Below are 72,089 nucleotides of genomic sequence, written 5' to 3'. Positions count from 1 at the left end.
GCGAGATGGTCGGTGTTGGTTTCAATGGGCAAGAGGATATGCTCGCCAGAGTTTCGATTGTCAATAAAAACGGCGAAATAATAATTGATAAATTTGTAAAGCCCCAAGAAGCTGTAACTGATTATCGAACGAGCGTTTCAGGTATTCGACCTCATGACGTAGAGAATGGCGAAGAATTTAAAGATGTACAGGATGAAGTGGTTAAAATTTTGCAAGGTATGTTTTCAATTTGTGGAAGTCGGAAGTCGTTGTACTGAGATTTTGTTTATACAGGAAAAATACTCGTTGGTCATGCGATCCGAAACGATTTAGCCGTTTTACACATAAAGCATCCGTTTTCCAATATTCGAGATACAGCCAGATATAAGCCGTTATGTCGATTAGTAGCAAACGGACGTACACCCAGCCTTAAACGTCTGAGTCAAGCAATTCTGGGTCAAGAAATACAAACTGGTGAACACAATTCTGTTGAGGATGCGCGCGCTGCCATGCATATCTATAATCGATTAAGTAAAGACTGGGAGGCATACCTGAAGAAACATCAACATCGGAAATTATAAACACCAAAGTTCACCTACTCACCAATCGGTCTTACTTTGGCCTTACTACGCTGTGGAATATTACAATGAAATTTGTCGTTTCATCTCATGTTTATATCGTGATGTTGCATTTATACAAGTTAATATAAATATATAAGTTGATAGAATTTTTGTAATTAATCAACACAATTCTTGACTTTTATTTACCATGAAATTAGCTATATTAAAAGTACAGAATAAAGTCTAAGGAACATTGTTCAAAATGTGTCCTTTTAGCAGTTTGCTGATCCGTAGACGTGCTATTCTGCGTTGTGGTCATTTTCGTTGTCTACCATTTCCAACACGGGCGATTGTTCTTTTAATGAAATAATACTCTTGTCTAGAAATTCCATACGTGCCATTAAATCAGACCAGGGGTCCTCCGTCATTGAGCTATGTATATATGAATAAACTTGCGAATTGGAATTCTGTATAAAAATAAAGTAGATCGATTTTAAAATAATAATGTACGGGGTTTATAATACTACAAATAATTTAATATTACAAATAGCCCTTGGGGTCTTCTGCCTGGCACAATTCCATACTTCCCGAGATATGGACCTTTAAAGTTCTGTAAATACTAATGACATTACTCATATTTTTACAGCCGACCAATGCAATATGGATATCATTGTAAAGATATGGAGATCTTGGGGGTTACTCTCTATTGCGATGTGTTAGGAAAATGCGATGCGTAAGGAAATTAAATCCGTCTCTAATACGTTTTAGTATCTCATTTCGCATTATTTTTGTTCCTTTCTTCCTTTCTGGCACCGCCGCAAACTGTAATACAAAAGCATATGTCAAAATCGTGTGTTAACGCAAATATCTTGCGCTAACAAAACACCAAACGCATCACAATACAGAGTAACCCCCCTTGATTGCAACTGCAGGTGTCGGATAAACTTTTCATTTGTAAACGGAACTTTTAACAGCGTAGCCGGTTGGGCCTTGTCCATAACGGAGCGCTTTACAATGACATATTGCTGTAAAAATATGTATGGGAAATGCCATATCCCAGATTGGAAATACAGCAACAAATAGGGAGGAATGGAGATCTTTTCTTAGTTCGGCTTATGGAACAAATGTTCTGTAAGTAATGTCATTGGTATTTGCGGAACTTTGAAGGCCCATACCTCAGAAATTAGCGACTTGTGCAAGACAAAATGTATCTCTTTATACTCAGAACCCAAGGACTATCTGTGGTATATATAATCAACCCATGTAACCTGTGAGGAGCCTCTGTTGCCGTTTTCATTGCCCTTTCTTGGTGTAGACCAAGATTTTTGTACGTTTTCATTTGAATAATTGTTTCTCGAATAGTATCCACCATTGTAATTTGGGCGGCGTTGATTCATTTTCTTTGTGTAAGTTGTACTGCTGGTCTCCCTCCCTTCCTGAGATCGTCCACCCATTTCTAATGAAATGTATTCATCGTTTTGTGATGCGTATTGTTGAATTGGTTTAGAATAGGGCGATGTGTAATTGTAATTTTTATTCTTTCTAGGTGTCGACATTGTTTAATTGAGAGAAACTAAAATATAAACAATAGACTTGTTTACTTTTTATTTAGATGGTTCTGTCAATTCCTTTTTTTCTTTTTTCTTCTTTATAACAGGCAGGGTTGTATTTTTCGGCAGTTTTGTACAGTAACCCACGCATATAAGAAACTCGTAAAAAATTGGGAAATTTGTTCTTATATGTGTTTTTATTTTTATTTTATTTATTTCATTTCATAATACAAGGCCTAAAAGACTCAGAAAATTTTGTGGCTTAAATCTAGTTTAGTAAAAACTCTCCGATTTCTTCGAAATTTTTTCCATAGGTAGATATTTTTACGCTGATTACGGGAATGTAAAATTTTCTTGGGGGACGGACCCGGTTACCCGGTTATTCGACCCGAAAGTCCGGGTACCCGGTACCCGATAGACCCGGTTCTACTGAACCGATTCTTACAACATTTTCTTCTAAATTTAAAATTTTTCTCTCATTCTAAGGTCAATATCTCTGGACCCAGTGAAGGTATTATAACAAATGGCACCATTTTGGAAAGGTTGAAGTATGAGCTATAAAATTACGTGAATTAATTGAGCACCCATAATGGGCCCTTTTTCGACTTTTTGAGGGTTTTATGGAAAAACCCGGGTCCAAAAAGAGGTATTTTGGTTATAACTTCTGAACCCCTGGAGATAATTCCATCATATGACAACTTGTTGGATAGGTATTTTCATAAGCTTTCCATCGAGTTTTTACTAAACTAGATTTGTTCCAATTTTGTAATTTTGTCCGCAGGTTGATCGTGGAATGCTGATTACGTCAATATACATATATCTTCTTTGGGAAGTCCGTGTTTCCCGAGATATAGGCTTCGAAAGTTCCGAACACCCATATGATTTTTGACAAAAAAACAATTTTGAAAAAAGGCTTATTTTTCCTTTACCGACCCACCTCAGAAAATTATGAAAAAATTACCACAGATAGTGCTTTTTATCCCGATTCCAACCATGTATTGCTTTTGTTGCGAAAATGTATACTTCCCGAGATATGGGCCTCCAAAGATCCACAAAGGCCCTTGTATAAAATGTTGGCAAACCACCGCAGAAAATTATGAAAAAATTACCACAGATAGTACTTTTTACACCGTATCCAACGAAAATATTTAATAAATTTAAAAGAAAATTTTGTTCCCATTCCCGAGATTTGCACCTGTCCATAGAAGAAAGTTTTAAATCCCGGCCGAAGGCCGGCTATTTAGAGAAAAATAGGTTAGGGCCTTTGTGGATCTTTTGAGGCCCATATCTCGGGAAGTATGCATTTCAACAAAAGCAATAAAAAGCTCTATCTGTGGTAATTGTTTTCATAAATTTCTGCAATGTTTTGCCAAAGTTATCGGTTAGGGCTTTTGTGGATCTTTGGAGGCCCATATCTCGGGAAGTATACATTTCCGCTGCAAAAGCAGTACATGGTTGGAATCGGTATAAAAAGCACTATCTGTGGTAATTTCCATAATTAATTTCATAATTTGGGTCGGTCGGTGAAGGAAGGAAGGGGTTCCGAAAAAAATTATGACCGCGTTAGCCCTGTTCAGCAGATGTTGCAGATTAATTTTTGAAAACCTTCTGTTGAAAAAGTTTCAAATCCAGCCACTACATTCAACTTGCTCCTTAATTTTATATAAGAAACTAGTTTCTCATAATAAAAAAAAAGAATACAAGGCAATGCATAGTTGTCCCAATCTACACTAGCCAATTTTACTTGCGGCAAGTTTCTGTTTGTGTGAAAGTAAAAAAAAAAAAATCTTTTATATATTTCATATTTAATATAATTTTTATTGTTTTGAAAACAAGACTTAGTCCCAATTTACATTAGCTGAGTTTACTTGCGGCAATTGTCAGTTTGTAGGTGAGAGAGGGTGCTTAGAGGCAAAGGGTTGTCATATGCCTCACCTCTCTCTCCTACAAAATGACAATTGCCGCAAGTAAACTCGCCCAATGTAAATTGGGACTTAACGGAGAAGAAAGTAAATTGTAAAAAGTAAATTATTGGAGTAACAAATGGCATTTTAGTTATTTTCATAGAAGCATACATACGTACCGTCGTTTCTACATAATTTGTGAATCTTTTTTTGACAAATTTACTTTATTATTTGTCATTTGTTTATCAGGGTTGTAATCGAGCTCACTCAGTTCCGAACATCACCCTCCGAACTCAACCAGCTCTTAACTACGCCATCTCCCCCACACCAAACTTACACACAACTAAATATTAGAATATTTCAGGATGAAAACCGTTTCTTTTATTCCATATTTTCATTAATATGTAGTTATTACAAAAAAATGAACAATAATAGTTATAACCAGGATCCAGCACATTTGTTTGTATTACACCTTTCGAATTAGATTAGTTATAATTTGCAATATTTCATTTGTAATTCAAATTATTCCATTTCAAATCCGAATTATTTCATTTGTACTTCGAATTACTCAATTTGAAGTTCGAATTATTCCATTTGAAATTCGTATTATTTCATTTGATATTGTAAATGTTGCGAATAACAACTGAAATAATACGAGTTATATCTGAAAAAGGTGTATGTACATTAATGTTGCAATGTTATAAAAAATAATCAAGGTAAAACATAAAACTAAAAAGATTAATTCAGTCAAAGAAAATAAAAATTAATAATATTATCGTTTTTAATCCTGCTTACAACAATGACATATTAGTTTCCTAGGAACTACTCACAACTACACATGTTTACAGTAATAATAATTTATATGGCTTAACATAAACTTTGGCATCGTCACGATCTTTTGATTTCAAATTATACGGTTGTGTGGATTCATCAAAGAAAGCTTCAACTTTAGTACCAATTTTAGTTTGAGCTTTCATTTCAGTTGGCAAAACGATGAAAAAAACTTCGTTATTTGCACATTGTTCATCATTGTTGCGATCATCATCCACTTGTACTTGTGCCACTGGAATATTGTGCTGAACTTCTAGGTTTAGTATACGCAAAATAAGACCAGTTCTTAAGCCATACTTTTTGTCATGTTTAAAGTATCTGGCATCAGTTTTAGCCTTGAGCAATGAATGATTGTATATTTCCATATAACCTCCGGCTAAACATTTTTTAACAGATTTTCTTGGCGCCTTTTTCTCGGCGTTCTTCTTCATGGAATTCTCTTTCTCGATTACGTCATTCATGAGATCCAATTCGGAGGGTCGTTTTCGTGGGGATGGTGTAATCGAGGGTGTACTAATAACCTGGGAAGAACTACAAACAACAGATTTATCTCTATCATTTGTAAGGCAACTCAACGGTTTTTCGTCTGATGTCAGCATAGACATATTCAAACCCTTCGGTGTCTGAGAACTTGTATTTATTTTGTTGTTCGAAGTTGTTGTTTCTTTACCAGGAGACTTTCTTATTTTTGTTGAACTCATTTTAGTAATGGTAATGTCTAGAGGTTTATATCTAGACATGATTTCTTTTTTCGAACGTTTCGACGAATTCAAGTCATTAAATGTTAACGAAGATTTTCTTCTAACAGAATTAGAATTCTGTATTGTATATTTTCCGACTTTTTGTAGGCGTGTTGATAAGCTGTTGACTCTGGAAAAAGTGGATGAACTTGAGCAAGGCGACTGCAATTCTTCACTGGGTTGTGTTAAGGGTTCTTGTTTAATCACTAATGGTCTTGGCATCATACTATCATGATCACAGTCTTCCTCGGGTGGTGTGCACATAATCTCACCATTTCGTATCCATCTAGGACCGTTAGTGACAGATCCTTGTTGGTGTTCTTGCGGTTTCGAGGTGCTAACATGTTGCTTTTCCACAGCGCTCTTTTTCGTGGAATACTCTTTATTGATTAACTCATTCATGAGATCTAATTCGGGGGATTTTCGTGGCGATGGTGTAACCGAGGGTATACTTATATCTTGGGTTTGGGGAGAAACACAGGCAAAAGATTTATCTCTATCGTTTGTAACGCAACTCGAGGGTTCTTCGTCTGATGCCAGCATAGACATATTCAAACCCTTCGCTGTCTGAGAACTTGTTATTTTGTTGTGCGATGTTGTTGCATCTTTACCAGGAGACTTTCTTATTTTTGTTGAACTCATTTTAGTAATGGTAATGTCTAGAGGTTTACATCTAGACATGATTTCTATTTTCGAACGTTTCGACGAATTCAAGCCACTAAATGTTAACGAAGATTTTCTTCTAACAGAATTAGAATTCTGTGTTGTATATTTTCCGACTTTTTGTAGGCGTGTTGATATGCTGTTGACTCTGGAAAAAGTGGACGAACTTGAGCAAGGCGACTGCAATTCTTCACTGGGTTGTGTTAAGGGTTCTTGTTTAATCACTAGTGGTCTTGGCATCATACCATCATGATCACAGTCTTCCTCGGGTGGTGTGCACATAATCTCACCATTTCGTATCCATCTAGGACCGTTAGTGACAGATCCTTGTTGGTGTTCTTGCGGCTTCAAAGTGCTAACATGTTGCTTTTCCGCAGCGCTCTTTTTCGTGGAATACTCTTTTTTGATTAACTCATTCATGAGATCTAATTCGGGGGATTTTCGTGGCGATGGTGTAACCGAGGGTATACTTATAACTTGGGTTTGGGGAGAAACACAGGCAAAAGATTTATCTCTATCGTTTGTAACGCAACTCGAGGGTTCTGCGTCTGATGCCAGCATAGACATATTCAAACCCTTCGCTGTCTGAGAACTTGTTATTTTGTTGTGCGATGTTGCTGTTTCTTTACCAGGAGACTTTCTTATTTTTGTTGAACTCATTTTAGTAATGGTAATGTCTAGAGGTTTATATCTAGACATGATTTCTATTTTCGAACGTTTCGACGAATTCAAGCCACTAAATGTTAACGAAGATTTTCTTCTAACAGAATTAGAATTCTGTGTTGTATATTTTCCGACTTTTTGTAGGCGTGTTGATATGCTGTTGACACTGGAAAAAGTGGATGAACTTGAGCAAGGCGACTGCAGTTCTTCACTGGGTTGTGTTAAGGGTTCTTGTTTAATCACTAGTGGTCTTGGCATCATACCATCATCATCACAGTCTTCCTCGGGTGGTGTGCACATAATCTCACCATTTCGTATCCATCTAGGACCGTTAGTGACAGATCCTTGTTGGTGTTCTTGCGGTTTCGAAGTGCTAACATTTTGCTGTAAATTCCTTCTTTGTATTCCAAAGGTCTTTTTTACAAGAGAATGGTTTATGGATATCAAATCCTCATCATCACTAAAAGGTTCAATGACATACTCAGAATCCGACTCCGCAGATTTGTTCAGTCTTTTTTTTAAAGTATGTTTAGGAGCTCTCTTGGTCCTCTTGGGGGGATCAGGAGGAATATTATATTCCTTAAATATGTTTCTAAAACGCCGCATAATTGCATTTCAGTTATTCCTTGAAACGTAACGTGTTTTTAACTGTTGTTCTCCACTTGCCACAAAAATAAATGTATGTGTAGGTAACGTCTGTGCGTTTTAAACTGTGATTGCAGTGTTGCCAGTGTTGGCGATTTTCCTTCCCCCAAACTGGGGATATTTTGTCGGAAATGGGGAAAGAAATTTAAAGGCCTGCGTACATAAGCTGTCTTGCCTGCTTACCTTGCTTACTTCTGATAAAAGAATAAAAAAGGAAAGGGCAACCCAGTTCGAAATTTCCTCGGCCTTCTTTATTCTTTTATTTTTACTATGTCAAAAATGAAGCAGGAAAGCAAGGCAATCAGGCAGAGCAGCTTATGTACGCAGGCCTTAAGACTGTGGAGTTGGGGATTTGATGGGAAAAGCCCAATGGTACAATTACTTAATATGCCATTTAGATATGACCCCATTTGCCGGATTTAGCTAAATCCGGCGATAATCTACCAGATTCCCAACACAAAAATATAGTACGGATACACTAGAGTTTTTTGCCGGGTTAACCCACTTCGAGTAGATTTATTTGACGTTTGCGCTATGGAATTGACATTTTAAATTCAAAACCAGTAGGTTAATCCGGTTAATAGTACGTTTAAACTTATAAATTCACTCGATTTCAATTGTCAATTTCATAGTATATACGTCAAATAAGCCGTAGTTCTAAATCCACTCGATTTTATTTAACGTATATTGTATGGGATTGACCATTTAAATCATAGTATAATAGGTCATTTAAATATGACCTCATTAGCCGGATTTACATCATTATCAGGATTAATTTGCTAAATCCGGCGATAATATACCAGATTGCCCATACAAAAATAATATCTCGTATTGAGTGGATTTGTTTTACATCCGAAATAAATTCTCGTATACAACTCTGTTTGTTGCAACATGTTGCTAGAAAATACAAAAAGTTGCAAGCTGGTACAAGAAACAAGGTAGCATTAGGTCTGTCCTTGTACTTACTAAATGTTGCTGAAACACATTTTTTTAGCAACTTTTTCTTTATACAACTGTCAGTTTTAGAAACATAAGTAATAATTATTACAAATTATCGAGTACGCAGACAGGCATATTAGCAGTATAATGTGCTAACATTTTCAATATAATAGTGCGGTTACACTACAGTTTTTTGCCGGGTTAACCCACTTTATGAGGATTTATTGCTTAATCTGGTCAAATCTGACCAGATTTGCCATACAAAAATTAAATCCTCTCACGACAGGGTTTATTTTAAATCCGGCACAAATCCACTAAAAATACAGTGTTGTATTCGGTATTTGTGCAAAAAAATCCAACTCTACTCAAAAAGTACCAAAAGTTGCAACTGTTTTTGCAACAGAGTTTGTCGTGTTTTACACGTTTACGATTGGTCGCATGAGATTTTATGGAGTTAATAAATCTAAAGTTATTTGAAAATCATAAAATTATTTATTTTTTTACATTAGACACTTTTTTAACAAAAAGTACGCTTGATACCATGATACAAAAATGTATCCCTGTGTGAAAAATATACCAATATGAGCAAAGAGGGGACCATATCTCATACGAGAAATTGTAAAAGTGTAAAACACGACTTTATTAGTTATTTTGTATGTATACGTAAACAAACATCAGCTGACAGTTTATATCCTCGAAAAGCTAAGTGTAACCAGCAAAGGTTAACCCACTGGATCTATTAGACCCAGTGGGTTAACCTTCAATAGTGTAACCGGGGTATTAAACAATACAGTTTGCATCTACCTTGGTAATTGTGCTGTGAACAAAAATCAGCTGACTGCCATTAAATCACTGTTGGGCAGAAATGCTCGGCCTCATACACAAAAGTGTAAAAAATACATGAGTCTCTCGCAATTTGCCCACCAATGCATTAAATCCTCCAAAACGACTAGTTCAATTGAACGATTCATTGAATAGAGCGTATGAACTAGATCAGTCGATATAATTCATTATACTTCAATAGTTCACTGAACTATAATCAGTCGGCGACCGTACTAGTAGAGCTGGCAAAAAATCGATGGTACTATCGATAATATCGATTATTATTTAAAATTTCAATATCGATAGATAGTTTTGCCTATCGATATTATCGGAATAAAAACCTCTAACCTGAAATCCATTGATATAAATGGAAATTTCGCTGCTTTTCGGTTATGTGTGTGTACGAAAGTAAGTCTCGGTAAAATAAAATGTATTTTTTAAATTTTTTATAAAATAATAACAGTTGTTTATTCTCCTTTACATTTCTGTGAACTACTTTTGCATAATTTCAATAATTTCAAGAAAATCATTGACATTTCCGCCATTTTCACCTCCAAATTATGGCGATGACAACTTAACGATAATATCGATAGCAATCGATATTTTAAAATATTATATCGAAAATATCTAATGTTGGGAACATCGATGGTTTGCCAGCTCTACGTACTAGGGATACGTAAAATCGATTTCGGTTAATCGATTAATCGATTATTAACCGTAAAATTTCCAAAAGTCGTAGTCGACTATTGACTGTGCGAAAACCGGATAATCGATTATTTTTAGTCGACTTTCGAAAGACAGAGTCAACTATTATTCGTAGTCAACCATTAGTCGTAGTCTATTATTATTCGTAGTCGGCTATTAATCGTGGTCGACTATTAGTCGTAGTTGACTATTGGGTGTGCTAAAACCGCATAATCGACGATACTTTTTTATACATATAACCATCACGGATCGCATCAACGAAAATGGTCGATTATAGTCGATTATAATCGGTTTTTGGCAGTTAACGATTAATCGAAAGTCGAGTTTTAAGTTTTTCACGAAAACCGAATAATCGAAAAATCGATTATTGCAATTCACTGCGTATCCCTAGACCGTACGATCCTTACGCCATTTACTTTGCGCGTCCACACCAGCAAAATTGTAATAAAATTACGTCTCCACATTGCCTGCGTGGCATGGTAGAACAAATATAAGGTAAAGTTAATACTACAACAAATACAACTCGAACAACAACCACAAAGGAATTTGTTTTTGTTTGTAATGTTACTGCCAGTTGTATTTGTAAACAAAACAAGGAAATGTCTATAAATTATTGGAATTTAAAAAACTAATAATTTTTTTCATTTGGTTGAATATTTTGGAAAACATGAATGAAAATTCGTTACATTTTCAATTTTTATGGTTCCACATCATTCCACTAAATGCATAAATTCTCGCAGAAAGTAGAATTCTTGCAGAAAAGGTTGGGGTCGCTGGAAATTCATAGAAAAAGGAGAAGCTGTTTCAATGTTTTGTTTTAGAAATCAAAGAAGCACATGTTTATTAGGGCTTTATTTTTTTAAATTTTAACAAAATACCTCACATATTAACAAACGTTGTATCGCCTCTACAAGCGGGGATTTACTGCGCGGCTTATCGTTCGAACTTGGAGGAGGTTACATATCATTGATATGAAGAAGTCTTTCTGGGAAATGGTTTTTTCCGAATGATATATTTTTTTCTCAAAAAATATATGTCCCTAATGTACATCGAAATAGAAATAAATGTATAAAATGTCATATGAAATTTGACACTAACGCTACAACCCAGTTCAGTCAGCTGGGTATTGCTGCTACCTTTTCTTGTTCTACCATGCCTGCGTGGGTAGATATGGAATGTTTTTATTTCGTGTCATATGACATTGATAGATAGTGTAAACTACCTCTAAAGTCAATTGTGAAAAATTAACTGTAGGTGGAGTTAACCTCTGTTGTTACGATATCACAACAACATTCTGTTACAGCCAGTTTCTGTATGTCGAAAGAAGAATGTGTGCGAATGAAACACGCCCGAATTTTATTTTTCGAAATAATTTTACCTTTGCTTTTGCTTCAGAACAAAAAACAAATTTGGAAAACACACATGAGTTTGGACGTGTTTCTTTCGCACACACTCTTCTTTCGACATACAGAAACAGGCTGTTATTCATTGGAATATGGACAAGAAACAAATATAAACTCAAATTTGACGGCATTCACTTTTGTTTTTTTATTAAATTTATACCAACTTAATCTTTCTTTATGAGGGGAATAAAACACGTAAATGTAATATTTTTGTTCTGGTGTAGTTAAATTATAGCTTCGTTCCCGTACTTTTTAATGGTAAAACTCGTAAAAGAGAGAACTGCAAAAAATTTGTTCTCACACACACGTTTTTTGAAATAAGCTCTGTTCCAGAACTAAAAAGTTTTTACAATTTTTACCACTTTTACACGTTTTGCGTTCCCGTACACAAAATTTATATGAAGATCGTTTACGACTTTTACAACTTATACGACTTTTACCACTTTATAAAGTACGGGAACAAGCCAATAGTTCGGGAACGGAAAAATGGAAAATACGTCAAAAAAACTGGAACAAATGTCAAAGTCTGCGTATCAGTCATTCAGACGCCGGCAACCAGTTACTATTTTCTTACTCGCCCAAATTTGTCGTGTAAAAAGTTTTTAAAGAGAGCGTCATTCAGCGCCATTTTTGTTTAAAGAGAAGTGAACATTTTACAACTTTTTTGTGTACGGGAACGCGTTTTCGAGTAAAATGTGTAAAAGTCGTAAAAATTGTAAAAACTTTTTAGTTCTGGAACACAGTTTATATTGTTCTATTGTTTGTTTCTACTTGGTGTATGTATGCGTTTGATTGAACGATTATGGTCCGAATTATTGAACTGGATAGCGAACTATGAACTAGATTACTGAACTAGCTCAGTTAAAAGAGCTGAACTATTGAACTAGATCCTCCAAATGAACTAGATTGTACAAATCTACTCCAAAGACCATGGTAGAACAAACCAGTCCCTGGATTCTTGTTCTATGAAAATTTAAAATGAAAAATATTTCCTTTAAATTTTTTTCATTTGACAGTTTTCTCCTTTATAAAAGTTTTCATTTCACATTTTCATAGAAACAGAATTGAGCCCCAGTATGGCGATTCTCTAACTAATTTTTTGAGTTACCGACAATTGTCGGTAAAAGTTCATTTCGACTACGCTGGATTTAGCAATTATCTGGCTTTATTTGACATGTGCTGTATGAAAATGACAACTTAAATCCACTGGATTTGCTAAATCCAGCATAGTCTAAATCAGGCATAAAATTAAAATGCTAATAATTTCAGTAATTACCGATGTTTTTCGATAAGTTAGCGACGAATAAAAAGCAGTCGTAAAGTTCTACCGATAGCAAGAGTGTTCTCAACTTTTATTTGAACTTTTCATTCATAATTTTGCGTTTTAATGTTAACGATTTTTGTCGGTAACTCAAAAAATGAGTTAGAGAATTGCACTACAGGTAAAGTAAGTACACTAATACGTCGATTTGCGTTAATAATTGGTTCCGGCAACGCAAATCGAAACACGTTTTTCCATATATTTATGTGAAGAATTTTTTAATTGGTTCCACAATTTTTTAAATATAAAATTTTTCTCATTCTTAGACGTAAAGACCTCAGTAAATGACAAGACTCGCCGCCTGGCTTTATTCTGACACAAGAAAAATAGAAGAATTAAGAAGGCCGAGCCAATTCCGAACTAGGTTGGACTTTTTTCCTATTTTCATCTATTTTTATTATGTCAGAATTGAAGCATGGCAAGAAAGCTAGGCGGCTTGTTATGTACCGAGGCCTTAAAGGACAAAACTCAATGAATTTTCTTGGATTGTATTTCTGGCAAACAAATAAATAATGACCGAGATATATTTGAACTGGTTTGCCCTTGTCTTTAATATTTTACCAGAAATAACTTAAGCAAAGCAGAAAAATTAATAGCTGAATTGAAGAGCTCAATAAGCCTCAAGTGATTCCTCTTCTAATGCATGTACCATGTTAATTAGAGTTGTGTCGTTCCGGAACGAACTAGTTCAAAGGAACTACTCCACAAAAGGAACGACCGGTACTAGGTCCGACTCTGCGGTTCAGCTAGTCCCTTTTGCTCCCTCGTTCCTTTTTCTCCCTCGTTCATTTTTCTCCCTCGTTCCTTTTTCTCCCATTCTTTTTGCTCTTCTCTTTCAGTTAGTTCCATCAGTTCTTTTAACATCAGTTGTCACTCTCTCTCCCTGTCTTTTATTAGTGAATAAGAAATCTCATAGTGTCATTTCGTTTTTCATTTCTTACTAAACTGATCTTTGCCGGATTAAAAAAAGTAATTGAAGTATTTTTAATTAGCAAAACGATTGTAAATTTGTTTTAAATATTTCTTTTCTACCATAAAGAAAGCCGAAAACAATTTTTTTTCTTTTGTTTTGATGAAGAAGAATCACGAAGGATATGAACTGAGTGAACGAGTATGAGTGTGAGTATACATATAAAGGTTGGTACTAAAAGGAACTATGGAACTAACTGAACGACCTAGTTCCATTTGCGGAACGGAACGGAAAAGATCGAACCGCAAAAGGAACGAGATTGCCCAACTCTAATGTTAATGGAAAGTAAGTCTTCGTTGTCCATTAGTTCATCATGAGACGTTAAGAACGCATGAATGTCTTATTCTTCCACACCTGCAACTTCTTTCGCTGCTGCAATATCTGCGCTGTGTGGTCATTTTTTAATGCAACATTATGCAGATTTGTAGATGAGAAACTCTTCCTTTAACCGTTAAAAATGTATAAAGCTAGGATTTGGTATAGAAGCATTTTCGTTGGTTAATATTTTTTATCTATATCGTAGTGCAAATCACTAACTCATTTTTTAAGTTACCGACAAAAATCGGTAAAAAATGTGTGACAGTTTTACCATACTCATGATTAAATAACGCAAATCGATTCAGTAATGAAATTCGAAACAAAATCTATTATTTTTTGAAAACGCAAATCGAATCATTAACGCAAATCGAAACAATATCTGCAATTTTTGTTTTTTGTTAACGCAAATCGAAACAACGCAAATCGAGGTATAAGTGTACTACAACAAATACAACTCAACAACAAACACATAATGCCTGTTCCAGAACCTGCAAGAAGCTACTACTTTTTACTACGATAACATTTTTTCCTTTATGTTATCGGAAAAAATAGTTCAAATTAGTAGATTCTTGCAGTACTGGAACAGACCTATAGAAATTTGTTTTTGTTTGTAATGTTCGTGTCAAATATAAATGTTAACAAAATAAGGAAATGTCTATAAATTATTGGAATTTAAAAACTAATATTTTTTCACATTCGATTGAATATTTTGGAAAACATGAATGAAAACTCGTTCGATTTTCAATTTGAATGTTTCCACATCATTCCACTAAATGCATTATTTCTCGCAGAAGTAATAATTCTTGCAAATATGTTTGTGGTCGCTGTAAATTCATTGAAATGGGAAAAGCTGTTTCAATGTCTTGTGTTTGAAATCAAAAAAAAAAAAAACACGTTTATTAAGGCTTTATTTTTTCAAACTTATCAAAATACTACACCATATTAACAAATGTTGTACCGCTTCTATACACGGTGTTTTAGTGTGCGGTACGTCGTTCGGACTTGGAGGAGGTTGCATGTCATTTATATAAATATGTCTTTATCGGAAATAGTTTTATTCAGATGAATATATTTTTTCTTCGAAAATATACATCGAACATAGAAATAAATATAAACAAGTGAGAAAAGGCTATAGTCGGTACGGGGCCGACTATGTGATACCCTACACCACTACCTCTGTGAATAATCTTTTCACTTGAAAACATTTCTTTTATGGAGATACGAAAGCTTTCACCTATCTGGCTTTTATACCAAATGACTTAAGGCGAACTGAACCAAAATAATTAATATTTAATTTTATATTTGACTACTGTCGACATCACCAACATCAATAGGCTTCTATCTCTGTGAGAAAATTTCGTGATGATCCGATCAAAATTCCGACCTGTAGTGTGATTGCAGAAAAAGTGGAAAAAAGGGATGCATTAACGACAATTGCGATATCTTCATTACTTTGCATAACTTCAAAGATGGGATTTTCTACTTTCAGGCTTTGCTTTTAGAAGGTCCCCAACCAAAGGTGTGATATCCGTCATTATTATTAAAATCGCAAAAATGAGAACTTGGTTTTTATTAGCGACTATTGCGATATCTTCGTTGTTAGACCACCTACGACAACCTACGTTACATTGTTGTAAAGGTGATATTTTATACTTTCATTGCCATTGGTTTTGCTTTTTGTAGACCCCTTATAGACGCTGAGATATTTGCTTTGGAATAAAATGTTGACTTTTTCTCCAAATAAGTTTTTGCTCATTCCGACCCCAAAATATTATCCGACCATCATCAAAATCAATAGGCTTCTTTCTGTGAGACCCACATTAACCCTCGAAATTTCCTGACGATCCGATCAAAATTGCGCCCAGTAGCGTGATTTCCAAAAAAATGGAAAAATGGGATGTATTATCGAATATTGCGATATCTCCGTTATTTGGTTACCTACGCCGACCTAGTTTGCATCATTGTAAAGATAGGATCTTCTACTTTCATAGTAAGGCTTTGCTTTTGGAAAGTCCCCAGCCAAAGCTGTGATATTCGTCATTATAACTAAAATCGCAAAAATGAAAATTTGGGTTTAATTTGCGACTATTGTGATATCTTCGTTGTTTGATCACGCACGACAACCTACTTTACATCGTTAGAAAGGTGATATTTTATACTTTCATTGTCAGGTTTTGCTTTTGGTATACCCTATATAGAAGCTGAGATATTCGCTTTGGAAAAAAACGTTGTCTTTTTATCCGAATAAGTTTTTTGCCCATTCCGACCCTAAATATTATTCGACCCACACCAAAATCAATAGACTTCTTCCTCTTTGAGATCCCCATTAACTCTCAAAATTTCGTGACGATCCGATCAAAATTGCGGCCTGTAGCGTGATTTCCAAAAAAAAAAATGGAAAAATGGGATGAATTACCGACTATTGTGATATCTCCGCTATTTGGTCACCTACGCCGACCTAATGTGCATCATTGTAAAGGTGGAATCTTCTACTTTCATAGTCAGGATTTGCTTTTGGAAGTCCCCCGCCAAAGCTGTGATATTCGTCATTATAACTAAAATCGCAAACATGAAAATTTGGGTTTTATTTGCGACTATTGTGATATCTTCGTTGTTTGATCACCCACGAGAACCTACTTTACATCGTTAGAAAGGTGATATTTTATACTTTCATTGTCAGGTTTTGCTTTTGGTATACCCTATATAGAAGCTGAGATATTCGCTTTGGAAAAAAAAAACGTTGTCTTTTTATCCACATAACTTGTTTGCCCATTCCGACCCCTAAATATTATCCGACCATCACCAAAATCAATAGGCTTCTTCCCCTCTGGAACCCCCATCGTGACGATCCGATCAAAATTGCGACCTGTAGCGTGATTACAAGGTTTAGATGGACAGACGGACGTACACACATAGCCAGATCGACTCATCTCGTCGAGACATTCATTTTGGTATATATAAGTATGGGTCTACGACCATTATTTCGATGCGTTACAAACTTTTTGGCTAAAACTATCTTATAATACCCTCCCCACACAGTGGTGTAGGGTATAAAAATGTCGTATGGAATTGGACACTAACATTACAGCCAGTTCAGTCAGCTGGGTATTGCTGTTACCTTTTCTTGTTCTACCATGTGCAAAGGCAAGGCAAATTTATATAAGGTAGAAGTGACAATCACCAGTATTTTTACTTTTTTGTAAATTTCACCTGTATTTTTATTTTTTTTAAATTTGGGTTTCAATATTTAATAGGGTGTCTACTCATGAAATTTGAAAATTCGAAATTTGCTACCATAAAATACTTATTTTCATGGTATTCAAATTTGTTCTATTTTAGAGGATTTTCAAAATGTATTGGTTTTTCCTGAGAATTTTTTTAGAACGACCCCATTATTCAATATTTTCTTTTACATTGAATCAACCATGTTGTTTTTTGTAAATGTGTTAGTTGTTGTAATTCATGCTTTTACCTTATATAGATTTGCCTTGCTTCAAAGGTACATACATATATCTAAATGCAATGAGATTTGTACTGGATTTATTAAATCCAGTTGAGCTATTACAGGTAGAGGCAAGAGTTGTTGTCACTGGTATTTGTTAAAAAAACATAAAGTGTCAATAAATTATTATAATTTCAAAAATAAATATTTTTAGATTTGGTTACATAAATTTGAAAATGAATGAAAATTTGATTTACGTTCAATTCCAATGTTTCCAACCCGGTTATTTGACCCGAACGTTCAAGTACAAAACCCGGGTTAGACCCGGCTATACTGATCCGATTGGGTATCATTGGAAAGTAACAGTCTGTTTCAATATGTCGAACGAAAATGAAAACGAACGGAAAACAACTAAACTTGTGTATGATTTTTTTGGAAGGTCATAATCGTCTGATCCTGGGGGACTTTAATGCGCATCATGAGATGTGGCATTCGGCCCTCGGAAACGACCAGAGAGGTCGGCTGGGCTGATTGACAGCTCTACGTTTTGCACGGTCAATGAGGACGCCCCTACCAGAATTGGAGGAGAGTGCCACAGCTCGCCAGACATAACCACCTGGTCTGACAAATGACGTTACCTGGCTACCCGTCATTTCCCTTGGATCAGACCATCTCCCCATAATTGTCTCCATTAGCAGACCACCCGACTTCTTCACCTCTAAACGCCGCACATTCGTCAATCATAAGAAAGCTAATTGGTCGTGTAAAGGCGAGAAAAGAAAAGACAACCTTTCGGTTCGGTTGAGGTTTCAATTCTAATTTTATTTACAAATATTTTCCTTAAGAACTACTTAAACTAATCTATCTTAGCCTACACGTAGACATACAATCTTCAGTGCTCGCACACACAGATTTACGATGGCTCGGAATTCATCATACATATTTAAAATAGATTAATAATTGCCGTCTGCGCCAGCGCGTAAGAGCGCTGTATTGAAAACATATGGTATTTTACGGCACTGGGAAATTGATAATATGCAATATTTACTTTTAATGGTTTGATTTTCCCAGTGCCCTAACCTCACCCAAAGATATGTACAAAGTTATTTGTACAGGTCGGGTTTCAGACTTCACCAATCACCGCTTTAGAGAACTGCCCAATCCTTCTGATATTCGGTAGCGGAAAGGACGTTCCGAGACATCATCACTGCTGAAGAGTTGCAATATTGGAGCCGGTATAGGTGAATTGTGGGCATCGGTTAAGTCAGAAGGGAAGATAGGACCTTTGTCACGTTTGGCGACGTTACGATGACTGACCCGACGAGGTGCGCAAGTTTTTTCAATCGACAGTGTGTCGAGCACCCCGAGAGTGACAGGGCGAAGAGAAGAGTATTACGTCGCATCAGATCTCTTCCTGCCGAGGAGGAACCACCACAGTTTACAACCGATGATGTTGCCAATGCCATCAGGAACGCTAAATCATCCAAACCGTTAGGCCCTGATGGAATCTCCATGGTAATGCTGAAGCAGCTGGATGAGCCGGGAGTGGAGTATCTAACTAAAGTTCTCAACTTGTCGCTATCCACATATGGTATTTTACGGCACTGGGAAATTGATAATATGCAATATTTATTTTTAATGGTTTGATTTTCCCAGTGCCCTAACCTCACCCAAAGATATGTACAAAGTTATTTGTACAGGTCGGGTTTCAGAGAGTTCACCAATCACCGCTTTAGAGAACTGCCCAATCCTTCTGATATTCGGTAGCGGAAAGGACGTTCCGAGACATCATCACTGCTGAAGAGTTGCAACATTGGAGCCGGTATAGGTGAATTGTGGGCATCGGTTAAGTCAGAAGGGAAGATAGGACCTTTGTCACGTTTGGCGACGTTACGATGACTGACCCGACGAGGTGCGCAAGTTTTTTTCAATCGACAGTGTGTCGAGCACCCCGAGAGTGACAGGGCGAAGAGAAGAGTATTACGTCGCATCAGATCTCTTCCTGCCGAGGAGGAACCACCACAGTTTACAACCGATGATGTTGCCAATGCCATCAGGAACGCTAAATCATCCAAAGCGTTGGGCCCTGATGGAATCTCCATGGTAATGCTGAAGCAGCTGGATGAGCCGGGAGTAGAGTATCTAACTAAAGTTCTCAACTTGTCGCTATCCACCCTCATTGTTCCCGAAGTCTGGAAAATGGGCAGGGTGGTCCTACTACGGAAGCCCGGCAAGGATGCCAGCAAAGGAGAATCGTACCGGCCGATTTCGCTTTTGTCGCCCGTAGCAAAGACCCTTGAGGCCTTAGTCCTCCCCAGTATCAGAAATAGCTATCAAGTTGCCGATCATCAGCATCGATTCCGTAAGCAGCACAGCACGACAACTGCGCTGCACGCCATTACCAAACATATTTGTCAAGGACTCAACCAGAGACGCCGTGCGATAGAACAGTGATGGTGGCGCTTGACTTATCAAAAGCCTTTGGTACAGTCAGGCACTCCACGCTGTTTGAGGACATTGAGCAGACAACCCTCCGGCCAAGCTTGAAACGTTGGATAGTCAACTATACAGTTAGGGACAAAAGTTTACATACACCCCATAAATCTCAGGTTTTAGGACAAGTGATGATTTTTACGAAATTCGAAGTATGCAGTTTTATTTCTTCTCACTAATAAACAATATTTGAAACAACAAAAGTATAATCCATAATACAAATAACGGTAAATTTTACAAAAACCAAAAAATGGTGGGGACAAAAGTTTACATACACCCCAAGGGAATTGTGTATTGCCGTAGAATTTATGGAATTAGCGGCAAAATTTCTACATTTTATTGTTTCAGCGAACGACTCTGGGTGTCCAAGATATATTTTAGAGAAACAAACATAATTTTTGGGGGTTAAATGCCGTTATTTAAGGTCAGAATTCTTGTATTCCTCATCAAAGCTGACCCTTCCTTAATTCTTTGCGTTTTAAGGTATTGTACTTTATAAAAAGCATAAAATTAGTGTCAGATGGCAAATCTTGAGACCCTAGAAAGCTTTGAAGTTGTTCCTGTTCATAATATACTTTCCTGGAAGTCGATAATGCACGTTTTTTCTCAGATTTTGCTTGAAGTTAATAGATTCTGAAGAATTCTTTTCGCAAATGACATCCAGAAGGCTTTGAAGTGCCTTGTAATATGGTCTGATACAATCCTTGGACATCAATTGACTCAGAAATGTACAATTATCCGAAACTTTTCGCCCCTATAGTGACGGTAATTATCATAATACAAAAACGACATTGTTCACGGTACAAATTTCATGCTTTTTTGGTAGTGTTTATATTTTTATGCTATGGAAGCTTTGGGAGCAGGTTTGTAAAAGAATATTTCACATTTCTGGTTCAACTGATGTCCAAGGATTGTATCAGACCATATTACAAGGCAATTCAAGGCCTTCGGTATGCAATTTGCGCAAAGAATTCGGCGGAATCTATTAACTTCCAGCGAAATCTCAGGGAAAACGTGCCTTATCGACGTCCAGGAAGGTATATTATGAGTAAGAACAACTTCAAAGCTTTCTATAGTCTCAAAATTTGCCATCTGACACTAATTTTATGCTTTTTATAAAGTACAATACCTTAAAACGCAAAGAATTAAGCAAGGGTCAGCATTGATGAGGAATACAAGAATTCTGACCTTAAATAACGGCATTTAAGCCCCAAAAATTATTTTTGTTTCTCTAAAATATATCTTGGACACCCAGAGACGTTCCCTGAAACAATAAAATGTATAAAATTTGCCGCTACTTCCATAAATTCTACGGTAATACACAATTTCCTTGGGGTGTATGTAAACTTTTGTCCCAACCATTTTTTGGTTTTTGTAAAATTTACCGTTATTTGTATTGTGGATTATACTTTTGTTGTTTCAAATATTGTTTATTAGTGAGAAGAAATAAAACTGCATACTTGGAATTTCGTAAAAGTCATTACTTGTCCTAAAACCCGAGATTTATGGGGTGTATGTAAACTTTTGTCCCTGACTGTATGTGTGGACGCCAGTCGTACGTGGAATTCAGGGATAAGAAGTCCAAACCCCGTAGAGTGAAACAGGAAGTTCCCCAAGGTGGGGTGATATCTCCGGAACTGTTTAACCTCTACCTCTCCTGTATTCCGCCCCCTCCAGACGGCATCGAGATCGTAACGCATGCGGATGATTGCACGATCTGGCCGTCTGGTACCTATCCTGATGACATCTGTGAGAGACTGAACAACTATTTAACCGGTCTTACCACCTTTTTCCATTCGAGGAATATGCAGATTTCCGCCACAAAATCTACAGCCACTCTGTTCACCACATGGACAGCGCAGTTTGGATGTGAGTGGAATGTGGTAGAAGAGAAAGCCATTTTCGCTCTCTCGCTACTCTCACTCTCTTAAAAATTGCTTCCAGTTTTGCCACTTTTCGGGGTTAAGTAACGCTTTGCAGGTTAAAAATTTTAACAAATGGTAAAAATGGTAACCTCTGGTAAGTAAAGGAACACAGCTATAAATGCAAAAACTACCTGACGTCTGTCAGGGTAAAAAGTTAATTCAAATTAAGGAATTTTTAATGCAAATCATGGTAGAACAAGAAAAGGTAGCAGCAATACCCAGCTGACTGAACTGGATTGTAGTGTTAGTGTCAAATTCCGAACGACATTTTATGTATTTATTTCTATGTTCGATGTATATTAGGGCTATATATTTTTGAAGAACAAATTTATTCATCAGAAAAAAACTATTTCCCATAAAGACGGCTTCATATCATTGACATGTAACCTCCTCCAGGTCCGAACGACATGCCGCTCACTAAAACACCGCTTATAGAGGCGGTACAATATTTGTTAATATGTGTGGTATTTTGTTAAACTTGAAAAGAATAAAGCCCTAATAAACATGTGCTTTTTGTTTTCAAAAGCAAACGATTGAAACAGCTTCTCTTTTTTCAATGAATTACCAGCGACCCGAAACATTTTTGCAAGTATTCTACTTTCTGCGAGAAATTGTGCATTTAGTGGAATGATATGGAAATATTCAAATTGAAAATCTAACGAGTTTTCATTCATGTTTTTCAACATATTCAAACAAATGTGTAAAATTATTAGTTTTTTAAATTCCAATAATTTATTGACATTTCCTGGTTTTGTTTACATGTACGTTGACACTAAGGTTTACAAACAAAAACAAATTTCAATGTGGTTGTTGTTGAGTTGTATTTGTTGTAGTATTTACTTTACCTTATATTTGTTCTACCATGAATGCAAATTAACTCTGCGTCTGTCTAGGGTATTAAAGCAAACGCAAAGTCAATATTGCCATGAAAACCAAAGTTTAGGATTTTTCGCTCGTAAGTCTTGTGCCAGACTATGAAAATTTTCATGAAAATGTTTTGTGGTTATGGGTAAGAAGGGAGAAAGGGGGCTCCTTCACCGCCGCTCTCTCCTAAAAGCTAAAATATTTTCATGTGTTATTTTCAGTGTCTGGCACAAGAGTAATCATCTTCGGAAAATTTTAAAGTTCTAAATTGAACTAAATTTTCTTTTGCATTAGAATTATTATCCAAATAGGCGGCCTTCGGCCGGAGATTTAAGACTTTCTCCTATGGACAGTTGCAAATCTCGGGATCGGCAACAAAATTTTCTTTTAAATTATACATTTTTCTCTTTATAGCCGGACTTCGGTCGGGGATTTAAATCTCGGGAACGGGAACAAAATCTTCTATTAAATTATAAATTTTTCTCTAAAGAGCCACTTATTAGGCGTTTACACCAGACAGTTTGTCTTCAAATACAACTCTGATTTACTAACACATACATAATATTGTCGGCTGGCTTCCAGCTGTCCATCATTCTTTCGCAGACAGCAGGGTTAACAAATTTTTGACATTTTTGTGAAAAAGAAGTGAGATATTAATTGAAATGTGCTGAAAACAAAAGAACATGAACAAAAACAAAATATGTGAAAGAAAAACAAATAGAAATCGACGATTCATTCATAACTTTACAACTGTTTTTGCAGTTGTCGGGACGCCTACGTCACATAGGCAAGTTTTGGGTTTTTGACAATCAATACATGAACTCAACTGTCCTGTCATGTGTAAACGCAGGGTTAGAAAAACCGGGTTGTCAAGATTCTAACGGCCATATCTCTGGATCCAGTTAAGATATTGCAACATATAGTACCATTTTGGAAAGGTTAAAGTGCGAGCTATATTTTATTTATTATTTATTCATTTCAAATATTTATTATAATAAAAAATTACAATAAAATTATATAAAAATAGCACTAGCATCTAAGGCTATCGGCTAAAATGTGGTTAAAATTGGTGTTGGATAAGATGTAGGATTACTGAATATATCTTACAATTAAATTCAAGAGTTTGAGAAAATTATATACATTAATAACATTGTCATGAGAAGGGATTGTTAGTGTATTCAATGGAAAGTGCGAGCTATAATCTGGCATGCATTAAGCGAACAACCATAGAGGGCCCATTTTCGACTTTTTGAGAGTTTTATGGAAAAACCCGGGTCCAAAAATGGTGATTTGGGCTACATCACCTGAAATAACCCCATCATATGACCATTTTGTATGAATCGGTTTAGTATAGCCGGGTCTAACCAGTGTTTTGTACCCGAACTTTCGGTCAAATAGCCGGGTAACCGGGTCCGTCCTCCAAGAAAATTTTACATTCCCGTGATCAGCGCAACAATATATACCTCAGGATAAAAATTAAAAAAAAAAATCTGAGAGTTTTTACTAAACTAGAGTTAAATCGCATGGACTAATGAAAATATAAAAAAACCCGAAAACTCAAAAAAGTTCGAAGACAATTTTTGGGGAAAATTACAATATTTTCTTGGATATTATTATCTGAGAATATAGTTCCCATAAAAAAATAATACCATGTAGTTGTTGGCCAGAAGAAAATATTTATTAATATGTATTTTTTAGCATTTTATCATGGTAGAACAAATACAAGGTAAAGTTAATACTACAACAAATACAACTCGAACAACAACCACAAAGGAATTTGTTTTTGTTTGTAACGTTACTGCCAGTTATATTTGTAAACAAAACAAGGAAATGTCTATAAATTATTGGAATTTAAAAAACTAATAATTTTTCACATTTGGTTGAATATTTTGGAAAACATGAATGAAAATTCGTTACATTTTCTATTTTTATGTTTCCACATCATTCCACTAAATGCATAAATTCTCGCAGAAAGTAGAATTCTTGCAGAAAAGTTTGGGGTCGCTGGAAATTCATAGAAAAAGGAAAAGCTGTTTCAATGTTTTTTTTTAGAAATCAAAGAAGCACATGTTTATTAGGGCTTTATTTTTTTAAATTTTAACAAAATACCTCACATATTAACAAACGTTGTATCGCCTCTACAAGCGGTGATTTACTGCGCGGCTTATCGTTCGAACTTGGAGGAGGTTACATATCATTGATATGAAGAAGTCTTTCTGGGAAATGGTTTTTTCCGAATGATATATTTTTTTCTCAAAAAATATATGTCCCTAATGTACATCGAAATAGAAATAAATGTATAAAATGTCATATGAAATTTGACACTAACGTTACAACCCAGTTCAGTCAGCTGTGTATTGCTGCTACCTTTTCTTGTTCTACCATGGCATTTTATATTAAGTTTCTTGGTCAGCCACCACACTCAACTCGAACATACTCGGTGAGAGCATTCCGTCGTCGACACTTTGTTTTGTCTATGCTTGCATTTGAAACAAGTATTTTAGGAGCTTACGTCATTTATTTGACAGATATTGTCTGGAATTGACAACTTAAATGATGCATGTTTTATAAAACATGTTAAATATAAAATGCGTTTTAATCATATCCTCAACTCGACATGGGCGTAGCCAGGAATAGCTAGAGAGGGGCATTTGTACAAACTTTTGAGTTATCGTACAGACCTCATGACACTTCATTCATTTTTCATTTTGTAAGTCTCGGTCCACACTAGAGTGATTTCAATGAAATAAATTCATGAAATTAGGGGTGCTTAGATCGAGTTCTTCACTACAGCAATTGCATGATATTACTCTACCACGGAATTCGATAAAGGGACGCATAATTTCATGAAATTTTTTGAATGAAATCACTCTAGTGTGGACTGGGACTATACAAACCCTCTTGTTGCTTTTGTTTTTAGTAATTTTGAAGTTTTTGGTATTCAGGAATTCGACGTTACAATTGCAATACAATATTATAATTATTTGCAAACAAAAGTATTATTTGGGTTAAAGCTAATATATACATACATATATACATGTAATCAGTGTTTGTTGTAAATAAATAACAAGATATCAGGTACATTTCAGTAAAATAAAATTGTTTGATCTGTTTCCTCAATAGCACTATTGGACACCGTCAGTAGCTATTCTATGCATTGAGCGTTTCAAACGTTTCCAGAATATTTTGTAGTCCTCTGGACGCGATCTATTATTACTTTTACCACCAGGCCATTTTATGTATGTTTTGACGTCCATTAGGTATTGCAAATTCTTTGGTCTTTTATGCCTCGGTATCTCTTCAAGAAACACAAGAATCAAACAATCTCTGCAAACATCGAACATCCTGCAAATGAAAATACCATCAGTTGAAATAAAAATAATATCAACTTAGGTAGATGTTACCACCTTCGTTGGGCCAGGTGCATTTCGAATTGGCACCAATGACTTAGCAAAAATGAGGATGATATTATTAGCATCAAGGACCGAGATCTATCCATGCACGATATTATATTATCAAGAATTGTAACGCCGATCTGGATATAACAACATTTAAGATGAAATAATTCAGGTATGCAATTCAAAAAAAGGACACTTCACCTGAAAATCTCGTTCATGTAAACAAATTTTAATGTCATCATTGTCTTCCACATTGGGCATGAGTTCATTTAGCACCCAATCGCGATCAGTCTGACAGTAGCTAATAAAGATGTCGTAGATCATATTCGCACCACCATTTTCATGGCAGGATTGCAGGTTTTCGTTGGTTTCTTTTACAGCTTCTGACATCAAAGCAGCAGATTTAAGTGAAGAGTAGTAATAGTAGATATGCCAGCGTTTCATATAAATGATTATGCCGACCAGAGAAACTGTCAATAAAGTACCAATGATCACTACAACATAGTATGTCAGACTATCCAGTTGTTGTACTATGTCATCGACAAGTGACCTTTGATGACAGTTCAAATCGAAAAAGCTTAATTTTTCCGTCTCATTAAAACACCAATAATGTTCATCATCATAATCTAATAGTTGAAAGTCCAGAATCGTTGAATCGTTTAGCTTACTCATCACAACTGGACTGGTTTGTTGCGTTGGGGGTGAACACGTTTTGGACGATTTGTCCGTTCTATTGAAAATAAAACGAATTTTCCTCAAAGCGGCCTCTAGTCCCAAATTGTTTGCCGACTTCTGATCTTTGACTTTATTTTGAAGTCTCATAAGCGTGTGTAAAGCAATAATATTAGCCGCTGTTATGTTTTCCGAGAGACTATCGTTTGCATATTCCAAGGCATCGTCGATTATTTCTCGGGCACAATCCAAATTTCTAGTATTTGTGTTTCCAATATCAACCAAATCCCTTAACAAACAGTCGCACACAAAATTGTTGTCTCCCAAGCTCAGAAAATGCAATAAACCAAAGTCTTTCAGCATTTCAGAAGTGATTATGTTAATGTTATTATCTCTAAGACTGAGAACGCGAAGTTTTTCGTTATTTGTGAAAACTCGACTGTACCAGTTGCCGATATGGTTTGTGCTGAGGTCAAGTACTTCTAGACTAGTTAGATTGTTAAATATGTCAAATGTTATTGAATTGATATTATTGCCAGCTAATCCCAGAACCCGGAGATTATTAAGGCTCCGGACCCATGAAATATTTTTTAAATTGGATAATTCAAAAAAGAGAACGCTTAACGTTTCCGAAATGCCCTCAAAGGCATCATCAAGTACATTATAGGCGGTAAAAGCATTTCCGGACAGGTCCAGTCCCACAAGTGCCGTATTCTTAAATATGGCACTGCCGATCATAGGGAAAGCGGTATAACACAGACTGAGATATCGCAGATTACTGCCCAGCTGTGTGAAAGCCACAGCACTGTTCCTTGATAATTTTGTGTGGGAGAAGTCCAAATAGCTTAGGTTGGGTAGATATTTAAATGTCATCTGTGGTATTTTTACGCCGTTCAATTGATAAAAAAGAGTATCCAGTGTCTGTGTTGGAATGGTCGTGTAATCGAACACATTCATAAATGATAAGTCCAAGTACTGCAATGACGACACGTGGAAGAATGTATCGGCTTGTAGCTCTAATATTTTGTTGCCAGACATGTACAGTTTTTTCAAATTGCTTAAATTGCGAAAGGTTTCCTTTGTGATCTGTTGTATTGCGCAATTACTCATGTCCAATTCCATTAGTGTGGGCATAGACGGAAATGTTGCCCATGAGATGGCTCCTTTGCCTGAAGTGGAACAGAAAAAATTAAAACTATCACAAATACAACTACAACACGTGAAACTTGGCAATAATAACGACTTCTGAACTCACCGTCTCCTTTTTGAGTGTCTGACATTTTAAAATTGTTGAAATTGTTGCCACAAAGCGTTAAGAATTTTACACTCGAGGACATGCTGCTCAAAGTGTTGTATGGTACACTGGATAAATTATTATGAGCTGCTGAAAAAACAACAATATCGCTTACTCCGAACGTACGAGTTCTATTAAGCAATTCATCATCACTGAATGTTTCTTGATGCGATACATCCAGGAAAGTAATAGTCGCTAAAACAATCCAAAATTATATACACATTTTATAAATTCGATTACACAAAAAAAACAATCCAAAATTATATACACATTATGCCTGTTCCAGAACCTGCAAGAAGCTACTATTTTTTACTACGATAACATTTTTTCCTTTGTCCCAATTTACATTAGGCGAGTTTACTTGCGGCAATTGTCAGTTTGTAGGTGAGAGAGGGTGCTGAGAGGCAAAGGGTTACCATATGCCTCACCTCTCCCTCCTACAAAATGACAATTGCCGCAAGTAAACTCGCCCAATGTAAATTGGGACTTTATGTTATCGACAAAAATAGTAAAAATTAGTAGATTCTTGCAGTACTGGAACAGACCAATTTTATAAATTCGATTACACAAAAAACATACATGCATGTAAGTTCCTATTTTTAAGCGTTCCATTCGCAAATGTCCACCATAATAATGTGCTTTTGAAATCATCCATCAAGCACCTATAGTCGTAATCACGATCAAGTTGTGAGAGTATTGGATCAAAATCAATGTTGCTGAAGTTATACAGAAATTTCATATTTGTCTCGGGTACATTTCTCAATGGTCCTCTGTCCGTCCGATTATCCAACATTGCATTGGATATGTGGTCTTGATGAAGCTCGTGTGAATATTGACCATTTTTATGTTTTGGCACTGGAAATTCTGCAGCAGTCTTTTCACTTGAATCGATATCAGTATTATCTGCTAGTCCATGTATGCTAACGTTCTTTATATACACAAAAAGAACGCATAGAGTGAAGAAAACTTTGAATGAGACGTTCATATTATTGTTGATTTTTGCAAAATGGTTTCTTTTCCGAAATATTTGTCTGTTTTTCTTTTACTGTTTTTGTAGGAACATGACAACTAGCGATACATTCATGTCCGTTACAAACACTCGCTACTGATTTACTAATATACATAGTATATTTGGGTATGTCTTCGAAAAATGTCCAATAATTTTAATGATAACGAAACACCAGTAGCGCTTATCAATGATTTCTTTATCAATTATATGGTCTAATATAACTACTACCCTTTTAACATTGCCAATATGTAGTTATCTATTCCTGTTGTTATTTTGAAAGTGCAATGGCTAAAAAGTATTACTAGGGTGGTTCAAATAACAAATTTATATGAAAGAATCCCTTATAAAAAACATACAGATGATTTTATTATTGTACGTAAATTTTCATAAATAGAAAATGAAAATTATGGTTAAAAAATCTAGTATTAATATAATAATGTTTGTAATGTAATGCTAATAATGTTTGTAAAATATTGCCCACTACACAAATGTTCAAAAATGTTTATTTTTGTAGTACTGCTTTTCCCTTTGCAATACATTTATTGTCACCTCAAAATAGTAGGTAATTCTTATTTTAGTCCGTATTTGTTATAAATTGCAAATTTTATATTTGTATATTTCGACGGAATATTGTTTTGAGGACCAACAGCAACAGATTTGCACAAAAAACCGTATAGTTTTTACATAATTTGTTGCCATAAGCGAACAATTAATATGGCATTTTTTACAAGTTTGGCCTTTGCAATACATTTGTTGTCAAACTGTATCCGGCTTTTATACCAAAAGACTTAAGGTGAACTGAACCAAAATAATTAATATTTAATTTTATATTTGACTACTGACGACATCTACTTGATACTGATTGAAAGCTTTGCAGGTCTTCTTGATTAACATTTTACATGTCTTTTATACACCAATAAAAGCAGAGGTATTTGTCATTAAATTAAAAACTTTAAAATATTAAAATTGTGATAGCCTAGCGCCATTTGCAATAACTCTGATATTTTACCATTTCATTATCAAGCTCTCTTCTTGGAACATTTCCAACAGAAACCGAAATATCTGACATGGAAATAAAATTCTATAAATTGGAATATGCCAGCGTCTTTTTCAACATGACAAGCATTTCATCAATTCTGCTAAGCTCAGAATGTCTTCATTGTTGAAACGCATCCAACCAAAGCTGAGATACTCGTCAATACAATTCAAATAAATAGGCTTTTTCATATATGGGACCCTAACTAACCCTTAAAATTTCGTGACGATCCGATTAAAATTGCGACCTGTAGCGTGATTAAAAAAATTGGAAAAATGGGAGGTATAAGCGACTATTGCGATATCTCAGTTATTTGGTCACCTACGCCAACCTACTTTGCATAATTGTAAAGATAGAATTTACTACTTTCATAGTCGGACTTTGCTTTTGGGAGGTCCCCAACCAAAGCTGTAATTTTCGTCATTTAATTAAAATCGCAAAAATGAGAAGTTGGGTCTCATTAGCGACTACTGTTGTTTGACCACTTACGACACCGTTAGATAGTGATATTTCAACTTTCATTTTCAGGTTTTGCTTTTGGTATACCCCATTAAGATGCTGAGATATTTGCTTTGGAATAAAACGTTGACTTTTCTCCAAATAATTTTTTTGTTGCCCATTCCGACCCCTGAATATTATCCGGCCATCAACAAAATCAGTAGCCTATATCCCCTCCGGGACCCCCATGATCCGATCAAAATTGCGACCTGTAGCGTAAATAGAAGTTTTAGATGGACAGACGGATGGACGGACGAACACACATAGTAGCCAGAGCGACTCAACTCGTCGAGACATTCATTTTGGTATATCGTCACCATAAATGCCCGAAGGCGTTTGATAATATCCCAAATACTCGCCCTCATAAGATTAATATTCCATAAAACAGTTTTTCATTTTATAACGTTTTTTTGCTTCTCCTGTAAAATTATTATTTTGTTAGTTACGACTTTCGGCATTTATGGTGACGACCATTATTTCGATGGGCATTAATTGGTCTGTTCCAGAACTGCAAGAATCTACTATTTTTTCCGATAACATCAAGGAAAAAATGTTATCGTAGTAAAAAATAGTAGCTTCTTGCAGGTTCTGGAACAGAGCAAATGGTACATTTATTTTTTATAAATGTAAATTGGTGCACCATTTCAATTTTGTTCATACAAAATTCTGACGTAGTTTTGTAAAGTCGAGATATTCTGAAGAAATAACTTGTAAAAAGAATAACTAAAGTTACGCAGAAACCACAATTGCATGCTGTAGGCTATATGGAAAATGTAATTTCCTATCTGCCAAATTCTGAGACCAATATTAAGAGTAAGTATTTCCAATACAAGGTTTCCATAGTAGACAAACCAATATTTCGTATATTTTGATCCTATAACTAATATTTTCGAACTTAACTCTGTTAATAGCACGAATAAAGTGAAACCAGACAAGTAGGAAAAGCGTTATGTTCGGTCGGGTCAAACCTTTTATACCCTCTACCACAAATTTCAGCCATTTCGGTGGATTAATGTGGCCACAACCTTCAAAATACCGAAAATCGGAAGGTACCGTTCTATGGGAGCTATATGATGGCGTGGACCTATACCTACAAATTTCTGGGGGAAAGTTTTATACCCCCAACGAAAACTAAATACCAAATTTCGGTGTGATTATGAGGCTTCAAAATACCGAAAATCGGGAGATATCGTCCTATGGGGGCTATATCAAAACGTGGACCTGTATAAACATTTTATGGTAGAAATGTTTCTTAGCCTCTGGAAACACAAAATACAAAGTTACAACCGATTCTATTGTCAAATGGGACTAATACATTCAAAATATATTAAAATGACGCTTACTTTATATGGGGCGTTATATGGGGGCTATACCAAAAAGTGGACCTATATAAACCAACTTTGGTAGGAATGTTTTTTGGCCTCTGGAGACACAAAATACCAAATTACAACCAATTCGGTGGTAAAATGGGACAAATATCTTAAAAAATCCTTAAAAAGACGACGCGTCACGCGTCATTTTGTATGGGGGTTGTACGAAAGAGTGGAACTACATAGCCCGCTTTCAATACCAAAAGTCCTACGTACATATAATAGATTTCATCCACCTACGTCAATCCGTTCGGACGCTAGAGTGATTTCCACAGACGCCAGACGGTATATAGTTTGTGGGGTATACAATGATTATTTCGAGTAGTTACAAACGGAATGACATATACAGTGTTGGTCACGTAATTAGTACACCCCCATGAAGCAAAATTATTTCAGCCAGCTAAAGGCCTGCGTACATAAGCTGCTCTGCCTGATTGCCTTGCTTTCCTGCTTCATTTTTGACATAATAAAAATAAAAGAATAAAGAAGGCCGTGGAAATTTCGAACTGGGTTGCCCTTTTCTTTTTTATTCTTTTATCAGAAGTAAGCAAGGTAAGCAGGCAAGGCAGCTTATGTACGCAGGCCTTAAGGGTTTTGTTGGGTTATATTGGAACATTTTCGAATTCAAAATCCTTCCCTATGATGTACCAAAGCAGATTCAATAATATATGTAAATAGTATCATCCGCGGTGGTTTATAGCATATAGCACATATAGCACTGTGCTACAAAAGTTGACAATTTTTTTTTTTTGCATGGGTTCTGATGCATATATTCAGTTTTGTGGGAGTCCATGAAATCCCCTTCATTTCCTGGAGCATAATAATTCAATCAATTAAAATGTTTTATATTCAATATATTCAATATCTTTTTTTGCAATCTTGTGTTTTAAATAATTTTTTTAAATTTTTTTATGGTCCACTAAATACTCAACATTTTTCTTTATGAGACAATGTAAAATTTATATGCTGTGTATACATATGAATGTGGGTGTACCCGTACTTCGTGATTTGCTTGAAATTTTTTTTAGTATGAACGATTTGGTGGTTTAGTTCATATTCATGTGTGAACGCAGTTGTTATTGGAGTAGTTCAAATTCTTCGATTGCTTGCATTAAATGCTTCATTTTTGAAATTTCACTAAAATCAAAATATTTCAAAAATTTATAATTTTATTATTTATTTATATTTATTTTATACTAAAGCTCTGTATATTTGTTATGGAGTAGTTTAACATCCCTTTCATTTCCTGGAGTATAATAATTCAATCAATCAAAATGTTTTATATTCAATATAGATTAATTATAATTACTACATATATTTTTATACATAGTAATTGAGTTTTGGAGTAGTATTGTTATCCCTCCCTTAAATTACTTAATTTTAAATTATAATGGCATTATATTGTAGTGTACAGCCTTAAGGTCGAAAGACTGGGCATAAGAGAATTGAAATAAATTAAATTAAATTAAAATACCAAAGGTTTCTTTGGGTCACCTCGTTTTTTGATTTTATAACGGTGAATGTAGTGAAAAATTTGGTTTCTTGGATTTTCAAATTAAAACGGACATAACATTTTATTTAAAAGGTGAAAATCATGTCTTTCGAACAAGCCATATTTTTTAAAAATCGGTTAACAAATGATTGAGTTATAGTGATTTAAGTGTGAAACCCCCGTTTTTCACTACAACGAAGTGATCCAAAGAAACCAAAGGCATTTTCGTCTTCCATGGACTCACACAATACCGAATTTATGCATCAGAACCCCTTCAACTTTTCACTGTAGCACAGTGTAATTAGCACACCCTAATATTTTTTTAATTTAATTCAATTAATATACAAGAATTAATTTATATTGAAGTTAATTCTTATTCAAAACGTATTGAACAAATCATTTTTTGAAAGAATCTCAAAATATTGCACAATAGTGAACAATATTTCGTAAGTTACACTTAAATTTCAGAAAGTCGCCAAAACTTTAAAAACAAATGTACAATTAAATCTGGAATTATTGAAATTGTTAACCGATTACCGAAATTAATGTGAAGCGCAAAAACTTCTCAAAAATTGCTTAAGGCCGTGTATTTATTTAAGAAAATCCTCGTCCTGGATGGTCTTTACAGATATTAGATCACTAAAATGCATCCTATGTGAAGAAGTATCAATTTGTAACACCATTATAATTGTTCCACAAACATCCCATGAGGGACAAGGGAGACTTCTCTCATATCAATGAGTGCACCCCGATTCATATTAGCTCAATGATATGGGACCTACTTTTTACCGCCGAGTCCGAACGGCGTGTCTAAGACACAACTTTTAGAGAAGTTTTACAAGGCTGAAATACTCAGGAAATGTCGCCAACATTACTGAGGGGTATTTTGCCACCGTTGAAAATTTGTTGATGTTGCCCGGCCGGGGAATCGAACCCACGACCTTCAGCGTGCATGGCTGGTGTGCATACCAGTGCACCTCGGTGGCACCGTTTGGCAATTAAAAATTACACCTCTGCGCTAAACCAAGGCCTACCATTATATAACTGCCAACAAAGCACTACATACACACGTAATATATGGGTATATTTAACAGTAGAACTTCATTCTATCCATAGAGGATATTGAGGTTTCTGAATATGGTTAGAATGTGTAAAAATAGGCATATACTATTCAAGATACATGATTTCTGGAGTGCTGATTTTAAATTTAATCGTTTTGAGCTCCGGGAAAAATGTTATGTGTGTTCGTTTACTTACAATTTGTATAAATTGTTACTGGATGTTGTTCGTTTACTCTACAGTACAATGCAAAAGATCTTACTCGATTACAAGAAGTTGCTGGACTTGTACAAATTATTGAGTAAACGAACAGACCTATTATCTTGCGGTTTCACAAAACTATCTCCCATTTGCCGTATGTTTAGAAAATTATTGAACTCTACGTTGGTAGAAACAGATACTTATAATCATTAATGTCTTCAACAACTTGCTGACACCGCTACACGTGTGGAGTGTTGTATTGCAGAATGTTGATGTTGACTGTTGATGAACTGCTACCCGTGGGGTGTTGCATTACAGAATGTTGGCTTGGCTATTGGTGAACAATGTCTCTTGATGACATTGCAGTTATTATTATTATTCAAATATTAGGGTGAGCCGATGGAGACTGTGTTAACTCCTCCCACACTCAAGTGAGGGCCGTCCTCGGACCTCTTGTAGCTCTCGATGATAGCTTCAATGTCGATGTTCTGTACCTCTTGCTTCTTCCGCAATTTAAGAGCCATGAAAATACCAAAAATTAAGACTGCAGTTGTTAGCCCCGAAATTGCAGGACCAATCATTGCCTTTTCCTTTACGTCGTTGATATACTGAAGATTCTCTATGCTTAATCGTTGCAGGTAAGGAAGACTTAGTATGTCTTGGTGACTCGTGATATTGAGAATTGCTACTGAGGCCGTCGCAGGTTTTTTCATTATAATACCTTTTCGATTTCTGTGAGTGGATCCATTAATAATAACTTCATCCTCAAAGGTAATTAGGAATGTGCCGCGAACTGTGGTTGCAGAACCATGTGTGTTGTTGATTACTGCGGTGTTATCGTTAAGAATCATGACGCCATCATCAATAATTACCAAAGGCTCAAGGTGACTAGGTCGCGTACTGCAATGGGCTTGAACGCCTGAATAAATCTGTTGAGCACATGTTGTTTCTGTTAGTTCTTGACAAAATGTTGATGTTAGAGTAGCGCTGCAGTTTCCAATTGCCAACTTACGGGTTCCGCAATCTGCAACATTGTTGTTAGGGAGGTGCAGCGTTGTTCCATTTCGTTGAACAGGAAAAATAATGATTTTCTTACATTCTAAACTAGGCTTAGGGTATTTTATAATAAAATGTAGTTGCTTTTTGTCTAAAAGGACTTTAACAATTGATACCTCCAATACGTCTGTAATGGTTGAGTTCATACAATCTATTTTTATTACATTTTCCAAATCAGAGTCTAGAAGTGTAGGATTTATTATTCCCATTTTTGCTAAGGTGACTGACATTATTAATACTTCGATTTCATTAATTATTATTCTATTTCTGGCAAGTAGGGTCTTATACAAGTGATATGTGCTTGTTTGTTTAGGATTAGTCATCTAAATAAATTTATTGACTGTTTCTGTCAGTTTATTAATCTGTTCCTGAGTTTTTGTGTTTATCGATATCTGTCTGTTCATTGCGTTTGCGATTTCCTGCTTTAAAGATATGCGTTTTCGTCCTGAAGGATTCGATCATATGCCCCACGTTGGGCGCCATTCTATTTATGAAAGGTTCAACGTTTAAACCTTAAAGAAAAATTCACGAGAGAAGGTGGACATCCAAGAAATGGAATATATTAATTGTGGCAAAATTAGGACGAAGGGAGCCATTGTTAATAACTAGCAAACCGCCGGGATGTGTGCGGGATCTGGTCCTAATTAGGCTCTGTCGTACGACTTCTGTACATAAACAAATAAATTTTAATAGACTCCCGATAAAAAAATAAAAAATTAAGTGTAGGAGGGCTGAATATTGGACTAAAACTGTACCCCTGTCGGTCCAACATTGAAAAGAAAAAACTGAGATCAATTCTAGATTTACACAAATACAAACTCCAGATGATAGGAGTTTGAGCCTCGTAACCCTACCCTACCATGGTCCCCAAGGCTAATTATTTATAGGGACCCCAAATCTAACCTTATCGCTCTAGGCTACCTCACACCACGTAAGAAAAGAAGGATGTGGTAATTAACAATGTGCGATACGAAAATTATTAACCATATTATGACACCACAGCGGGATAGAAGACCAAAAAGTAAGAAGACACGTGTCCCGGCGTTTTTCCCTATTCAACTTTCGCGGTTATGGGACCCCAAAGACCTGAGGCCTTGCTGTCAAAAGGGATCATTTTGTCGGGCACATATCTTCTAAACCGCTAAGAATTTGGATTTACTCGTAGCAGAAAAGTTGTAGCTCTCGTCTTAAATAAATATAATTGTGCACACATAAAATCCATGCAACCTCACCTTCAAGGTCAAAATCGTCAAGGTCAAATTTCCCTTTTACTTTTCTCGGATTTTAGTCTACAGATATCAAACCGATCAATATTTAAGCAAACAACCAACTAGACAAATGTACCTTAGATTTTAGTAAACAACTTTCTAGAACATACGAACTCTGTAGAAACGGTTCTTAATGGTCAAAATAGCAAATCAAATGCGATTTTCATCCTCTTCTCTCTGTGCCTGCTCCAAATATACTAAACCGTTCAACATTCCAGAAAACAATGGACCACATTAATGTTGCAAAGATATCTGCAAACAACTTTCTGGAACATAAAAAAGGTCTATGACCGGTTCTTAAATGTGAAAATAGCCAAAAACTTTTGAAAATGTTAAATTTTTATACTTTTTTCGATTTCGGTCCACAGATACCGAACCGCCCAAAAATTTAGGATACAGTCAACTACAAAAATGTACCTAATAGCTCGTTTCAACGGTACGTCGTTCGTTCTCTATTCGTTGTTCGACCCTCAAATACGCATAAATTACTTGATTCCCCATACAAAATTCTGAGAACGAACGACGATTTTTCTACGCTGTTCAAGTAGAAATACTCTCCGAACAATGATAAAATATGTCCCATCTCTAACAAATGAGAGCATTTATCGAAATAATGCCCGTAATTTCTACGCGTAGTTATCTTTGAGTTCATGGCTATCCCCCGTGTAAGCAAAATTTCATAATTTCAATCCATAGGTAACGTTACGGTCAAAAACGGCCGTGTTAATTACACCAAGGATTTTGCGTGGTTGATCGTTGCCAAAGTATTAAAAATTGTAAAAATCTTATATGTGGCAATGTTTTTACGAAATCATAGCTCTGTTCCTTTACGTGCAAAAATCTTCAAGTTTTACCATTTTTACTCGAAAAGCGTCCCTTTACTTGTGACACCATACACTTCATATGGGAGCACTTTACAACTTTTACTACTTTTGCCGGTTGTATAATTTTCAAAAGTAAAGGAACAGACCACATGGATGAAAATCACCAATGTTACCACATGTTTTCAAAATGTACACGCCTCGGTAAAAGGCACGTAGAAATTACCAAACGAGTAGGTAAAGATAACTAATAGGTAGCTACCTACCCGGTTACCTAGGGGTAGAAATTACGGGCATTAGAAAAACTGCAAAACATGCATGAAAAGTAAACGGTTCAACGATTAGTATACATTCAAAGCATAGCAAATTTTCTATTCTATTTCATTGCAGTTACATTGTTTGCCCATTGTTTCAAGTTCGCGTACAAATCTAGAAACAAAAGTCAAATACCTGCCTGAAAGTCTGTATACACAAACATTGTTTTGACATGTCTCTCTCTCTCTCTCTCTCTCATCAATTTTGAAAATAGAAACATATAAAAATGTACAGAAAATACCAAAATTTTCAGAATTAATGGAAAATATGAACGAAAAGTGTGTGCAATTAAATGTAAAATATACATTCGCAGGAAAGATTATGGGGTTTCCTGCTCATTTAATATATTGGCCTGTTTCCGTACTTTATAAAGTGGTAATAGTTGTAAAAGTCGTAAACGATTTTCATATAAATTTTGTGTACGGGAACGCAAAATGTGTAAAAGTGGTAAAAAATTGTAAAAACTTTTTAGTTTTGGAACAGAGCTTATGTTACACGTGTTATGTGTTCAAATTCTCATGTCGATGGCCAGACTAGCAAGGTTTCATGAAACCAATTTCGTTAAAGTTTCTTTTCAAATTTCGTTAATGTCCACACACGTTAACGTGAAATTTAAGATCTTTGCGTGTCCTCTTTATTTTACCATTCGCATTTGTGGTGTTTCTCGTATCAATAAAAACAAAAAAAGACATAAATAAACCAAAAAACAACACAAAATAATTAACATTAATAATTAAATTAATATTATTAGTTACATTTTCAGCTAATTAAAGCTGTGTTCCAGAACTAAAAAGTTTTTACAATTTTTACGACTTTTACACATTTTACTCGAAAAAGCGTTCCCGTACACAAAAAAGTTGTAAAATGTTCAGTTCTCTTTAAACAAAAATGGCGCTGAATGACGCTCTCTTTAAAAACTTTTTACACGACAAATTTGGGCGGGTAAAAAAATAGTAACATGGTTGCCGGCGTCTGATTGGCTGATACGCCGACTTTGACATTTGTTCCAGTTTTTTTGACGTATTTTCCATTTTTCCGTTCCCGAACTATTTCAAAAAACGTGTGTGTGAGAACAAATTTTTTGTCGTTCTCTCTTTTACGAGTTTTACCATTAAAAAGTACGGGAACGAAGCTTAAATGTTTTTATTAAATATATTTATGTTTGTTTTTTTGTTAACGTTTGCTTGAGAAAATAAAAATGAAAGAAAATTGAAGAAAAAATCTTGCAACGAAGAACAAGAAGAGGCAACACAACAAACACACATGGGTTTCACTACTTCATACCCCTCGCCTATAAACTTGACGTCGCCATGTTGAAATCGTGCTAGTCTGACCATCGACCATGAAAGTCCCAATTTACATTGGGCGAGATTACCCTCGGCAATTGTCATTTTGTCGGAGAGAGAGGTGAGGCATATGGCAACCCTTTGCCTCTCAGCACCCTCTCTCACCTACAAACTGACAATTGCCGCAAGTAAACTCGTCTAATGTAAATTGGGACAAAACGAGGAAACTTTGGGGTCGATTATGCATTGTCATTAAACTTGAGTTGCATTGTCAATTGTCAGCACAACTGAGATGAAATGTTGTATTATTGGTGTCAACCCAACTGGGTTGTCGATAAAGGTGTTATCGATCAGTATTTTTTAAAACTTGTGAACTCTATTAAATACAAAAGGCACAATTCGCCAAAAAAATTATTTTAAAATGATAAGTTCAGTGGAATTATTATATTTGATGATTAAGAAAATGTACAGGACATGAATGATATTAGAAGAAATTTGAGGGACAAGTCGATTCCATTGGAATTGTCATCTGTACTGTATGTTGAAGCTCATGTTGGAAAGATCTGTATAATCAGTAATATTTCGAAACGAAAATGTGTGCGCATTTGAAAAGCACATTCAAATTTGGTAGTTTTTCTTGTTTATTCGTTTTCTTATCGACATACATACAGGCCCTAAGAAAAATGAAATATTTATTTCTGACTTTTTGTGTTTTTGGTCGCTACCCAAAATGTTTAAACTATATTATATATTAAATAAATTCCTCTCGCAATTGCTAATCTATTCCATTTTACATATATTTATGTTTGGTTTATTTTTCCGCGGTTTTAAGTACATTGAAATATGCCTTACAATATATATTTTTTTAGTTCTTCGAAATTCTCACTTTGACTGCAATTTAAACCGCGATAATGACGCTATTTTGAAAAATATCATTCATATTCATATATTTTGACATGTTCCTTTTTCAATGCCAACTAAAAAATTATTATTAAAAGTAGCAAAATCGACTTTTTGCCTCAAAAACTGGTCAAATTACCTATAGTGCACTCCATTAAAAATTTCCGTCTCTGAACTACCGCAAAAATGTTCGCAACTTAAGATTTTACTTCTTTATTTTATAAGAGATTCTTAGAAATGTACACACTCCATTTTATTATTTTTTTTTTTTATTTTTAGAATAAACGATTTCGCCATCGGCGGGTGGGGGTTCAACCAACAGTTTTTTTTATATAGGGATCTCTAAAACAACTGCTTATAAATTGTATCCAACGGAGTGTGAAATCATAACTCCACATGCACAACTTCCAAAATTGTTTGATGGGTTATTATGTTTGTTGTCAAAACATTAGGTCTGTACGATAACCCAAAAGTTTGTGCAAATTTGCACAAACTTTTACAAAATGCTGTTCGATAACAAACTTGCAAAGTAAAAGAGAGAGAATTTGGAGACAATTGTGAGAGAATATTGGAGAGTTTTGGAGACTTTTGTTTACAAGTTTTTGCAAGGAAAATTTTTCTTGTAATAATTTGCAAGTTTGATCAGCTGATTTAAATTCGAATGTTTTGTGGCGGACTTCTGGCAAAAACATAAACAAACGTTTGGATATTAAAATAAATAGATATAAAAAGGGGAAAAATTATTAAATAAATTATGGAAAACGGTAATGTAAGTAAAATAACTTATTTTGTAGTTTCTGGTGACTATTTTTTTTATTTTAAAGGTATCAAATCTAAGCAAATAGCAGTGCAGGTATTCTCAACGATATCAATAAATATGTATGCCAAACATCGCACTGCGTTCCAGTATGTTTTATATTGGTGCATTGGAAAGGGAATTATAGTTGTAGCAACACTAAGGGCCTCGTCACATAAGAGGCAGAAATGCTTTCAGCCAGAAACCCAGGCTTCTTATGTACCGAGGCCTTAATGCGATAGCCGGGTGGAACTCAGTTCCGGATCATTGGAGCAAGTCAAGTCAACGGGTTTGCCTGCATAAATCAATCGACCACTGTCAAATAAAGTGGAAGGAGAGCCACTATATTTGAAGGCACAAGCTACAACATCATTGGATTTTCGTGTCTTGGATTTCCGTGTTGCGCTATCTCACAAATTATTGTCATAATCCACTCAGAACAAGATGTAGGAAAGGCCAGAGAAGGAGAAAAGATTATTTTCACATCTGCTGACACAAAATCAAATAATATAGCTGTTAAGTGTGTACAAGATTTAATGAATCGAAGAAGAATTTTAAAAGGAAAATAAAAAAAATGGTTGACACCTTCAATTGTTAAATTGGAACTCCTTTCCTTTACCGAATCACCTCAGAAAATTATGAAAAAATTACCACATATAGTGCTTTTTATCCCGATTCCAACCATGTATTGCTTTTGTTGCGGAAATGTATACTTACCGAGATATGGGCCTGAAAAGATCCGCAAAGGCCATAACCTATTCTTCTCTAAATAGCAGGCCTTCGGCCGGGATTTAAGACTTCTCCTATAGACAGGTGGAAATCTCGGGAATGGGAACAACATTTTCTTTTAAATTAGATATTTTTGCAGGTATCTCGGGAAGTATACATACCCTTCAACAAAATAATACATCGTTGAATCAGTATAAACATCACTATTTGTGGTAATTTTTTAATAATTTTCTACGGTGGTTTGCCAAAATTTTAGACTAGGGCCTTTGTGGAACTTTGGAGGCCCATATCTCGGGAAGTATACATTTCCGCATCAAAAGCAATACATGGTTCGAATCGGGATAAAAAGCACTATCTGTGTTAATTTTTTTATAATTTTCTGAGGTGAGTCGGTAAAGGAAAGATAATAGTACGTTTATATATAACCGGATTTAACAAATCCACTGGGTTTTAAATGTCAATTCCATTGGTTATATGTCAAACAAATCTTCACAAAGAAGGTTAACCCGGCAAAAAGGCTCTAATGTGTACGGCGTTTAAGCCGTTAAATTTATTCTTTTCCCCAAACTTCTTGTTTATCAAATCAGCTGACTTCTTGCAAGTTTTTGCAAATTGCTGTTCGATAACAATCTGCAAATTTTTTGCTTCGAGAGAGTAAAATTGGTGGAGAGAGGTTACTGAGAACTTGCTGAGTGCTTGCAAGTACTTTTTACTTGCGAAGTTACTCTTATGTTACACGATAAAACTTTCATACGAAACTTTCCCATTATTTTGGCGTTCATAGATCGAGTTCCATACAAAAGTAATTTTATAAAATTACTGTAATGGGGAACTCGACCTAAGAACGCCAAAATAATGGGAAAGTTTCGTATGCAAGTTTTAGCGTGTAACATAAGAGTTATCGTACACACCTATTATTGTGATTTAAAATACAAAGAAACTCAAATCACAATAATAGCTCTGTTCCAGAACTAAAAAGTTTTTACAATTTTTACCACTTTTACACATTTTGCTTTCCTGTACACAAAATTTATATGAAAATCGTTTACGACTTTTACAACTTTTACGACTTTTACCATTTTATAAAGTACGGGAACAGGCCATATGTAAAATCTATTATGTTTGTTGTCAAAAGTTGTTAACAGAATTCTGAATGGCCGACCTTCTGTAGGTCTTGGTTACAACAAAAATTGATACGCCGATGTAGTCGACTGTAAATAACAGCCGTTGAAAGTCGCTTACATCGGCGGCGGCTCACATCTCTCACTCATAATACGTCGGCGGCGGCTGCTCGCCGTCATTCAGCCGATCGGCTTCGTTCTCTGCTTCTTCATAGTTAACTTTAGTTTGAATTATGATTAGCTCTGTTCCAGAACTGCAAGAATCTACTAGTTTTTACTGTTTTTTCCGATAACATAAAGGAAAAATTATCGTAGTAAAGTAGTTCCAAATAGTTCCGAGATCGATATAGTTCAACGAATCTTTCTCTTTCATCGTTCTTTTCATTCCAAATAGTTCCGAATCCGCAATAGTTTAACGAATTTTTCTCTTTCGTCGCTCTTTTTGTTTTTTTTTTCGTTCCAAATAGTTCCGAGACCGAAATGTTTTCATTGCTTTTTGGATGAATTGACATAAAAATAAATAAATTGCAGCGAACAAACAGCAACAACGAAAGATCGACGTAGGCGTTAAATTGAAGCAACGAGAAAAAACGGAAGGAACTATATGAACTAAAGGAACTATATAAACGCAAGATCTGGATATAGTTCCAATAGTTCCTTGTCCGGAATAGTTCCTTGGAACTAGTTCGTTCCGGAACTACGCAACTCTAATTGTCAGCTTTTGTTAGATTTCATATGGATAAATGGGTCAAACGGGAATTTTGCAGAAAGAAAACTATGTTTGCATTAATTGCGGCAAGAGACTATGCAACCTCTACAAGAAGTACAATAAAATAATAAAAACTGTAAACTGTGTAAGTTTGATGTTCCAATAGTGGTTCTACAAGAGTTGCTGATAAAAATCGTGGAGCATATTCAATACTTTCCCAGCTAACGGAAAAATCCCGAATTGCTTATTGTATCCTGATTACAAAAATATAAAGTTCTTTGGGGGAGTCCATACTTGCCGAGATGTGGGTTGAAGTTCCGAAAATTCCCTTTATTTATAACATAGCCGTTTTTGAACGGATAATGATAACATGGGTACCATTGTAAAACCTGCGGAATACACTATCATATACAATGTATCCTTTAATAGCCGGCAGAAGCCCAAGGAAATTTTTGGAACTTCAGAGACCTAAATCTCGGGAAGTGTGGAGTTCACCCCATTTATCTTTATATTTTTGTAATCAGGATAAAATAAGCAATACTGTATGCGATTCTCTAACTACGGAACATTCCTAGTTTGACTATAATCGTCCGATCGATTTGAAATTTTCACCATAGACGGATCTCGATGCCCTGATTACGAAAATATAAAATTTGCCGGCGGTCATAATCGAAAGTACGGTATGGCTATCAAAAGAAAGCTTAGGAAAACACCTATCCAGAAATGTAATATATCCAGCTTTATAAAAACCGGCTACAATTCTAGAGCAAATGTTGGGTACGCGGGCAAAAGTTTCTTTAAAATTGAAGTTTTCTCAAGTAGCCGGCCTTCGGCCGGGGATTTAAGACTTCCTCCTATGGACAGGTGCAAATTTCGGCTACGCGAACAAAATTTCCTTTAAAATTGTTTTCTTATCTCCTATGGACGGGTTCAAATTTTCTTCCTTAAAATTTTAATAATTACCACAATTTTTAAGCAAAAAATATAGTAAAAATACACTTTTTTCCCTAACTCCCAAACCGGGTTTAGCATCTCAACAGAAAATAAATCAATAAAAAGGTGTTATTTTAAGCTTTCATTTGATACCCATATCGGTCCAGAAAACCCGGTTATATATCCGGTTTTCTACCCGTACTTTCGGTTCAAATAATCGGATAACCGGTTATGACCGCCGGTAAAATTTTATATTTTTTTTAATCAGGGCCTCGAGATCTATCTATGGTAAAAATTTCAGATTTATCCGACAGTTATAGCTAAACTAGGAATAAGCCAAAAGATCTATCTATGGTAAAAATTAAAAAATTCAGATTTTTTTTCGCCAGCTGGGAGACTATTCTATTTATGCCAACGTTAACATTGTTATAACAAACAGAGATTATGTTAAGAGGATATGGATTCCATATGCCTCACATCTCTTTCTCCTGACAATTTCCGCAATATATAAATTTTCAGCGATAGCTTTTGTTGCGGAAATGTATACCTTCCAAGATATGGGTCTCGAAACTTCCTTATAACTCTTAGAAAATTATTAAAAAAATACCATATACCCCCATAATTATACGTCTTCTTTTATAAGTTTGGATTTACCGAACAGATTTTTAGCGTTCCATTTAACTTAGAGTCATAAGTGATGATTAAATTTCAAGGAGGTGCTTGCTCCTTGGCATTACATTTAATGTAAAAATTAGGTATATTTTAAAAGCCTCCAAATTGGTTTATTTGCATACATAATATATTATATTATAATACAGTCGAACCTCGGTTATCCGGGAACCTCCAATATCCGGAACTGAAAAGAAATGTTGGAACAAATTTCCTTTACCGACCCTTCGCAGAAAAAATGCAAACATTTCCTTTAAATCGTAAGTTTTCTTAAGTAGCCGGTCTTCGGCCGGGGATTTAAGACTTTCTCCTATGGACAGGAGAGAATTTCGGCTACGCGAACAAACTTTTTTTAAATCGTAAATTTTTCCCCAAGTAAATAAGGGAATTTTCGGAACTTCGGAGGCCTATATCTCGGTAAGTATACATTTCCGCAACAAAAGAAATAAATCGTTGGAATCGGCATGAAAAGCGCTATCTGTGGTAATTTTTTTCATAATTTTCTGCGGTGTGTCGGTAAAGGAAAGGATATGCCTATAAGTGGAGCCATTTGGGAAACTTTCGAGATTTATATATTTCATTATTTAACTGATTTATATTTCAGGACCAATGTCAAACCACCGCGGATAAATATGTAGAATTCGAACCTGTTATAATAATTGTGGACTTTATGCTTCTATCGCATTCTTCTTACCGACATGCACTACATAACCGAGATTTTAAGGTATGCACCTCGATAATATTTAATCTTTTAACAGCTCAGAAATTAGCCTTAGATTTAGTTAGGGGTCGATTATGGATGGCAACTCAACTGAAGTTACGTTGCCAGAAGTGAAAATCAGATAATAAAAATAAGTGAAACGGCCGACATTTTTTCAAGATCTGTGGTTTGAGACTTTGTCTATTAGTTTAATTGTAAAATGTATGAATTTCAATAAGAAATGGAATTTTCTTTTATTAAATGAGCTGTCGATAACGCAACTGGAGTTGGGTTGCCATCCATAATCGACCCCTTAATGTCCTGTTTCTTATTGTGGTGGAAATCGTCATTATGTTCCAAAACTAGATTTGGTTAGCTTTTAAAGCGATTTTTCGAAGATTGTTATATCAAAGAGACTGACTACATAATTGCCCTTATTACGGTTGGCCTTGTCGTGGCCAAAATTGCAAGATGACGTGCAGTAACGACTCATTGGTTTGTCCCAATTTACATTAGGCGAGTTTACTTGCGGCAATTGTCAGTTTGTGGGTGAGAGAGGGTGTTGAGAGGCAAAGGGTTACCATATACCTCACCTCTCTCTCCATCAAACTGACAATTGCCGCAAGTAAACTCGCCTAATGTAAATTGGGACTATTATGAATGTATTTGTGCTAAAAAGCAAAAATATACATAAATAGAATTGTAAGTCCCAATTTACATTGGGCGAGTTTACTTGCGGCAATCAATACCACGGCAGCGGGTTCTTACGTACAAAAAGTGTTTCGGCCAGCGGTTGCCAACCCAGCATTATATTCTGCTACAACAACAACTTGCGGCAATTGTCATTTTGTAGGAGAGAGAGAGGTGAGGCATATTGTAACCCTTTGCCTCTCAGCACCCTCTCTCACCTACAAACTGACAATTGCCGCAAGTAAACTCGCCCAATGTAAATTGGGACTTATTAGGTCAATTTTAAGCTTTTAATCCAAAAGAAAAATCAACCCTACAGTTTTTACAATCAAATTGATTGTTTTGTGTAGACGTTTTTGTAGTCGTTGTCGTAGGGTTATTTTTTGGTATCACGAAAAATTTACGACGACAATTTTTTCTTTTACAAAAATAACAACAAAAATATATTTTCTAATTGTAAAACAATTCGTTCGTAGTGATCTTTTTTATAAGAACTGAGAAATTTGCATGAATTATTGCCTAAAAATCATTTTCAAGTTGACTTTATTTTATTTTTACATGGAGTCGTAACCAAAATCGGTCACGTCTCTTTTCTCGTATTTCAACGCCATTCGTAATACCGATTTGATAACCGTTTGAACCCCATATTTTTCCCGTAGAGATAAAAATATTTTTCATATTTATTATGATTAGTAGTCGCAAAAATAAGTCCTCTGCGAAAAAATCTTTAAAATTCCTCGTGGTTCAGTTACCAAATGTTGCCTGTGGGCAACATTGGGCCATTGTGGTTATAAAAATTAACTAAGTTTGTTTCTTAAGTCTTTTTATTATAATTATATTTTTTATTATTCTATATTTATCATATATAGTTCACGAATTAGCCAATTTTGACGTATATGGTGGTGTTCATATAATTTGAAATGCTCATATTGAAATTATTCAGATTAGAAGCGTTTGAAAAATATTATCTATTTGGTGTGTAGACTCTAAACCAGATAATATTGGCCTTCATCCAATATATAAAATTATCAACATAGATATTTGAACAGATATTCGCTTGATATCTTACAAATTCCTAATATGTAATATGTATATTCACTTAAAAATGTGTCAATCTCCTCTTAATTTAAGTCCAATCTCCGAACTAAAATTATCTACATACAAAATTTTTCACAAGCCCGAATGTCCCAATGAACCTTTGTATTTCATTGAATACCACTAACCAGCATTTTCGACTTCCACTAATGTTACCACTTTATTACCACAATGGTCCAATTTTGCCCAAAGGCCACTTCAAAACTTAAAAATAAAAAAATATAACTACTGATTGGAACTGTAAATTGTACGTTCTTTTTTTATTTTATTTGACCAACATCTCAGTAACATTTTTAAAAAAATGTTGGCTGCAGTTATTCAATTCGTTTGACATTTAACGGCATTTTATAAAATTACTAAAATATTTCATGTCCAAATCTTTACTCGACTACTTATACTTAAACAAGCAGAACTTCGCCAATCTAGCTGATTATTTAAAAGTAATTTCCATTTTTTTATTTTTCTGAAATCAATCTACCGACACCGACACTTAGTATATATAAATATATCAAACGGTGTGGGAAATACGCATACACAAACATGCAAAATTGCCCACAGGCGACATCGGGCTACAAAGGGTTGATATAACCAATCTGACTAGAAATTGCTAAAAACGTTAACCCATTAAAACCCAAGACATTTTAAAATAGAAAATCTGGAAATTCATTTATTTATACTTACAGCATGTTTCTGTATGTCGGAACGAAAAAGTGTGCGAATGAATCACGTCCAAACTTTAGTATTCGAAATATGTTTACCTTTGCTTTTGCTTAAAAACAAAAAACAAATTTGAAAAACACACGAGTTTGGTAGTATTCTTTCTTTCTTTCGACAAACAGAAACAGGCAGTTAAATACCGTTAAGAAATATAGAAAAAACAAAAAATTAAAGGAAACAAATTTTAAGTTGGTTTTTAGAGTTGTACTCGGACGGGTACAATGGAGCCATGGGTATGCTATTTTTCTATGTATGACATTTTTTGAACCACACCTTTTCAACACAAATGACATTTCGATAAATCCGTATGTGTCCAGTAAATCCGCAAAAAGAAGGTCAATCCGGGAAAAACTCTAAACATTGTTGTAAAAGGGGGGTCCACCACAATTTCATTCTTCCGGATTTTATTTTCTAATTTTGTAAAGTTTTTAAAAAAGCCATTCGATTCTGGTGGAAATTTTTGTTCTTGAATCTCGAACAGTTAAACTAGCTCAAAAAGTTTTCAAAAATACAACATAATCAGAAGGGGATGGAAGAATGTATAATAAATCAGGCAGGACTCGGGATACTTGACGAATGTTTGATCTTTCGCAAATTTTACAAAAATGACAAAGTGTTCCAAAAAATACACAAAATTTTTTCTTAATATGTCTATTGAATGTCTATTGGAATGTTAAAGTAAACGCAACATTGCCTAATTTATTTTGCTAAAAAATGTTGGGTGCCTAAATGTTGCATTTTTTCTGTACTCAAGCGTGTACAATGGGCGGGAATGGGTTAAAAAAACTCATCAAATCGAGGTTGCAATATTGTTTTTGCTATTATCATTCCTGAAATTTAGGAAATTTTGATTTTCGTGAAACATCGTAATTTTGGACCGTAAAATCGTCAAATCGTCATTTTTCGATTTTTGGACAAAAAAAAACGTTAAAATTACCATAAATCGTCTTAACTTAAAATGCAAGTTTTAAAAATTTCTATTCGATGTTGGAATGAAATTAAAATAAATCTAATTACAGTTATTTTGGAAGCTATCATTGATTTTGTTACTCTTTGAATCGCTAACATTATGGAGAGAGCAGAACGAAGAAAGAATTAGACTCAACCTTAGCGATTCGCCCCCATATGAACATGGATTCTATAACTGCTTCGCTCACAAGATTGGTGGTAGGTTAAAAAAAGTGAACGAACATATTCGTTGGTGCTTTACCCAAAAACAAATTTCTTTTACTTTCAGAATTTTTTCTGTGCACCTTACTAATGGTGATTGCAAATATCGTTTTGGGTTCGAAATTGTCTGAAGTTGGTGTGAAAGAAAGTAGCTACCAAATGCTAAAAGCTTATGCACTTGCAAATTTCTCTAAGTTCTTCTTGCTGCCTATTATGCTATGGCGGGAGAACACCACCGAGTTTGGTGCATCGCTTCACCGATTTTTCGTAACTGGTCATCATTTGTGTGCATTAGTCTCCGTATATATGGTGGTGAGTCGATGTCGACCTTTGACATCGACAGTGGTTGTGCTCGCCATATACGTGGTTAAGGATTTTCTGATGACCCACTTCTTCGATATACATAATTAGGTGGTTTGCAATAAACACATAAAAAAACGAACAAAAAGTTTTTGGATTTCAGATTGGATTCTATATTTTTAAAATTAAACGTGTATTTTATTAGCGATTTGTTTAAAAATAAGTCTTATATATCTATGTTGTTCCAGTTTAGAATATTCCAAATAATGTGATCACCTAACAAATCAATCTACTTCAATATTTATGTATATGTTTATATTTATATTTTCTCGAATCACATTGATGGTGTTAATGGAAATGGTGCTAACATATTAAACATGTATTTCTACACAGGATGGCAGTCGCTGTTCTTTTTGCGTATTCGTTGAGACGTATATCTGTGCCAATGAACCTGTAGTCTTGCCAGCTGCGTTCCAAAGCGGAAATTTCACTGCGCCCTGCAGAATTCAAACAGCAATTCACGTCATGAAAGGTGAACACTGTTTGAGAACTAGATAAATGCTGCAATGCAAATTTTATTTCCGTTTAAAAACATTAATCTAACTAGTATCGACGGGCTGAAATCAGAATCGCCAAACAATCTCAATAGTCTTGGCTTAATGAAGCCATTGTTAAAGTTCGATTTAATGCTATAGTATTGTATGATTTAAAGCTAGATTAACGACAGGATACAGCAGTTGTTCTTTCTTCGGGTTTGATAAGGTTATTAATCGACTTTCCGCCGAGTACACATGTAGTTGAATCAGAATTAACTAGAAGCAATTTTTTAATTTGCGTGAGAGTGTGACTTAAATATTATAATGTTAAATATCTTATAACGAGGCGTCCAGATATTTTCACTATTTCGACATCAAACATCTTTGCTGCTATGCTCTAGGAAGTCATATTCCAGGACGAAGAAGAAGAACACGAAGAACAATCATCACTTTCGGGTGTAGAATTAATATTGTGTGTAGATGTTGGTCCCCATATGCGAACCGTAGAATCATCACTGGCCGATGCCAATAAAGAGGGATAGACGGGATTCCAAGAAACACAATTAACAGTTTTAGCATGGCCCGACAATTTCGCCAATGGTTCTTCTCTTTTTATGTGCCAGATACAGACATGTTTATCCTCACTCCCGCTGGCAACAAAACTCTCATTTACTCCTCCAAAGCACGAATGTATAGCGAAATTGCTTTGACGAATACCTTGAAAACTGCGCAGCAGACATTTGTCCTCCAAGTCCCACAAATGTAGTCCTTGATTTGAAATATTAAGTAATGCTAACCGGTCCGCCGAGTTGACTGAAAATGTCATGATTGGGTGCGATTCCTTCAATACATCGAAATCTGTTCGAGGATTTTCAAAGTTATACCTGCAATGATTGACAGAAGGAACAAAATATAGGTTTAGCTTTCAATATAATGGAAACTGTGTACAAACCCTCGGATCCGATAGTGATTATCAGCTGCTAATATTGTTTTATTATCGGACCTATATGCTACGCTGTTTATGCGTACGCCTTCCCAAGAATCGATTACTGTACCCTTAAGATCGCACAGATAAAATTGTCCTTTTTGTCCGCCACATACGAATCTGGTGCCATCGCGATTGAATGCGCCACAAGACAGACTATCTTCTTGGTTCATATTATTCATTTTCATCAATAGACGGCCATCGTCGACATTGAAGATGCAAATTTCGGTCGAGTCTTCTGGTCCGCCAACCAATATCATTTTTGAATCTGGGCTCCAGTTGATAAAAGCTACACTCATTTGGGTTTGGCTGTCTAAAACGCGCCGTTGTTTCAACTGTAATTTATAGGGATCGACATCCCAGATGATTACTGCGCCATCCTTACTCCCAGTAGCCAACTTCAAACCATCTGGCGAGAACTTACAAAACCACACTTCATCGCAATGATCAGATAAAATTTGAATGGTCTGAAGCGGAAAGCCATCTGTAGCACAGCAATGGTCCGTGAGCAAAGATACGTTTTGCAGATTAGTCTCCCATGCCATATCATGGAACATGCAATTCTGTGTTTGCAATTCAACAGCCTGTTGCAGCAATGACCGCAAACGCCTAGGAGCCATCATTACCGATGGCGGCAAATACGTCTGCAATCGTTCCATTACAAGAGCACGAGACAAAATTCCTTTACCTTCCCATTTGGCACGCTGGTAAAGATCATGGTTGTTTGAACACATCATGTACGATGACAGTTGATGAACCCTCGAAATGTTATGTTGTAACGGTGTAAGTTCATTTCGTAAAACATGCAAGGCTTCCAAAGGACATCCATCGTCTAGATTTTCCAAATACTTTTGCTCCAACAATATAAATTTCATTTCTGTTATAGTTGATGGTTTTCCATTGTCTATAAGCGGTTCCAATTCCTTCAAATAAATAAATAAATGAATAAAAATAACAATAAAATAACAGTTGATATATGTACATGGCATGTTTTTCTAATTTATATTTATTCAGTCAATGCAGTTTGATGTGGAATCTGCCTCCTAAATGTTGACCATGGTCATCGTAATAATAGAGTACAAAGCAAGGAGCAATGATTATATCACCTGCTTTTTGGAAATCGTTTTTTTGTTACAGAATGGTAGTACAAGTCAAAACACGTCGTATGATTTAAAGAAAATGGTATTACGTCGCGTTTTTCTATATGTTTTGCTCCTATCGGAAAAGGTCGTAAGTCCACAGAATTTGGAAATATCAGTACGAGAAGGTCGCAAGTCCACAGGAAAAGTTATATTTAGGAGGGTTGGCGTTTTTTGTTTGGGAAAAAATTTTCCCACTAATAAATTAAAGTTGTTTTAATGAAATATTAAAATAACGACTATGTGATCAACCCTGACTATTTTGAAAAGCAAAAAAGAAGTCATCCCAAATAAAAACGCCAACCCTCCTAATTGTGAGACCGGACACCGTCGAGAAAGTGTTGGTTTATTTGCTGTATTAAGACAGATATTGACAATATTTTGTACAGATATTCTACATCCACTGAAACCCCAATATACAAATTTGTAGCAAAATCGGTTGAAAAATGAACCTAATACGTAAAAGCTGCCGCCACCGATACGTGGGGGCTATAGAAAACCACATACGAGCCTCAACTATAAGACACATTTTTGGAAAATTTTAGTAACCTACGTCCTTTAGATTAAAAGTAAAGTTCCACTAAAGTGCCCATATTTCGCACTGTGCGTCGTATGAACCACGAGCTGTATCTGCTATACAACGACATCAGTATAGATAAACGTCTAGAGATGCAACAATTGCGTTGGCTAGGTCATATAAGAATGAACGATGATAAACACTCTAAAAAGCAATACCAACAAATTAGTTATGTGTTTTTTCGTTGAGAATCAACGAACGCATAGTAGTGGGAAAGATTTGGTTTTGTTTGCAAGTGAAGTTGCTAGAGTTTAGGTAGTGCCAAGGAAATTCTCGATCAGAGTGTTTCTTTGGACACTTATCTATTTGAGCGAGCAATTGACACTTGGGTATAAAAAGTTTCTTTTTGAAAAACAAGCAACAAGGGAACTGACGAATATCTGTGGTGAAAAGATTTGTGTTGAAAAACAAGGGAACTGATGAAGATCTGTGGCGAGATCTGAAACTATAGTCTTCCCTGCTCATCTCTTGGTAAACATGGCAAATTTCTTCCCAATCATAAATTAGTTGTTTTAATGAAATTTTTAAACGACTCTTAATCCAATAGTCGTTTTAATATTTCATTAAAACAACTTTAATTTATTAGTGGGAAGAAATTTGCCATGTTTACCAAGGGATAAGGCCTGACCATTTTGAAAAGCAAAGGAAAAGTTATATTATATTTTAATTACAGAAGAACTTCGATAATTCGTAATCAAAGGTACCGGCCATTTTCTACGAATTATCGAGGATTTCGAATTAGCGGGGTTAAAATGTGAAGTAATTGGCTTCAAGGGACCGGCAGTTTGTTACGAATTATCGAAGATTACGAATTATCCAGGTACGAATTATCGCGATTCTACTGTATTTTGCAACGAAAATGTATAATTGATAGCTATTTTTTTTTTTTATTTCGATGTAATATATATAAGCCTACTAAGGCCGATGATACTATATTACAATAGAAAAATATAAATAGTTAGTTAAAAATACAAACAATTCATCGATAATTAAATTCAATAATTATAATTAAAAACATTGCGCATGCTCAAAATATAATAGTGGCTTCCCAGCCCAATATAAAAAAAATAGCTTATCATACTAAATAATTATGCCCAATTTTGCTTTATAAGCGCACTGATTATGAAAGATGGACTCTTGCTCTTTTCAGTGATGCCAATTGTGATGATGTATGTGTTCAAATACTACGCATATTGCAAAATTTGTAAAAAATCAAATTTTTTATTTATTTGAAAATTTTGCCTTTTTAGGACGAAGATCATTTTTAATATTAATTTTTAATTAATTTCTCGATGGAATCGATTTTAATGAACAATGACGCAAGTGAAAGAGGAAAGCCGACGATTCGAACCCACGCAACCACCACTATGTGACTTGCATATTTCGCCTTTGGCAGAGGCTCTTCAGACATATCAGCTTCGCTGTCATCGAACTTTTCTTCTTTCTTGCATCATTGATCACTAAGCACGATTCCAACGAGAAATTAATTTAAAAAAATATTGTTTTTTTTCACAAATACATTTATAAATAAATCGGAAGAAACGTCCGAATTCGGTCCGAACTTTGACCAAAAGTCATATGGCGTGGTTGACATGTTCTCTGACCGAAATTCGGATGAAAATCGGACGTTTTATCCGACTTTCGGACCGAATTCGGTCCGAACTCTGATGAACTATCGTATAAATTTCTGATTTATTTACCGACTTTCGGACAGATATCGGCCCAAATTCGGAAGTAAAATCTTATGAAATTCGAAAGTGTTTGCCGACTTTCGGACCGAATTTGGTCCGAAGTCAGATGAACTATCGTATGAATTTCTGATTTATTTACCAGTATTCGACCAGAATTTGTTTTTATTATGAAAAGATGTTGAAAATACCCAGCTACTTCATGAAATATCCAAATCCTATAAAAGTTTATCTACTATAAACATATTAAAGGTTTTAATATCATATTATGCTGTGTTAAATGCGCGACTTGGTGGAAAAATATTTAAAACAATTGTTATTATGTGTGTTCGTTTACTCAAATTGTTACTGATGTTGTGCGTTTACTCTACAGTACAATGCAAAAGACCTTAGGCGGTTACAAGTTACTGAACTTGTACAAATTGTTGAGTAAACGAACACAGCTATTAATATATGAAAAAATACATGTCTTCACATGCAAAAAAATTTGATACACATAAAAGTGTTAAGAAACTTAACTATGGCCATATACAAATATAAAACATATGACTTTCCACGGAATAGTGTTGAAGTTTGCGAAGAAAATCTTTAATTTCATTAACTTCATAAAAATAAAGAAATATGTATGCAACCGATCACTAAAAATAACACTTAAACACTATCATGCATCAACACGCATAACAAAAACAAGTAAGAATGGCGTTAAGTTCGGCCGGGCCGGTAAAATCGAATAATTAGTTTCCTTATTTCGGTAAAACAATGTGAGGCACCAATCTATGGGGGCTATTTAAAAACGTCGATCTATACCGACAAATTTCTGACGGAAACTTTATAGGCTCAAAGAAGACTAACTACCAAATTTCCTATATTTCGGTAAGAGAATGTGGCTAAAACTTAAAAAATAAGACGTGGAGCTATACTGATAATACTCTTCTGGAATATTTTATAACTCTTGGAAGACGAAATAACGAATTTCATCCTTTTCGGTTGGATATTGACGTCACAATCTTCAGTATTACGAAAATCGGGAGGTACCTTTCCATGGGGGCTATATGAAGGCGTGGACCTATACCGACAAATTTAAGGGGGAAGTTTGAGTATTCCCAACGCAGTCTAAATCCAAAATTTCAGTCATTTCGGTGGAATATTGAGACCACAACGTTCAAAATAACGAAAATCGGGAGGTACCGTTCTATGGGGGCTATATGAAGGCATGGACTGATACCGAAAAAGTTCTGTGGGAAAGTTTTATACCACCAACGTAGACTAAGTACCAAATTTCAGCCATTTCGGTGTGATAATGAAGCTAAAACCTTCAAAATACCGAAAATCGGGAGGTACCGTTCTATGGGGGCTATATGAAGGCATGGACTGATACCGACAAAGTTCTGGGGGAAAGTTTTATACCACCAACGTAGACTAAGTACCAAATTTCAGCCATTTCGGTGTGATAATGAAGCTAAAACCTTCAAAATACCGAAAATCGGGAGGTACCGTTCTATGGGGGCTATATGAAGGTGTGGACCGATACCGACAAAATTCTGGGGGAAAGTTTTATACCCCTAAAGAAGACTACGTGGCAAATTTCATCCATTTTGGTAGGATAATCAAGCTAAAACCTTCAAAATACCGAAAATCGGGAGGTACCCTTCTATGGGGGCTATATGAAGATGTGGACCGATACCGACAAAACTCTGGGGGAAAGTTTTATACCCTTAAAAAAGACTACGTACCAAATTTCAGCCATTTTGATAGGATAATGAAGCTAAAACCTTAAAAATACCGAAAATCGGGAGGTACCGTTCTATGGGGGCTATATCAAAACGTGGACCGATATATACCATTTTCAATACCAACCATCCTGCAAGTAATAAAACCTTCTGTACAAAATTTTGACTCTCTATCTTTAAGATTGCGAGCTGTATCTTGATTTCAACAGACAGACGGACGGACTGACGGACGGACGGACAGACGGACATGGTCAAATCGACATAGAATTTTATGCTGATCAATAATATATATACTTTATAGGGTCTCAGACGAATATTTCGATGTGTTACAAACGGAATGACAAATTTAATTATACCCTCCATATGGTGGAGGGTATAATGAACCAAATTTGTTCTCCGATAAAGAAATTAAAACCCGATCGCTCAATTTTTCGTTCAACAATTACACATTTACAATGTGCGAGCGAAACATGTACAATTCTTTTCTCTCTGCTTATTTACGATTAATTTTGGCAAAGCAGCGCAAGGGAAAACAGAAAAATTCCCTTCAGAGAGGGAGAGAGAGGTCGGAAAAAGTTCGTCAGACTAGTCGGACAGAGTTCGGACCGAAGTCGGTCAGGCGCATCGGAAAAAAAAACTTCCGACTTTGAGCAGACGCGTCGGACGTCCGACTCTGTGTTTGCTGGGTATGTAGAGAGAAAATTATGAATGTATTGGCTAAAATGGTTTGTAACTTTCCCAGCAGACACAGAGCCGGACGTACGACGCGTCTGCTCAAAGTCGGAAGCTATAGTCGGTACTGGGCCGACTATGTGATACCCTACACCACTACCTCTGTGCATAATCTTTTCACTCGAAAACATTTCTTTTAGGGAGATACGAAAGTTTTCACCTATCTGGCTTTTATATCAAATGACTTAAGGCGAACTGAACCAAAATAATTAATATTTAATTGTATATTTGACTGCTATCGACATCAATAGGCTTCTATCTCTCTGGGAAAATTTCGAGAAGATCCGATCAAAATTCCGACCTGTAGTGTGATTGCAGAAAAAGTAAAAAAAGGGATGCATTACCGACTATTGCGAAATCTCTATTTTTTGACCACCTACGCTAACCTACTTTGCATAATTTTAAAGATGGGATTTTCTACTTTCTTAGTCAGGCTTTGCTTTTAGAAGGTCCCCAACCATAGGTGTGATATCCGTCATTATTATTAAAATCGCAAAAATGAAAAGTTGGGTTCTATTAGTAACTATTGCGATATCTTCGTTGTGAGACCGCCTACGACAACCTACGTTACATCGTTTCATAGGTGATATTTTCCACTTTCATTGCAAATTTGCTTTTTATATACCCCTTATAGACGCTGAGATATTTGCTTTGGAATAAAATGTAGACTTTTTCTCCAAATAACTTTTTTGCTCATTCCGACCCCTAATTATTATCCAACCATCACCAAAATCAATAGGCTTCTTCCCTTGGTTGCATCATTGTAAAGATGGGATCTTCTAATTTCATAGTCAGGCTTTGCTTTTGGAAAGTTCCCAACGAAAGCTGTGATATTCGTCATTATAATTAAAATAGCAAGAATGAAAATTTGGGTTTTATTTGCGACTATTGTAATATCTCCGTTGTTTGATCACCTACGAGAACTTACTTTACATCGTTAGAAAGGTATTGCTATTGGTATATCCCATATAGAAGCTGAGATATTCGCTTTGGAAAAAAACATTGTCTTTTTATCCAAATAAGTTTTTTGAACATTACCAAAATCAATTGGCATCTTCATATGTGAGGCCCCCATTAACCCTAAAAATTTCGTGACGATCCGATCAAAATTGCGACCTGTAGCTTGATTTCCAAAAAAGTGGAAAATGGGATGTATTACTGACTATTGCAATATCTCCGTTATTTGGTCACCCACGCCGACCTAGTTTGCATCATTGTAAAGATGGGATCTTCTACTTTCATAGTCAGGCGTTGCTTTTGGAAAGTCCCTAAGCAAAGCTGTGATATTCGTCATTATAACTAAAATCGCAAGAATGAAAATTTGGGTTTTATTTGCGACTATTGTAATATCTCCGTTGTTTGATCACCTACGAGAACTTACTTTACATCATTAGAAAGGTGATATTTTCTACTTTTATTGTCTGGTCTTGCTTTTGGTATACCCCATATAGAAGCTGAGATATTCGCTTTGGAAAAAAACGTTGTCTTTTTATCCACATAAGTTTTTTGCCCATTCCGACCCCTGAATATTATCCGACCATCACCAAAATAAATAGGCATCTTCCCTCCGGGACCCTCATCAACACCAAAATTTCGTGACGATCCGATGAAAATTGCGACCTGTAGCGTGATTACAAGGTTTAGATGGACAGACGGACGGACACACATTGCCAGATCGACTCAGCTCGCCGAGACATTCATTTTGGTATATATAAAAAAGACTACGTACCAAATTTCAGCCATTTTGATAGGATAATGAAGCTAAAACCTTAAAAATACCGAAAATCGGGAGGTACCGTTCTATGGGGGCTATATCAAAACGTGGACCGATATATACCATTTTCAATACCAACCATCCTGCAAGTAATAAAACCTTCTGTACAAAATTTTGACTCTCTATCTTTAAAATTGCGAGCTGTATCTTGATTTCAACAGACAGACGGACGGACTGACGGACGGACGGACAGACGGACATGGTCAAATCGACATAGAATTTTATGCTGATCAATAATATATATACTTTATAGGGTCTCAGACGAATATTTCGATGTGTTACAAACGGAATGACAAATTTAATTATACCCTCCATATGGTGGAGGGTATAATGAACCAAATTTGTTCTCCGATAAAGAAATTAAAACCCGATCGCTCAATTTTTCGTTCAACAATTACACATTTACAATGTGCGAGCGAAACATGTACAATTCTTTTCTCTCTGCTTATTTACGATTAATTTTGGCAAAGCAGCGCAAGGGAAAACAGAAAAATTCCCTTCAGAGAGGGAGAGAGAGGTCGGAAAAAGTTCGTCAGACTAGTCGGACAGAGTTCGGACCGAAGTCGGTCAGGCGCATCGGAAAAAAAAACTTCCGACTTTGAGCAGACGCGTCGGACGTCCGACTCTGTGTTTGCTGGGTATGTAGAGAGAAAATTATGAATGTATTGGCTAAAATGGTTTGTAACTTTCCCAGCAGACACAGAGCCGGACGTACGACGCGTCTGCTCAAAGTCGGAAGCTATAGTCGGTACTGGGCCGACTATGTGATACCCTACACCACTACCTCTGTGCATAATCTTTTCACTCGAAAACATTTCTTTTAGGGAGATACGAAAGTTTTCACCTATCTGGCTTTTATATCAAATGACTTAAGGCGAACTGAACCAAAATAATTAATATTTAATTGTATATTTGACTGCTATCGACATCAATAGGCTTCTATCTCTCTGGGAAAATTTCGAGAAGATCCGATCAAAATTCCGACCTGTAGTGTGATTGCAGAAAAAGTAAAAAAAGGGATGCATTACCGACTATTGCGAAATCTCTATTTTTTGACCACCTACGCTAACCTACTTTGCATAATTTTAAAGATGGGATTTTCTACTTTCTTAGTCAGGCTTTGCTTTTAGAAGGTCCCCAACCATAGGTGTGATATCCGTCATTATTATTAAAATCGCAAAAATGAAAAGTTGGGTTCTATTAGTAACTATTGCGATATCTTCGTTGTGAGACCGCCTACGACAACCTACGTTACATCGTTTCATAGGTGATATTTTCCACTTTCATTGCAAATTTGCTTTTTATATACCCCTTATAGACGCTGAGATATTTGCTTTGGAATAAAATGTAGACTTTTTCTCCAAATAACTTTTTTGCTCATTCCGACCCCTAATTATTATCCAACCATCACCAAAATCAATAGGCTTCTTCCCTTGGTTGCATCATTGTAAAGATGGGATCTTCTAATTTCATAGTCAGGCTTTGCTTTTGGAAAGTTCCCAACGAAAGCTGTGATATTCGTCATTATAATTAAAATAGCAAGAATGAAAATTTGGGTTTTATTTGCGACTATTGTAATATCTCCGTTGTTTGATCACCTACGAGAACTTACTTTACATCGTTAGAAAGGTATTGCTATTGGTATATCCCATATAGAAGCTGAGATATTCGCTTTGGAAAAAAACATTGTCTTTTTATCCAAATAAGTTTTTTGAACATTACCAAAATCAATTGGCATCTTCATATGTGAGGCCCCCATTAACCCTAAAAATTTCGTGACGATCCGATCAAAATTGCGACCTGTAGCTTGATTTCCAAAAAAGTGGAAAATGGGATGTATTACTGACTATTGCAATATCTCCGTTATTTGGTCACCCACGCCGACCTAGTTTGCATCATTGTAAAGATGGGATCTTCTACTTTCATAGTCAGGCGTTGCTTTTGGAAAGTCCCTAAGCAAAGCTGTGATATTCGTCATTATAACTAAAATCGCAAGAATGAAAATTTGGGTTTTATTTGCGACTATTGTAATATCTCCGTTGTTTGATCACCTACGAGAACTTACTTTACATCATTAGAAAGGTGATATTTTCTACTTTTATTGTCTGGTCTTGCTTTTGGTATACCCCATATAGAAGCTGAGATATTCGCTTTGGAAAAAAACGTTGTCTTTTTATCCACATAAGTTTTTTGCCCATTCCGACCCCTGAATATTATCCGACCATCACCAAAATAAATAGGCATCTTCCCTCCGGGACCCTCATCAACACCAAAATTTCGTGACGATCCGATGAAAATTGCGACCTGTAGCGTGATTACAAGGTTTAGATGGACAGACGGACGGACGGACACACATTGCCAGATCGACTCAGCTCGCCGAGACATTCATTTTGGTATATATAAGTATGGGTCTACGACCATTATTTCGATGCGTTACAAACTTTTTGGGCAAAACCAACTTATAATACCCTCCCCACATAGTGGTGTAGGGTATAAAGATTGATGTTTCCGCTGATTATATAGGCAATTGCAACACAGTCCGTCATAATCCCGAGCCCTATGATCATACATTTGTATGTATTTGAATCATATTTTTTTTTTTTTTTTTTAATTTTAAAAACATTCAATTTTTTTAATATTCGATCCGGTCAATGGTTTGAACTGAACTTTTCGGATCAGTGGAAGATTTTACCTCAAAAAATTAATAATTGAATAACTGCATTGCAGTTTTAACCAAGTATACATATCGCACCTGTTCAACAAAAGGTTTTCAGTAGAGGCAAAAAAAATTTTATATTAATGTTAAAGGTATATTATAAAAAGAAAACTATGCCATCGAAAAGATATCTTATCCACAACACAACAGCACTGGATTTATTTTTATTTCGTTAAGTTTTTTGTTATATTTCTAACCATTTTTCGAGTTACTACCATTTTGTTGATAAAATTCTTTGTTTTAGTAGAGATATTATTTCGACTTACGCCCGTTTAACTGAAAAAATGGGCGGCGATTGATAACAAAAAGAGGGAATAATTCGAAATACTACTCTTTTGTTGAAAAAATGCCGATGTAAATGCCTGAAACACGTAGGCGCAACTAGAAATACGTCTCTTTTGTTGATACACAGAAGTTACTCTGAAGACCTGAAAAGTGACTTAATGGTATTTTTGATGAAAGAGTAGATAAAACAGTGGGAGATTTTTACAGTAGGTGGAGTTTATTATTGTGTATCGTTTTTTGATGAAAAGTGAAAATTTCAAAATTTCGAAAGGGTAGTAACTTTTCTTGAACAGGTGCGGTATATTTGGCAATTCCATTATTTAACCGCTAATTTAATTTGCATCAATGGAAAAGTCAAATGTTCTTTTCCATATATTTTTTAAGCAACTTTAAGGGAATATTTCCGGGTTAAATTAAAATATCCAACAAAAATTCAACTTTTCTATTTTTATTAACACCATGTTATTATTTCCACCAGCCAAATACTATTCTATCATTTTCCACAATTACTAGCATCTTCCTTCGTGGGAAATGTTGTCGATAATGAACTATAAATGTGTCCTCTAGCGCGATTATGGTTACATTACAAACAATTAAAACTGTGGATCCCGGTATATATTTGGCTGAAACTCTGTTATCTGACCACGTACATCAACATATTACGCATCAATGGAAAGGTCAAGAGATCCTCTTCTACATACAACATATGGGAATGGAACAGAAATAAAGATATAGTCGTATAATGAAAGGAAACGAAAATTATTTTGTATTAATTGATGAAAAATGAGAAATAATTGCGATCAAAATGTCGTGTTTTTGCAAAAATTAGTTGGTAGACTTATTTAAGACAATATTGGATGTATAAATAAAAAATAATACACGTAGTACAACAATAATGACCACAGCTAATAACTACATGTGCTGATCGATAATGTATATACTTTAGAGGTATCCAAAGAATATTTCGATGTGTTACAAACGGAATGACAAAGACAAAGGGTATAAAAATCGTACGTTTAGCAAACCCTGCAAATGCTCATTTTATACAAATATGTACAAAATATGCAAAATTATGTGTGCTTAGTTCGTTTTATTTTGTGATAAAATGAATTTTTCTAATCAGATTTTCTCTACAACCATTCAAAGCATATATGCATTAGGGTTATGACTTTTTGACATTTTTTTCTCAAAAATGAATTCCTGTAGTGAGAATGAATAAACTTTGTCCTATTAATGCCTAAAATAACATTCATTTCATTTTATTATAAAAAAAGGTTCCGCACAAATCACTTTGAAAAAAAAAAATCTGAAAAACTTCTATGAAATTAATTTTTTTAAATTATTTCCTGTTGCACCTATGAATGTTCTTGCCTATAAATTGCTCTGTTCCAGAACCTGCAAGATAGCTACTATTTTTTACTACGATTACATATTTTCCTTTATGTTATCAGAAAAAATAGTAAAAATTAGTAGATTCTTGCAGTTCTGGAACACACCCAATGATTAAAATAACTTGTATTCCATTTAAATTTTGAAAAAGGTAAACGAACGAAGAACAATTAGTTACAAAATATGCATTTGCATAGGATTCCGCTGACTAATAACCAGTATTGAATATTATCTGGTTTCACGTCCAGGCTATTATGAAAAAAGTGGAAATTCAGGTTGTAGATAGATATCTCGAAAAATCGGACATTAGTATCATGTTGCCCATGGAGTATTCTTTAGTTCTTTCTTTGAGAATTGGTCTACGAAATACAAGTCTTGGTCAATATCTACATTAAGCAATTGAATTGGCTAATGTAGATATTGACCAAGACTTGTATTTCGTAGACCAATGCTCAAAGAAATAACTAAAGAATACTCCATGGGCTTGCGACTTGTGAAAGGATGAATCTTCGTACTTTATAAAAATTTAAGTGACAATTTAAATCCACCGGATTTACTACATCGAGTATTCTAAAATTTATTTGGTTTGAGGCTGTTAATTTGAAGCAGGGATGGCCAAAAACACACATTTGCAGATTATAAATTGCGCTAGTGTGAGTGGAAACGTAAACAATGCATCAACCTAACGAATGTATTTATAGTGTACATTAGGGATATAACTTTTTGCACTTTTTTGCAGATATCGAAAATACCACCACATAGCCGTGTAGAGCATGAAAAACTATTATGAAATAAGGTGTAATTTTTTCTCTATCGCGAAAAAAGTTTCCGCACCAAATGCATTGAAATTCAGTAATGCATTTTTTAATTTTATCTGTTATAACAACATGTTTGCTTTTCATTAAAATTTTTATTTTTTTGTAATCTAATTTAAAATCATTATCAAAGCGTTCTGGACCAATTTGTTCTCAAATCGCGCCATTTCGGAGCATATTAGGAACTTTTGACACTATTGCAATTTTTGGTTTTTCTTTATAAACTCGTGAATTTTATGTTTATATTTTTTGTACCTATTGGACAAGAGAATATGGTGTCATTTGCAACAAATTCGCGAAAGTTACAGACCATTTTTAATGACTTTGCCTGTGAGAAATGTATTTTTGTCTATAAATATTTATTCAAACAAAGCAAATTTAAAATTATAAGTAGAAAAAATACCAAAAGGGTTTTAGTAATTGCGGTCGGCGCTGAAACTTTTTTCATCGAATCGATGTTAGAAACGCGTTTTCATTATTAGGACAAAATTCCCCACATGGTACTGGTGTTGTATTTTTGTAGAAAAAGAATACAATTCTCACAGGCAAGGTCAACAAAAACAGCCTGTAACTTTCGCGAATTCGTTGCAAGTGACCCCAAATTCTCTTGTCCGATAGGTACAAAAAATATAAACATAAAATTCACGAGTTTATAAAGAAAAACCATAAATTGCAATAGTGTCAAAAGTTCCTAATATGCTCCGAAATGGCGCGATTTGAGATCAAATTGGTCCAGAACGCTTTGATAATGATTTTAAATTAGATTACAAAAAAATAAAAATTTTAATGAAAAGCAAATATGTTGTTATAACCGATAAAATTAAAAAATGCATTTCTGAACTTCCATGCATTTGGTGCGGAAACTTTTTTCGCGATAGAGAAAAATTGACACCGTATTTCAAAATAGTTTTCCATGCTCTACACGGCTATCTGGTGGTATTTTTTTGGTTATAGCCCTAGTGTACATGTGTTTCGTATGCCGAGGGCATAGGAAAGTTTTTGTTTGTGGCCATCCCTGATTTGAAGTCTAATGTTTGATATTTCCTGTAATCATGGGTGGACTCCGAAAATGTTATTTGCTTACAAAGTAATGATCTTTCCACATGGTTTTGCAATCGGTACAATCGGTGGTTTGAACTTTGTGTGTGAAAGCCATATACTGATAAAAATATCTAAACAAAACATCATATGAAGGAAAAGGCAATTACGATTTTAGGTACGGTATATGTATGTAGAAGTTTAACTGCAGTAATGCGGAATCGCCTGTACTACGCATTCATTTAAATGATTGAGTTCTTTGTACGCAAAACATAGCCCTCCCGTTTTTTAATGATTTTACCCATTGTCTTAAATGTGTATTCCGTTTTAATACTTTTTTTTTGTAAAAAATGTATCTCACCTTTAAATCTGCATCCGCTTTGCTCCACTCTCCTGAAAGAACATGCTCGCGAAACTTTGTTGCAGATGGATGTTCCAAATAGCAGCCAGATTCGGACATTAAAGTATTGACAGACTTCTCCAGACCCAAGTCTTGCAAATATTGTCCAATAAGTCTTATAATTTCTTGGTTTGATTTTCCTAACCAAGAGATTGTGTTATTTGTATCGTTTTGATTGTTCTGATCATCACGAATATTTGAAGGTTCTGTAGAGTCGTTATTGTTTCTGGCAGTGAATCCATTATGTTTGGGATCGTGACCGTTGGTTGTTGTTGTAGAATTGTTGATGTTTGATGATGAGTCACTTCCATGATTACTGGCAACGGTTGTCGCCTCTATTCCCGCAGATGTGGAAGGGCCCATTGCAATGTTATCCATATTTATCCTGGATTTTTTTTCGGTATCGTCGACTTTGTTACCTAGAGGTTGCTGTTGTCCGAGTTGTTTGTTCTCTGCTGCTTGATTGTTTTCTTTGTTATTGCTGGTATTGTTTGCTTTTTGATTTGCTGAATCACCTTTTGTCTGCTTTTCGCGATTATTTTGATTGCGTATTCGCTCTTGTTCGAATGCAGCTCTTGAAGTTGTCGCTGTTTCAGTGTCTCCCAATAACAATGAACTGACTTGATCACCACTATAACTAGGTCCAGAGAAATTGTCGGTCAATGTCGTGATTGCTGCTGCTGATGATGTGGCACCCCCTGCTGCTGAACGTCGTCCTTTTTTGCGCGGCGGCTGGTCCTCGGCAGAGGCACCAGTTGCAGCAGCTTTTTTGTTGTTTCTATCAATTTTGAGTCTCTTTAAAAAACACCAACGACGACAGCTACTCTACTGTCTCTCTCCCTCTGTTCTTTCAGTGCAACGCTGCGCCTCTTCGACAGGTGCGATGCCTAGCGTAGCTGCAGAACAAAACAACAACAATAAAAATTAATTCAATCCAAAATCTAAACAAAAAACTAATATTTTTAATATATCTTTTATTATTTTCTCAAAAAAAAAACTACACCCTAAAAATAAAAACTTCAGTTAAAAAGCACAAAGCAATCTCTCACAGCTGACTAACAAATGTAAACAGTGACCATGTATACACACAAAATCAACGAGACAACAAAGTGATCCGATGCTCTATTTTGTATTTTCTATTTTTAAAACATAAACTTACCTTTTTATATAACGTTGTTTTTGTCGATAATTTCCATGGATGGATAACTTGAAAAAATCTAAATGCCAGCTCTAATAATCGAATATTTTACCACTTTCCTTCTTTTGTGGCAATACAAATTGAGCAAATTGATATTTCAATACCTTGTTACCTCGTTGGAAGAGACACTTGAAGGTTTATACCTCACATATCGATAGCATCGCTGTATGTTATTTTCGAGATTTCGTCCTTTGTCATTGATTACTTCCTACTCTAAAAGATAAAAAATAATTTGATGCTTTAGAAAAAACGTCACAAAATCAATTACAGGGATGAAAGCTAAATGGACCTATAGATCGAAAAATGAACAGCCAGATGGACCTATAGATCGAAAAACGAAAGCCAGATGTAGGTCTGTGTTTAGACACACAAATTTCTCGGGAAAGTAAATTGAGTTTTTTGGGAGAGAGCGGAGAGGAAAGAGCTCCTCAATACTCTTTCCTACTCCCTATTGCCCATGGTACAAGTACACAGGTAGCCGCATCGGCAATTGTTGGCAACATAAGATGTCAAGATTTGACATCAATTCAATGCAATTGAAACATTATGTTACCATCAGCTGGCATGATAATGCTACCTGTATTATTGTACCATGCTATTGCCTAGTCGATGGTCAGACTAGCAAGGTTTCATGAAACCAATTTCGTTAAAGTTTCTTTTCAAATTTCGTTAATGTCCACACACGTTAACGTGAAATTTAAGATCTTTGCGTGTCCTCTTTATTTTACCATTCGCGTTTGTTTTGTTTCTCATACTAATAAAAACAAAAAAGACATAAATAAACCAAAAAACAACACAAAATAATTAACATTAATAATTAAATTAATATTAATAGTTAAATTTTCACTATTTCATTAATAAAATGTTTTTATTAAATATATTTATGTTTGTTTTGTTGTTAACGTTTGCTTGAGAAAATAAAAATGAAAAAAATTGAAGAAAAAATCTTGCAACGAAGAACAAGAAGAGGCAACACAACAAACACAGAAAACCATGTACATGGGTTTCACTACTTCATACCCCTCGCCTATAAACTTGACGTCGCCATGTTGAAATCGTGCTAGTCTGACCATCGACCTAAAAACCATGGTACAATAATACAGGTAGCATTATCATGCCAGCTGATGGTAACATAATGTGTCAACTGCATTGAATTGATGTCAAATTTTGACATCTTATGTTGCTAACAATTGCCGATGCGGCTACCTGTGTATTTGTACCATGACATTTTTTTAAATTACCGACAAAAATCGGTAAAATTAAAATGCTTATAATTTCGGTAATTAACGATATTATTCGGTAAGTTAGCGACCAATAGAAAGTAGTCGCAAAGTTCTACCGATAGCAACAGCGTTGTCAACTTTTATTTGAATATTTCATTCATAATTTTGCGTTTTAATGTTACCGATTTTTGTCGGTAACTCAAAAAATGAGTTATAGAATCGCACTACAGGTGCTAGATTCTTGTTCTAAGAAAATTTGAAATGAAAAATATTTCCTTTATAATTTTTTTTTCATTTGACAGTTTTTTCCTTTATAAAAGTTTTCATTTCACATTTCCATAGAAACAGAATTGAGCCCCAGCTGATTGAAAAGATTGACATTACAAAATTTAATTTGCTCTACAAAAACAACAGTAAACAGTTAAAGAAGCAAGTTGAATGTAGTGGCTGGGTTTGAAATTTTTTCCATAGAAAGTTTTCAAAAATTAAATTTTTGTTGAAAATAGCCAGTCTTCGGCCGGGATTTAAGATTTCCTCCTATGGATATATGCTAAACAGGGCTAACGCGATCATAATTTTTTTCAAAATTAGTTTTTGGCAAAGATCATATGGGGTTTCGAAACTTTCGTAGGTCCCGGTCCACACTAGAGCGATTTCATTAAAAATATCGTGAAATTAGCCGTTCTTTTGCTTAGTTTACATTCGGCGTCGTTTCGTGATTTCGAAGGCGTTTCGTGATTTAGCGCGGAATCAAGCAAAATTTATCATGATTTCGCATACAAAAATGAAGTCATCTCATTTCGCGATTTCAGCGAAATCAACATCGAAATCACAGTACACATGATATACAACCCTGTTTTTGCCTGAAAAAGTACCAAAAGTTGCAACACTTTTCACGTATCACAATAAACAAGGTAGATGGTCAATTTCTGCAACAAAAAATTTTAGTATCAAAATTTGTAAACAATGTGAAAAAAATATTAAAATACTTTGTTAAGGGTTGTTTACACCATCTATCAATGTCGTATGAGATGCCAAATTTTCTACCTGCGAATGTTGTACACATAGTGTAACCACTATGAAAATTTTCATCTATCAAAATGATTTGGCAACTCATATGTAAATTTTTCATTTAGGGAGCGCTCTATTTGATACGGCATTCTCGTATGTAAACATAAATTTATCAGCTGTTTTCTGACATTCTCAAACAAAAAATGAAAAACAAAATCTTTTAAAAAAGAAAATGGAAGGGTATGTATATTTAAATATTCAGTAAAGTAAATAAATGGCGTTTATAATGTTATTTTCAGATCGATTGGTCGAAAGAAGCAGTTTTTGAAATGATTGTTTGGTGGCAAAAACATGAATGCATCTATAACTCCAAACACCAATTCTACCAATTCAGTTTCCTTCTACCAAAATTTAAAATTTGCGCAAAATTGCAACTCAACAATAAATGTAAATAATGACAAAAACAGCTGTTTTTATATTTTTAGGTTATGTCATACGAAAATAACACTTGCAGGTATGAACGCACAAATTGAAAATTGTGTGGATGACGTCAATTTTGACAAACATAGGGAATGTCGAATGGGTGAAAGAAATGGCAGCTCATATGACATTGATAGATGGTGTAAACAGCCCTTTACAATGCTATTTTTCATTGCGTTCCTGTACTTTTTTAATGGTAATGTTAGAAAAAAGAGCGAATTGTCAGAAATTGCTTCCCCATACAAATTTCTAAAAAGTACGGGAACGGAAAAATGACGGAAATTGTAAAAACTCCAGCATAAATGTCAAAATCAACGTGTCAGCTATCATATTAGATGCCAATGAACATGCTTGCTGCTAGTTTCTACTAGTCCAAAATTGTAATATTGTGCAGGTTCTGAGCACAACTTTTATCTATCAAAATTTATTATTATGATGTCTCAACGATAAAATATTTTTTTTATTTTTTCATTTGTTACTACTATACACAAATAATACGATATATAGATAATTTTACGATAATTTTCCAAAAAAAAGTTGTAAAGTTCTATATTGTCGTATATTTTTAATGATTAATTCAATTTACAACAACTTGTTTTGAAAATTCATGTTATATCAGCTGCGCATATGCATCTACCTTGATCATTGTGATATGCTTGAAATCAACAAAAAAATAAGTGTAAACACCGGGGTGTATTTCAGGATTTCGTGAAATCCAGTGGATTTTGGAGCGCAAGTGTAAACTTGGCATTAGTCCCGGTCCACACTAACGTAAAATTCATTACAAAATTGCATGAAATTAGGTGTTCTTAAATCGAATTCCCCACAACAGCAATTTAATTATTTTACTTTACTATGGAGGTCGATCAGACGCATAATTTCATGCAATTTTTTCAATGAAATCACTCTAGTGTGGACCGGGACTTAGATCGTGTTTATCACTACGGAAATTTCATGATATTACTCTAATATGTAACTCGATCTAAAAACGCATAATTTTATGAAATTTTTTAATGAAATCACTCTAGTGTGGACCGGGACTAGCCTATATCTCGGGAAATACGGACTTCCCACACATGATATATATCTGCAGTCAAGGGGCTGCATTCTTGTTCTATTAAAATTTGAAACTAAAAATATTTCCTTTATAATTCTTTTCATTTGACAGTTTTTTCCTTTACAAAAGTTTTCATTCCACATTTTCATAGAAACAGAATGGAGCCCAATAATACCAATAATTTGGCTTAAATAATTATTTTTATACATCGACAACTATTTTCATTGTTAAATGTTAGTCCCGTTTCACACTACAGTAATTTCACTGAAATTTTGATATGAAATTGTGCGTCTCTAGATCGACGCCCATAGTAGAGTAAAATCATAAAATTGCTGTAGTGGGGAATTCGATTTAAGAACATCTAATTTCATGAAATTCACGCTAGTGTGGACCGGGACTTAGCTTTGTTCCTTTACGTTAAAGTTTCTTAAGGCCTACGTACATAAGCTGCCTCGCCTAGTTGCCTTGCTTGCTTCTGATAAAAGAATAAAAAAGAAAAGGGAAACTCAGTTCGAAATTTGCTCAGCCTCCTTTATTATTTTATTTTTATTATGTCAAAAATGAAGCAGGAAAGCAAGGCAGCAAGGCAAAACAGCTTATGTACCAAGGCTGTACAGATTTCCCCTAAAAGGACGAGGAATCTGCAATTTTGACTTAAATTACGGACGTAAATTAAGGTCAAGTAAATCGTTGTTGGCGGGAAATGCAACAACTAAACAAAACAGCAAATACACAGAAAGGACACCACAAGTATTTCAAATATACTTACGTGGTGTAATTCAAATGCAATTTAAATTGCCACACAAGAATAAAAAAAATAAAAACAAACGTTTCAAAATATGGACGCAGGCGGTCACTAATTAAAACTTTTATTTTTGGTTTTGTGTTGACGATCAAGACGATCTTGCTTATCCCCAATTAGGTTGACAAGTAGTGATGGTAAATTATCGATAAGGCAGCCATGTAATAGTCGAGTTTGATAACATTCAATATCGATATACTAGTTTGGTATCGGGGTGGCTCAAACCTCGACATGCTCCCCCCCTTGCACGGGTGCAAAATTATTGATTTGTTAGGGCGGGGTATTTGGAACTTTCATCCAGGCTTTTCCGTTGTTGACCCTTCTGTCGCTGCGATCTGATTTTTGACTTATTTCCACTCTTCACCATAACTTTTCTGCAGTGGTCATGGATTTCTGATAAATATTCTTTTCCGAAGTTTGCCGGGTTCTTCGATATGAACTCAGCCAACATAGTGTTGTACTTGCAATAAACA

General features: G+C 35.2%; 5 protein-coding genes and 1 long non-coding RNA gene across 8 annotated transcripts in view; 3 read left to right on the top strand and 3 right to left on the bottom strand.

Annotated features, from left to right (window-relative positions):
• Positions 1-728, top strand: part of LOC141400604 (RNA exonuclease 4) — a 1,220-nt gene extending 492 nt beyond the window's left edge. The window contains exons 1-2 of the mRNA XM_073979890.1: positions 1-216; positions 274-728. The exon at positions 1-216 is cut by the window's left edge and continues 492 nt beyond it. Coding sequence (XP_073835991.1) covers positions 1-216; positions 274-560 — 503 coding nt within the window. The 3' untranslated portion in view covers positions 561-728. The remainder of the gene's footprint in view (positions 217-273) is intronic.
• Positions 707-2,164, bottom strand: LOC141400605 (uncharacterized). The gene is made up of 2 exons (XM_073979891.1): positions 1,808-2,164; positions 707-1,006 (listed from the first exon to the last, which is right to left on the bottom strand). The coding sequence occupies exons 1-2, from the start codon at positions 2,093-2,095 to the stop codon at positions 839-841; spliced, it is 456 nt and encodes a 151-aa protein (XP_073835992.1). The 5' UTR covers positions 2,096-2,164; the 3' UTR covers positions 707-838.
• Positions 2,165-25,717: 23,553 nt separating this feature from the next.
• Positions 25,718-29,373, bottom strand: Toll-9 (toll-like receptor 9). The gene is made up of 5 exons (XM_073982259.1): positions 28,681-29,373; positions 28,063-28,296; positions 26,337-27,976; positions 26,145-26,272; positions 25,718-26,082 (listed from the first exon to the last, which is right to left on the bottom strand). Exons 1-5 carry the CDS (start codon positions 29,084-29,086, stop codon positions 25,863-25,865), a joined length of 2,628 nt encoding a protein of 875 aa, XP_073838360.1. The 5' UTR covers positions 29,087-29,373; the 3' UTR covers positions 25,718-25,862.
• A 14,358-nt stretch (positions 29,374-43,731) lies between these two features.
• Positions 43,732-52,539, top strand: Arv1 (ACAT-related protein required for viability 1). The gene is made up of 4 exons (XM_073982332.1): positions 43,732-43,912; positions 45,974-46,093; positions 49,591-49,738; positions 49,809-52,539. The coding sequence occupies exons 1-4, from the start codon at positions 43,802-43,804 to the stop codon at positions 50,150-50,152; spliced, it is 723 nt and encodes a 240-aa protein (XP_073838433.1). The 5' UTR covers positions 43,732-43,801; the 3' UTR covers positions 50,153-52,539.
• On the bottom strand, positions 50,191-67,380 carry LOC141401809 (WD repeat-containing protein 26 homolog). Of its 3 annotated transcripts, none has more exons than XM_073982329.1 (5): positions 67,312-67,380; positions 67,005-67,256; positions 65,807-66,741; positions 51,530-52,485; positions 50,191-51,461 (listed from the first exon to the last, which is right to left on the bottom strand). In XM_073982329.1, exons 3-5 carry the CDS (start codon positions 66,221-66,223, stop codon positions 50,975-50,977), a joined length of 1,860 nt encoding a protein of 619 aa, XP_073838430.1. In that variant the 5' UTR covers positions 66,224-66,741; positions 67,005-67,256; positions 67,312-67,380; the 3' UTR covers positions 50,191-50,974. The 3 variants fall into 3 exon arrangements, with proteins under 3 accessions (XP_073838430.1, XP_073838431.1, XP_073838429.1); XM_073982330.1 differs by having other exon boundaries at positions 67,333-67,380; XM_073982328.1 differs by having other exon boundaries at positions 67,005-67,333.
• Positions 62,818-66,083, top strand: LOC141401811 (uncharacterized). The gene is made up of 2 exons (XR_012412449.1): positions 62,818-64,294; positions 65,399-66,083. It is a non-coding gene; the product is annotated as an uncharacterized lncRNA (long non-coding RNA).
• Positions 67,381-72,089: the final 4,709 nt, after the last annotated feature.

The sequence above is a fragment of the Musca autumnalis genome, unplaced genomic scaffold, assembly GCF_047663935.1.
Source record: "Musca autumnalis isolate F117 unplaced genomic scaffold, ASM4766393v1 scaffold_4, whole genome shotgun sequence".
Taxonomy (NCBI): domain Eukaryota; kingdom Metazoa; phylum Arthropoda; class Insecta; order Diptera; family Muscidae; genus Musca; species Musca autumnalis.
This window is presented reverse-complemented; position numbering and strand designations above follow the sequence as displayed.

Bases quoted from the DNA above. Each gene is read 5' to 3' on its own strand.
- Arv1 (XM_073982332.1), top strand. From the start codon at position 43,802: ATGGGTCAAACGGGAATTTTGCAGAAAGAAAACTATGTTTGCATTAAT. The intron at 46,094-49,590 runs GTATGCACCTCG...ATCTAATTACAG, and splicing joins TACATAACCGAGATTTTAAG to TTATTTTGGAAGCTATCATT. The intron at 49,739-49,808 runs GTAGGTTAAAAA...TTTTACTTTCAG, and splicing joins CTTCGCTCACAAGATTGGTG to AATTTTTTCTGTGCACCTTA.
- Toll-9 (XM_073982259.1), bottom strand. From the start codon at position 29,086: ATGAACGTCTCATTCAAAGTTTTCTTCACTCTATGCGTTCTTTTTGTG. The intron at 28,297-28,680 runs GTATGTTTTTTG...GGATTGTTTTAG, and splicing joins AAATAGGAACTTACATGCAT to CGACTATTACTTTCCTGGAT. The intron at 26,083-26,144 runs GTGGTAACATCT...TTTCATTTGCAG, and splicing joins ATGCACCTGGCCCAACGAAG to GATGTTCGATGTTTGCAGAG.
- LOC141400605 (XM_073979891.1), bottom strand. From the start codon at position 2,095: ATGTCGACACCTAGAAAGAATAAAAATTACAATTACACATCGCCCTAT. The intron at 1,007-1,807 runs GTTACATGGGTT...ATTTTTATACAG, and splicing joins GCAACAGAGGCTCCTCACAG to AATTCCAATTCGCAAGTTTA.
- LOC141401809 (XM_073982329.1), bottom strand. From the start codon at position 66,223: ATGGATAACATTGCAATGGGCCCTTCCACATCTGCGGGAATAGAGGCG. The intron at 52,486-65,806 runs GTGAGATACATT...ATTTATTTGAAG, and splicing joins AAGCGGATGCAGATTTAAAG to GAATTGGAACCGCTTATAGA. The intron at 51,462-51,529 runs GTTTGTACACAG...CAATCATTGCAG, and splicing joins AATCACTATCGGATCCGAGG to GTATAACTTTGAAAATCCTC.